At 36.7% G+C, this 72,089-nt stretch overlaps 1 protein-coding gene and 1 long non-coding RNA gene across 2 annotated transcripts; one reads left to right on the forward strand and one right to left on the reverse strand.

The window, feature by feature from the left end:
* Positions 1-28,917: 28,917 nt before the first annotated feature.
* On the reverse strand, positions 28,918-53,197 carry LOC114159607 (uncharacterized). The gene is made up of 3 exons (XR_003598622.1): positions 53,064-53,197; positions 51,049-51,287; positions 28,918-29,850 (listed from the first exon to the last, which is right to left on the reverse strand). It is a non-coding gene; the product is annotated as an uncharacterized LOC114159607 (long non-coding RNA).
* A 714-nt stretch (positions 53,198-53,911) lies between these two features.
* On the forward strand, positions 53,912-57,553 carry LOC114160103 (transcription factor Sox-9-like). Its single transcript, XM_028042531.1, has 3 exons — positions 53,912-54,657; positions 54,976-55,223; positions 55,471-57,553. Exons 1-3 carry the CDS (start codon positions 54,230-54,232, stop codon positions 56,229-56,231), a joined length of 1,437 nt encoding a protein of 478 aa, XP_027898332.1. The 5' UTR covers positions 53,912-54,229; the 3' UTR covers positions 56,232-57,553.
* Positions 57,554-72,089: the final 14,536 nt, after the last annotated feature.

Here is a 72,089-nt window from a genome sequence, read left to right on the forward strand (position 1 = left end):
ACTAAATGCAACACAATCAATTAATTTAAATATTATTCCTGTTGTGGATTATGTCACAGAGAAGGAATGTGGTAATCATATTCTAGCGCAATTAAACTCATGTAGAAAGGAATGCACGGGTCCAATAAACTTATAGCTTCTCTTGCATTAAATATTGCATCAATGCTTTGTGTAATTTCCTGCTAAATAGCTGCAGACATAAAAAAAAAACCCAACATCAGCAGAACCTACTGTCCTTGTTGAAGGCATCACTAATAAACCAACTGGATAAATGTCAAGGCAGCAGGTATGTATGGGTCATTACATACTATGTTATTAATCTATGAGTTTACTTTTTAGTTTTTAATGTTGGTGATATATATATATAAATGTGTGCGTGTGGGGGGGGGGGGGGTTGGGGTGTGTGTGTGGGTGTGTGTAGAGAGAGTTGGCTGCTTTGATTTTACATAAAGATTTTTGTTTTTAACCTCAAACATTTCAAGTGTTACTGCACTCAGGACACTGTAAAAATCTGACATCCAACTTCCTTTTTTCTAATCACTGAATACACCTCAGGATTTTTTAAACAGAGCTTTCAACTCACCTCAGAAGAAGTGCAGCACAAGGTTATGAATCCTCCAAGTTATACATTTGCTACACACGCTATCAGAAGGCTGCGTGTGCAATGCTGATCATGGTTTTGTCAATGCCAGAGTTGATGTGAGGCCTCCCTCCCATCCAGGAAACGACAAAGAAGTTTCTAATGTTTTTACCATCATGTTGAATCTATCCCTTGGTTAATATTAAATCATTGCTCATGTTTTTTATTACCTGTCTTAAATGGGAACTCAAAATGAGAGCTTAAAATAAAATCCTTGCATATGTTTCAATGAGAACAGACACATGTAAAATACTATGGTACTTTGTTGCAAAAATAACAATAACAAAAGGGATATAGCAGAAAGGACAGCCAATACTTTTTTACTGTCATGCAGTAGGCCAGCTGGGGTCAACTTTTAAGCATGACATGCAATAAACAAAGCACAATAGTACTGTGGCTGTTTTAAAACTTAGCATGAGCAAATGATGTGTATCAATGGCAGCATAAATCAGATTGATTGATCTTTAATAGCAGCACGTCCTCCTTTCCCAGCGTTAAAGATGAATCCACATGTTATAAATAGACTTTGTACAGTTAGGTCACAGAATATACCAAAGAGAAGAAACAGTCAAATTGAAACAGTTGAACATAATACTGTTATTATTATTTTATAATCAATAAAAATAATACATATTACTATTATTATTATCATTATTATATTTATTATTATTAGTTTTATATTCCAAATCCACAGTTTTTTTTCATAACCCCACCATCAAAAAAAAAGATTCTTTCAAATTTTTCACAATACAAATCTACTTCATTGTTTTCTATTGCTTTGTGGCAATTCAACACAAAGTGACTTGTTTACTGTGATGCCCAAGTAATTTGATACAATGTCAAGAAACTATGAATAATATAGGCTGCCGTTTATAAATATATATAAAAATCAGCAGAAATGTAAATTGCCCACAATCAAATAAAGCAATTTTCTGAGTTACATAATTCTCAGTAAAGATGTGTAACTTTACAAATGGCTTCCCATAATAATGCATCTGTATTTAAAATGCAAATAATGTTCTTACTTTACCTTCAGAATATCAATATACACATTCACCCTCTTTTAGAAGCTCCTTCTCCATAACTATTGCACAAGCAGAGGGTCCATCCATGCCTAGTTGGAAAGGTGTTGTAAATAATAGGTATAAAGAAGTTCTTTCATCAGTAATTGATAGGTGCTTGTTTTGGTTCAGCTGCCTTGTGTCACTCTTGCCACTACGTGTTAGGCATATATCAGAGCTGAAGCAGAGTGTGAAGCTTGGGAGACGGTGAAAACAAGTGTGTCATGACCAGAGAGAGTGGCACACAAGCCACACTTGTCAGGATGACTAATAGCCCAGGGCAACAGGTCTCACTGTGGGGTGTTAACAATCAGCCGGGCCTCAGGTTGTTGCCTGACAGCCGGTCGGTCACATGACTTGGATATGAGTTGGTCACCTGCGCTATGGAAGCCCTAACAGGACCTTTGTCTCAAGGAGCTTTGTTTCGAACAGGTCAACCTTTTCCTATGTAATATTTAACATGGCTGTAGGTTGTAAAAATGCCACACATCACCTACAAGATTTCGTAAATGCTAAGTTAAAAATAAAGTGGTAACACATTTGTATTAACATATCAGTTCAAATTACATAGGTCATTTATTCTCTTTGCCAAAAAGGAGAATTTTTATTTGACAAGTCAGTTCAGAAAGCAGTCCATCAGTTCAAAGTGACATTTACACAGCCACTCACGCATAGCAAGTAAAAAAAAAAAGAAACTTTTTGCATGACACATTGTGCAACAATATTCTTTTACATTTTCTCACAATCTCTGCATGCATTTATTACACATGACCAATTACTGAAGCATTATTTACAATGCTTTGAAAATAACCCCCAAGCTCAAAGCTTTGGTTGGTTGATTAAGATTACCACTAGACCCGCAAATTACTAAAGTTTTGTTTTTATCATAAACCAAAAATGTTACCCATTATATTTTTGAAAAATAATCACACTGGGTGTAAAATGTTAACAGAAATGTTCAAGTCTTGCCATAAATTCTTAGTTGGAGTTAGTTGTGAACTTAAACACGTCTCAGATCTTTTTATTTTCCATGATCTACACATTTTGCCCCCGCCCCCAAACTGAAAGGAAAACACCACTACCAGTACTGGCACCTGATTTAGCTTGGGACGTAGAGGCAAACCTAATTCAACTGCACTATAAAATAATAATGGGTTATGAAACAAGTGTGACACAGTGATATGAAACAAACCAAAGACAAACCAGAGCATTGACTCCAAGACACCGATTACCAGAAATGAAGGATATTTCTGATAATCAGGGACATTTTTATTCTGTGTTTCTGAGAGTAGAACTAAACTAGAGGAGGCAGGATATAGTACTTTGAATTAAAATGTGAATGAATGGTGTTACACAAATTTACTAGCCTTGTTTTCGATCTTCACAATCCTGGTTATTTGCATACATTCTCAAACAAATTTTTGAGGACTTCAAAGAACACTGAGATTAAATTAAACACAGTCAGACTAACAAATATGTGACTTCTGAAACCAGTTGTCTAAGTGGATTTTATTTAGAGATATAAAAGTAAATAAATACAAATTTGCATTTGTAAAAGGGATTAAAAAAATGTTTACCTTCTTTTTCCAATTATTCCAATTATGTAATGCTTTGTCATAGTCAACCACATAAAATCTCAACTATAAAGTTAGGTTTTGAAGACATTTTGAGTCTTATTTTGGTGCAGGAAAATGGTCTTATTCATTAATGACCTTGTCAAAGAAAAGTAGCTGAGTCAAAATAAAAACTGCAGACAGGCATGGGCTGGACCACTTTGTTAGACGCCTCAGTGAAGACTGAGAGACTTGTCTCTTGGCCAGCTTCCTGTAATGTGTGAATGAGCCCTAGTCTTTTCTTCCAAAAACTAGTTCTGCTACTGTGCAGGAAGGTGGCTATCCTCACAGAAAAAAAAAAAAAAAAAAATCCTAAACCTGACGTGCGTCATAATCCATTCAAAACTTGGAAAATGAATGTGACGATGGTTCTATTATTAAACCTCCACAAACTAGATGTTTAAGCGAAGGCCAGAGATAATTCCACAGACAATATTTGGACTGGAGCAGAGATGTCAACACTGTGCCGAGCAGCACTCAGGAGACCTGTTTTCATCCAGAGTTAGCAGTTCATGCTGACATTACACAGTACATTGAGTGTAATATACAGTTGGCCGATGTACATCCAGTCCCTCACATTCTGAGAGATTCATGCGTTTGTTGACACAGAAAATTCCACATGAATGGAGTTCCTCTTTAAATCGCCAGAGGTGTCCTCCTTCTTGTTGTAACTCAACAATGTTTGTGGCAAGTTCAGCCTCTGACTAAAACAAAACACATTTACTTGAGCATTTACAGATAAACAAAGAAAAGGCTCTTGGTTTTACCATGATTATCATTGTGACATCTTGAAAGGAAACAGATTTTCAGTAGTATTCAGACTGACATCCCTCCTAGTTTTGCCTGTTACTTTGTACTATGGTGATACCTCAGAGCTCATGTTTGTTAAATCAGCGTTAAAAACCAATTACTCACCAGAAGAGGGAATATAATGTTTTGTTGTTCTGAATGAAAATAACTTTCCAGCAACAGTTTTTTTTTCTTTCAGGTCTGTTCAGTCATTCGTATATGGTGTGGATACACAGCCTTGCCCACCCTCTAAAACAGCAACACAGAAAGTGTCAGAACAATAAAAAATGGACCACCAGAAATGTGTTTGCAGATTTATTTGGCTTGTAGGAAAATCTAGTTAGCGATGACATGAATTACTACATTGCTTAACTTTTCCTGGTTGTATATTTGACTCTTTTTTGTGAAGAAGGAATCTTTTTTTTTAAAGATTTCACAAATCTAATAAATCAAAATAAAGAAATTATACAGGAGAACTTGTTTACAACTGTTTTTTACTCCTTTGTCTTTTTGACTCCTGCTGGTTTGTCAAGCATTTCTAACTGTATCCATTCTGTTTGGAGCTGTTCACTTTCCCTTAATATAGTCAATAATAATCTTTAATAATCTTAATAATATTTTTAAACAATAAATATACTCCCGTTTTTTATTGTCTGATATTAACTTATCTCTCAAATTCAATCAAATTCATGATTCTGAAAGTCTATCTGCTAAAGACCAGAATAATGTGGAGTTTAAAATATTTCTTTAGATTTTTATTTTGCTTTCTTCAAAACAAGACATTTACATATGTTTCTTTACAAATTACAATATTTTAAAAAAAATGTGTTCCCAATTAAATTAGCCGATCAAAATAATATGTTTGTAATCTTTACTCCAATCGTTAAAAATGTCAGTTCAGCTCCATTTGCATGGTTGCATTTTAACATTTAAAATTTAAAATGCAACATCCTTGCATTTTAAATTTGCTGCCTTTAACATGCTTGTGGCCCGTAACTGGTTTAAACCTTGAATTAATGCAGTTGTGTTAAAACCTAACTGATTTGGATATCGTGTTTCTCTGAAGGCAGTTGTTCTTGTGAGTCACACAGTAATCTGGAGGGGATGTTTTTTCTCCGATGCAGAAATCTCAACTGCCTGAGGTCTTGGCACTGAAGTCCTGCACAGTCCGGGAAACTTGTGATTAAGTGTCTTTATTTAAGCCCATGAACTCAACCAACAATCAGAGCCAAATCTGTGCTACACAGTTTCTTAAAACTTTGTGCTATAAAAGCATTAAGGTATGGTTACTGACTGACTATCATTGATTTTCCCCTGTCCACTGGTGCTTAATAATATACTAAAACCATTAGCGTACTAAAGTTACAAATTCAACAATTAGGCAAGGATATTTACTCAATATTATTAGAGTAAAACTCTGCCTCACTTAAAAACATCTCAGAATGTAATTCTAATATATAGCACAATATTATAGTATAATATAATATAAACATTGTGCTTTAATTGCAATTTATATTTAATTACTGTAAATCCTCTGGTGTTGAAGTTTATCCACCAATATTGAAACCCTGATCCACCTAAATTAATAGTTCTAACCCCACAACCACAATGATCTGCAAGGGTTAATAATGAATAAATGTGATGTAATAATGTGCTGATCGACAGAATCTGATGTAGAAAACACGTGCAAAAACTATTACAAAACTATAACAACTGCAAAAACTAAATACAGCAAGCAACATGATAATAATGAATATTATCTTCTCTTTTCCCAAATAGAAGAGTGGTCAAATAATAAGTTCCAAAACAGTTTTATTTGAAAAAGTAAAGTATATATATATTTTAAAGCATTTATTTTTCTTTTACTTATTGTTAGACATTCCAATAATAAGTAATGTGACTCAAATATAAGGTTTGGTATAGTATAAGAGTATGCTACAGCAGAAAAGATTCCTTAATTTTTGAGGACTTTTTACATGTCTTAATTATCTTTGACAATAGATGCAGAGGGTGCTGTACACATCTCAAGGATTTTCACAAGCTAGAACATTGGTGGGTGATGCAATAAAAATCCAGCAGTGCTTAAAAAAAGTAATCAGCGCTGGCTGAGAGTTTCAGACTATCAGGAATATAAAGCCTGTTTTGGTTTCTGCGGTTAATGTGAACAAGTTTACACTCCCTCATGCAGGCGGCCACGGCCCTGTCTATACCTGTCTGAAGGTAAAATTCCCACATTCTCTCTGTCTTGCTCACACCACCTGCTTTGATGGGCAGATAATGTCAAGCAAACTAAATCTCAGACCTTTTTTTTCTTTTCTTTTCCTCTTACCAACAAAATCTCTCGATGATCTGTGATTGCAAAGATGCATGCTGTCCTCTCATGATTTTGCAACTGACAGCTTTTTTGTTCTTTCACAGTTAAACAAGTACACAAAGACTCCAAGCTCCAAGCAAAACCTTCTAATCTCCATCAGAGAAGTAAACTTTCATGCGTTTGACTCTGATAGCTTAAGCTGGATTGAAAGGTTGAAGCACAGTTTTAAGTCGGACATAAGTTTGGGATACTGTGGTTTTAGAAACATTTAAACAGAGGATAAGGTCAGAAGCGATAATTATCACAAAGTGATTCATTGGTGATGTTTTTGAGAATAGAAGGTTAGAAGAATTAAGCATGAAAAAGAAAAAAAACACACATTGCACTATACTGTATCAAATTCAAAATGTTTTGGTCGATCCAACTGAGAATTAGGCATTGGCTGGATACTCATATAAATGTATGACAAGGTTTTAAAAATCTACAGTTTCAAAACCTGTCAAAATTGTCTTTGAAGCTGTTCCTACAGATTACTGTCTTCTTAATGAGAAGCCAGAGAACGATCTGCAGCAGATAGAATTTCCTCCAGTTTTATGAACTATGGAAAAACACTAAATGTGTCCTTTCCCACTTGTTGCTGCATTACTGCTGCCCAGCTGAAGACAGACACATGTACTTTTCCTTGCTTCCAAGCATTTTTTTTTCATTCATGTAACCTTTATTTACTAGGTGAACAAATTCTTGTTTACAAAAATGACCTGGCAGAAACTAAGCTGCACAGTATCAGAAATTGTGTCAGAAATTGTGACTTAAGTGCAGTGAATCTATCTTTTCATCCTCTGAATCCATTGAACATAATGGATATATTAGCATGAGAAATGTGCATCTGTGACAAATTGAATGCATTATTCCAAACGGCTGTTGCTGATGATATAGCTGTGGTATATTGTAATATTCTAATATAGACAAATTCAGGTGGAAACATTTCCTGTTGTGAAAAACAGAGATGTTCGATAAATGTTAAGATCACATTATTTTAGCTGTAATGATCAGTCTGGTGCAATTTTTTTAGAAGTAGTAGAAATAAGTGTTACAAACAGATTATGTTTTTGGTTTTTTACTTTTAGCATTTGTGTAAGTTCAAAATAATGTGGTATTTCAAATTAAAGTGATTATAGCATGAGTGTACTGTACTGATCTATGACATGAGAATTAAAAAAATAAAAAATAAAAAAAGGTGTATTTACCTAAAAAAATATTTTAGCATGCTTGCATGTAATGCCACTCCTCAAATCTGTGTGTTAAAGCATAGCAACACTGTAGCAGTGATTCTTTAAACACTGATAAATGATTGAATAAATACAGCAAATACTTTACTAAAGGGATCCGGGGTCTACTCTTCTTTAAGTTTTTGTTATATCTGCATGATCATGTCATTTTTTATATATGTGGGTGTGGTCAACTTGTGTAAAACAGTGAGTGTGTGTGTGTCCCAGCAGGTTCAGATGGCCACACACTAACCCGTTTAACTCACTCGGCGCCTGGGTTGTCGATGGGGGCCCTTCGTGGATTCTGCGAGGTCCAGCCCCTAAAACAAGCTGCTGGGCTGTGGCCGCGGTTGGGACCCAAACCAAGACTCCATTCACCTATCAAACCCAGCTGTTTATTTTCAGAGGCATTGGAGGAAACACTCGGAGGGGGCTTATCAGATCCAAACAGTCGCACGTCTTTGTTATTTTACACACAGGCCTCCTCTCAACTTGGCCTCATTTTCAGTAATTGTTTTCTTTCTTGCTTGATAGAATAACACGGTGGGCTACATTTAACACAAGTGGTAAGGGAATCCCTGAGTGTAAACAAGAGGATACAATGCACACTGGGATTTTATCTGAGCCTTTTCTGTTATTTTCTGTTTTCTGAAGGCAGGGCCACTGCAAACATTGGAGTGTACATCCACTGAAGTAAAATTGTTGAAATGGAATACGGGGAGACTACCAATATAGACCTGTGTTACCCCCCACACCCCAAAAAATGACTGCTTCCTTACTCCTTCACTACAGTACACATCAGCTAAAATCAGAATTAGTCTTAGGCCTCTTGTCATGTCGAGATGATTCATTTTTCAATTTAACTTCTTTTCTTCCTCATAATTTAAATACAAAAAAAAAATAATAATAAAAATTTAAAACTCCTGTGGTTTTAACGAGCTTCTGAAAATGTGGTGTGAATAAATGTAATACAGCTGGTCAACATGGTGGCAGTGTTGCACTGTCTTTGGACACCTACAGGCCTCTGTGCCAGTCAATACCAACCAGCTGCAATTCAGTAAAGCTTATGCAGTACAAATATAACTCAACAAGTTGTTTTACTTGACTATAATGGGTCACTGTAAATTATAACTGCAAATTGTAATAGAATAGAATAGAATAGAATAGAATTACTTTATTCATCCCAGCAGGGAAATTATTTTCCTCATAAGATATGAAATCATAATATAGATGCACATTGAAATATTATCATTCCCTATTATCAACAGTGACAGCTGTGATAATGAAACCATTTAGTTCTCTGCAGCAGGAAATGTGTGCAGTCATGCACATCCGACGCAAACTCTTTTCCCTCACACAGCCTCAAGAAAGGCCAACATTACAGTCAAGACCAACATCATCTAAATCCCTTGGTCCCGCTGCACCTCTCGCCTGCAGCGGGAACACTCATAGATGGGCCAAGCTCCACTCTGCCAGTCGTGCCATAAAATAAACACACAGTAAATCCAGCGTGATTAGCATTAATCACAACCACGTAACCGCTAATGCACTGACTGAGGGCCATACACTGAAATCACATGAGTCTAGATGCTCAGCTCTTAAAGCAGGACAGGGTCATTGCATACAGACGGACCTTCCAGGGCTCTGTTATTATAAGGTTTAAGAAATAATTACATGTAAAATTAAACAGAGGTGAAGTGAAGGAGTTTTTCTGGTTGTGAATGACGTGACACAAAATTCACAAGTCTGCATAGGTGTTGGACATGGTACACTTCACTTTATTCCCCTCTCTACTGTATGTCTGGTAAGGGAGTGCTTTGAAAATGTCCAACTTTTTGGAAGAGACAATTATTTTTAAAAAAAATGGCTTTTTTCAATCTGGCTGTGCCAGAGACATTTAGCCTGATTTAAAAAACCCCAGAAGGCTTGTAACTTATTGACAGGGATGGAGTTTGGCAAAAATTAGCCATGAAAGCCAACTTATTATTCTGACTGAAATGTCAACAGGGCAGCTGTTATATAAGCTGTGCATGGCTGACCATATTAGGTTCCAGTTTTTTTCAACTTGTCAGTGAATTTGCTTAACTATTACTAAAGTATTAAACTGGACTTTAGGCCTGGAAAAAAAAAAAAACAGCACAATCTCTGACCAGCTGTATGGAGATAGCAAAAGAGGGTTGATGTTTTACATCAAATGTGGGTCACAAAAAAAAATTGCACCTAGTAAATCCAATTTGAGTTCATTGTTCAGTTGTGAGGGGAAAAAAATGATGTCGAAAAATAATCTATTCACACTTGCTCATTTGCTGGTGCACCTAAACATTCCAAAGAGTTTTTTACATTTATATTCTGCATTTGAAGTTGATCAATGCTTCTTCAGACATCTAAATAGTAAGTAATACTGTTTGAGTTTCCTTTCTGATGCTTCAAGCGCAACACAGTTCCCAAGAAACACACAGCACAGGGTGGAATAACTGTCACTCTGACTTCTATGGTCATGAAGTCCTTTGCGTGACTAGTATTAAAATATCTGAGGGAGATCACATAAATGTATGTTTATGATACCAAACATCAGTTTGCCACCATAAATCATTTGAATATCTGTTAAACAGAGTGTACAGCTCGACATGTTGTAAACACAGCCTCCTTTACATAGGTAATTTATACCGTTTAAATACAAATGATCCATCATTGCATGAACAGTGACAGCTATATTTTGTTCAGAGTTTTGGACAAAAGGTTACTTGAATCCCTGGATGTCTGTATTGAATCACTTCTTCCAAAAACTGCTTCAGCTACCTTTGTTGCTTTAACATGAATTTGCCCAAATTAAGTGACTATGCTAAAGAATTATGAGAAGAAATTTTGCCATATTTAATCACTTTCAAACCAAATGCTAACATACATGTTTAGATTCTTTATTTTTAAATTCTGCTGCAAACAGCATTATCACCAAGAAAGGGCTATTTGTATTATATATCAGGATTGAAAACCTGAAATATAATGCTTTGTGGAACTTTATAAAATATCCCAATCAATAAGACTAATCAAACCCTTTTCTGTTCTGCTTTAATTTCACAATTCTCTAAAGAGGGGAGTGTCTTAACTTACCAGTGATGCTACATTTTCAAGACAGAAACTCACTAACTTCCTGAATCCTTCCAATAAGTGAAGACAATGATGAGGAAAAAGATAACTATTTTTAACTTAAAAAGGTAATTTTCTTTCCATTTATAGTATGTGAATAAGAAATCCTACTGACCCTGTGAGGCTGAAGTATAACCCTGTACACACCGTGCATTAACAAGATGATCAAAATATTTCAAGACAGCAGAGATGTTCAGAAAGTCCAAAAATTAATTTATGTTATGTTACAAAAATACACTAATGTAAAAATAAAGAACAACAACAGCACTGTAAAAAAGGTGGTTTATATTTATTTCAATGTCCTTTTTATGTTCCTTTTAAAATGCTCACCACAGCAAGATGACCATCTTGCTGTGGTGAGCATGATGCTGGGCTATTGCTTTTAGCTGCTCTGCTGGAGAAAGTTCAGGTGTGACCGGGCCCACAGGCTGACCTCCAGGGTCAGCCTATACTTTTAGTTATTTTGTATTTTCCTTTCCTCTATTTCTTTTTTCCATTTCTGAGCTATGACTCCAGAAATATATAGGATATTTTCTGAACCATACATACATTTAAGTGCTTTAAGGAAAATAATTGTGCATCAAAGTCATACATTTCAAAATAATCTAGGGCTCTGAAGTTGTGCAGCTGGGTAAGCGTGCTGGTTAACAGCAGGCGTTTCTTTTCCACTTCCCATCTACTAATCAACCCAACTTCCCTTTATCCAGCTTTTTTCCGCTCTACACAAAGATTACATTTTTCTGAACTTTCCTAGTTAAATCATTACATGTATAAGTGATCGTCCTTTTAATCATATCCTTTAAAATCATTGTAGCTCTCTTTGTTTTGTCTTTAATGCAGCCGTTCATCGGACATGCATGGCTACATTAATGAAATAAGAGGGTTGATTTAATTGTTTTAAGCAGTTAAAAACTGCTTAAAACAATTGCATAAAAATAAGATAATTTTCTATTCAGAGAGATCAACAAACATTATTTAAACTCAGTTTGCATTATCACTTAAAATAATCTTATACTGCTAGGGGTACTGAAGGCCTTTAAAATGCAAACCAGACAAAGCAGTATTGTTTATGGCACCTGACTAAGAAATGACGATTATGCAACTTCAGAAAATAGGTCTGTCTGACTATTCCTGTTAGCTGACTCATTTGGCCCTAAGTTGTCCTTAGTAATTGCAAGTTCCAAGTTAATTATTTTATGCTGGACCTCAGTGTTTTAGTTTGGGCCATTTGCACTAATTCTTAAATTAAGCATGAAACATTCAATATTTCACTCCTGTATGTGCCTTTCCAAGTACAAAAGACTGATGTTAGAACTGAGGGTATCGATGACGGCATAGTTGTGACTCAAAGACAACTCGTAAGGATTAAGGTTCACTGTTTCGCATTCACATACCTTAGGGGGATTTTCCAGGTTGCATGCACTTTCTTACCAGTTTTAATTGAGCAAGCTCTGCTCAACATTTGATTAGCAGGAAAACCAGCCTGATGAGAGAATTGACTTTATTTAAAGGCTGGTGCCAAACAATAAACACTGAACACAAGTAAATGTCTTCCAATTTATCAAGTATGAAAAATAAAATTGTTAATATCCAAATTGAATAATAAAAAAAGAAACTATGATTGTTTGCTTTTGTTAAAGTAATATTTTTATATTTTAATGCGTGACTGGTACTTCCATGCTTGGGTGAAAGACAGAAAATAGTTTTCAAGTTGAAAAACTCATGACAGTGAGTTATCACAATGTCATTTACCAGATTTTTTTCCCCCATCTATTTTCAGCTGTCTTTTTTTCTCTGAATGTGTTAGATATTCCAGCTTTTTAAGGTGTAAGAAAAAGTTAATATTTCTAAAATCACAAAACTGATGAAAACTAAAAATCTAACTGGACTTTTCCTGCTCTACAATGGGATTCCTAGAATATTGCATATGATATGAAACTGTCAAGATAATAAATCAACAAGACTACAAGAAAAACTGCATATCATCTACAAAAAAAGTAAACCATTTGGTGTAAAATAATGTATTTAACAGTTAAGAGTAAGAGTTAACTTTTTTATTGGAAGCTGGCTCTTTGCTCTCTTAGACCTATTAACATGTATTCTGTACAAAAAAGTCAATGCAGTTGGTGGGTAAAATGTAATTTTAAAAGCCTGGCACAGCGATATACGGTGCATAGAAGAGTACATTCACATGTAAGGAGCAGATATTATTTTTCCAATATTTTCTGGTGTACAGTGTGAACACAGGTGCATGATTTGTTTGGCACCTATATTGTATTATGTAAATCTGTGTTGTCAGTGTACTGTGTGTTTTTCCCCTCTTTTTTACACTATGACATTGAGAGATGTAAATCCTGTTAATGTTTAAACCAATGGGCAAAATCATTTACCCATCTGTAAGAAATCTCATTTTTATTAAAGACACAAAATTGCTTGTCTGGTTTTATTTAAAAATATGGCATGCCACAAAAGTAAATGTTAAAAAATTATTTGATGAATATTAGATGTTCAGTTGTATCCTTAAAATGAAGAAATTCAAGGTACGGTTAAAAACCATAAACACACACCCAACATCATTATTTAAATTACAGGTGAGCAAATATATTGCAATGGTTAACTTCTAGCTTCACTGTAGGCTGAATATGCTAATATGGTGCTTATTGTTTAACTATCCTCCAACAGAAACAGTTGTCAATCAATAGGCTGGTCTTTGCACCTGTGGTTTTATAACCATGAAGCTATAAAACTGCAGTTAAGTTTTTGACTGCAGTTATATCTATCTATCTATCTATCTATCTATCTATCTATCTATCTATCTATCTATCTATCTATCTATCTATCTATCTATCTATCTATCTATCTATCTATCTATCTATCTACAATAAAATAAGGTAATATATGGAAGTAATACTTGGTTTAGGGTTTGAAAGAGAGAGCTATCTTTTTTGTTTACAGACATAATAAAATAAATACAAAAAAGTGTTTTTTTCTGTACTATGGTTTGCAACTTTTGTTTTCACTAGTCTTTCTTGACTGTTGGGTTGGAAAATCTTTTGATGTTGGACAAGCAGGTGAATGAGCTACTTTATCAAGCAGGTGGACGGTCTGAGAGCATGTCTGTAGACAAGTCCAGCTGTCCAAGAATGTGCTTCTTTGATCTCTGGATTATGGTCTCATCTTCGGGACTGAGCTGATCTGCTTTTCTCTCATTCAGGGGGCCTCTCAGATCTTACTGATATAGAAAACTAACTTGTCTGTCAGGATGATCAAATCAAACTTTTCTGTAAGCATCTTGATGAGGAGTTAAATTATCCAAAAACATGCAGACCTATGTTGTGATTTCTCTAAGTTCAGCAAACATTCCACTGAAAAGCCACCAACTCTGGTGCAAAATCCTAAACCACAAATATCGCAGCTCTTAGACAATAATTACAGTCCTTTTATGTTTAATGTGTTTCACATTTGCTATTTTGGAGGACAATGCAAGTGAAATATTTTGTAACTGATTTGAAGACCATCGGTAGGGGCATGTTGATGAGGCGAGAGATGAAAACAAATGTCCTTACTGTCAAAAGCAAACCTTTCTTAGGTTTTGGGTGACATTTAATATTTGGTAAAGTCTGTCGGATATGCAGGACAGACCACAGCAACGTCAGTGGGAACCGTCTCTGATGTTACCACTGCTGCAGACAGTCTGGTGTTTAGTTACAGTGTGGGTGTGCAGAGGATATACTGCGCCTGTCTTTGTGGCAGAAGTCTGTTTAAGACCTGTTTTTAAGAAGGAAATCAAATTTACTCTGACTTTTTTGTCGGCACAAGTTGAAAGCACTACAGTTTTCTGACTAAAATCCTTTCTGTCCCAAGTCACACCCATGTCAAGGAAATTAGTCGGCGCATTTTATACGAGATATGTCTGAATGGTGACATTATTATACAGACACTATTATTAAAAGTGTGTTTGAATGTACAGACACCTGCACACACCTTCTTTGGTTAAATGTTAACCGCATGGAGTTGTTGGGGAAAACCTGTTATGGAGTTTTATTTTTTCTCAAATGTCTGACATTTGATTATAGCCTTTTTTTGGACTAGAGTAAAGATTTTTCTGTCACCTGTTTGGGATATCTAATTATTCTTGCATAAGTTTAGGATTATTTATTTTGCAGTAATGAAGTTAATGTACATTTATATATAGAGAGAGGATGAGACCCCTTTTTCTATTATTTCTACTGTAAATGACCATGAAGAAATAAGAGTTATGCATAAAACTTGATTATTACATTAAATCAGATGTGACTGTGTGTGGATGCAGCATCCACGTATTTGCTAAATCACCAGTACAATTAGTGGAATTTTGTTAAGAAATTCCTTTCATCTGATGTCAAATTACTTCTTTGAACATTTTAAAGATGCAATTTTGAAGTTGAAATGTAACAGTGCTGCACTGCTTCTTGAGTGACATTTATTTTAGTTCATCCATGAAATGTTCCTCAGAACTCTGGACTGTTTCACTCATTTTTTAAGGAGACAAAGAGTAAGATTTCTCTCTGTCTGACTTTACAACAAATTCTCCTTCCATTTCCTCTTCTCACACCCAATGCACCCTCCTACTCATTTGACCTCTGACAGTTGGGGCCCCTATGCCATTTCCTATTGATTCCTTGGTATTGAACTTGAATCTGGGGGCTCCAATCAAAGCAACATTGTCTTGCGTTGACAGATTGCAGACCAAACAATACTTGTTCACTTTCCCTCACTTCTCTATTCACAGAAAGAAACACTTATCCTCCATCGTCCTGGACTTTTTGAGCATTCAGTTCATTTGGAATGCATGCATTTCCTGTGCATAGAAGATGTCGCTTTAACTCTGACAGATCACCGGATGATAACACTCGTCATACGCCCCTTGGTGTAACCCTACCAGTGTTGTTGGCAGGAAGTCTGAAAGGTCCCTCAAATTGGCTCAGAAAGAATAGAAAATGTCATCTGAATAATTAACGTCTTTATTAAAGTGTAACATCAGAAACATATTAAAAACAACATGCTCATATGTGTTTTTTAAATAATATACTCCTTAATATACTCATTTACTTTATGGTTCTCAGTTTCATAAGATGCTTTACAATAACCAGATTGAAGCTACCAAAGATCTTGTGGTGTAATTTTACTATTTATAAAAATAGTAAAATACATATTGATTAACATTACATAAGCACTTGATAATGTAGGAAACAGGAGAGAATTGTACATAACCATGTGTATGGATGTAACAAAGCTTTTGCAACTTGTTAAAAAAAAAAGAGAGAATGAACAAATAGCTTTGAGAATTTCAAATCTGAAATGAGAAAAGTACCAAAGCAACTGAGAAAAACTATAAGCAGGGAAAGCTTTCTCCAGTATGCTGAATAAAACTAGCCTAATCGTGTGCACATCATGTCATTTTCGCTTTTGGCTGTTCTAACAAATTCCATGTAATAAATTATATAAATTTACTAAATTTTACAGAAGATTATAAAGGATGTTTTCCTCAATTATTCTAAAAGACACTGATGCTTTGTTCAAAGATGGTACCAGATCTTTAGTCATCATCGTTATTAGTTGGATAACTGGTATTGCCACTTGCATATACTGTTAAGTGCAGCACCTTGTAACTTTTTATAACCCTTTGATTGTGACTGGCCCATGGCTGAGTTTTCAACTTCTGGGGAACTTGATTTGTATAGCTGTAATGCAATGACATTTGAAAATACATACAACTGGTAGATACATAACAATAGGTATGTAGCCTTGCCACATGTGTATGTACGAACCTTTGCATTATTGTCCGTACATTATTGGAATGTGATTACCCTGAAAATATGCCATAAAAGTAACATCCTCTTGGTGACACTTAAGAAGTTTATTCCATCACATCCTTTTTTTTAGAAAAAAATATGAATGATTTGAAATATGGATACATTTTAGCAGGAGTATCATGTAAACATGCACTTATGATGTCAGTGACATAAATCCTTTTGAAGCCTGTAAAATGTACCTTGCTCACAAACCTGTATTTCCAGAATGCTTTCCTCATAATGGGAAGTACCAGTCACTCAGATGAAAGATTTTCTCTTTCTCTTGTCTGCCACCACTTATGTCAACATGAATAGACACACCCCTAAAAAACAAATGTTTTAACGGCAGGAAGGAATGCAGCAAGATAATATTTTCTACATTATGCATTTTGTTACGTGTCTATTTTTGGAACCAGAGAGGATGGAAAATATTGTCACATCACAACGCGTCTTGCACAAGCACTTCAAGTGTGGACATGTTTTCTTTTGTTACTTTAGGGTTAGTTGTGTTGTTTTGTACCTAAGAAGACATCACATTATTCGCTGCTGTGATGATGGGCTTTTAAAACCAATAAATTGGTTTAATAGTGTTTTAATTGGAAGAATGTGCAAATGCAGAATGGAGTCTTTAAATGGAGCATTTATACTTCTCTTTTACTCTGGCTGGAAAGATAATACCACATTTATTTACAGTTATTTTCAAACATAAGAATTCCACAACTTTAATTTTGTTTCCATTTTCATATAAAAGTTAAAAAATATTGACATCCTTGCTAATATTTGGATAAATTTCTGTTAGCACATTGTTCTAGTAGTATCAATCTTTAATCTTGAAGCCTTCAGCCAGTCATTGTTTTACATCACAGGTTGTTACAGAGCAATTGGTGTCATTCTAAAGAAAAATAGCCCAAAAATGTGTGTGGTTTGTGACTGAACTGTTCATATGTGGCCTAAATTCTGGGAATATCGAAATGAAATCATCATGTCAAAACTCATCAATCATTCAGCGGACCTAACAGGAAAAACATTTCAAACAAGCCGATAAACGGGCCTTCAGTAGCACAGATTGTATCAAAATGTCATAATATTTCAGGCAAAAAATAAAAATTATTACCCTCATGAGTGTTGATTTAAAATGAAGGAAAAGGTCACCCAAGGTATATTGGATTTCCTGTAACTTACATGTATTTACTTTCTACAGTGTGAATAATAAAAGCTCCACAGAGATTCAGCCTCTCACATGTCAACCTTTTGCACACTTCCCTGTCCAAATAGCCAATCAGGATCCATTTAGGCAGCAATGGCCTGGAACTGGATCTGACAGGCCTGGCAGAGACGTTCTGAAACACATATGAGCCATGGAAGTCTTCAGCCGTCCAGGTCTGAAATCCATACTGGGGCTTGCACAGACACTGCTGATTACCACACTGTTGGTGCAGACGTGCTGGACAAAGTTGTCGGCCCTAATTGTCAAATGGATGGAGAGCAAAATCACACCAGGGATTAAAAATTGTTGGAAGTTTTACTCCAGTAGCCATTATTCTGTTTTTTTATGATCGGTGAGAACCATCTTACTTACGGTATTTTCTATTTGAAGCATTCAATTTTAATTTACTCTTTGCAAATGTCAACACATTGCTGTTTAAGCTAAACTTCTTATTTACATTTAAAATGGCAAACAGTACAGATAATTGCCATGAAAAACTCACCCTATTTACACAAGATGAAAGAAAAGGCAATGCTGTTTTCCTCATAAAATATTTTTTTATTTATTTTGTGGTGCCAGCTAGCAGTCCCAGCATTTTCTGTGCCACACTTGAATTCATTTACTTAAAAAAAAAATGGTTTAGGACCCGGCGAGGCCAGTCAGGGCACTATGATTGTTGAGGGCCCAATCAGACACTTTCACTGCACAAAGCTTCTCCTTTCATTATGCTCTATGTGAGTTAGGAGCCTATTTTGAGTGTTGTAATTTTAAGGTGTATGCTTAGGAACAAAAAATGCATGAGAGAACTGATGTTTGTATTTCAGAATTAGTTTTAACCTTAGAACATCACATTTATCTTTTGGTATATCTAAAATATCTTAAATGTAGATAAAACAAATTAATTAATTGATGCTAATAATTCAGTATAATTGTCTGTGGATTTTCTGATAAAAAGTTCCTTTTCACAGCATAACTCTAGACATTTATCAAACATATTTAAATGTGAAGCACCCCCCACGCCCCAAAAATGACCAAGTAGACATGTGGTTACTTTGTGGGTTTTGTTTATGTGATCTTAATGTCTGAGCCAAGTCACTAAGAGTTTGAGAGTCTTGTTACAAGTAACAAAATATGACAAATTACCAAAGTTTAATGCATGAAGGTCATATGGATGTTGTGTTCTTTTTCTCTGGCGCCACACTAAGAGCCCTAACTGTAATTATTTCTATGTATGTATGTTTATCTTTAGACAAAAAAAGTAAACTTTTGTCAAATTTTAAATTTATATCAAATAACAATTAGGTTAATATTTAAGCCATGGAAATGAAAACAAAAAATTATATATATATATATATATATATATATACATATATATATATATATATATATGTGGAAAATACCACAGCTTCGCTGGACTTCGCCTTGTAGGCTTGTCTGAACCGTGATTGGCTGGTCTGCCTGTCAATCATGGTCGACAACAACCTATCAGAGCCTTAATGGGTGGGAATGTTCTAGAATGTGGCAGAACATGTGTTTTTTATATAGTTTGCAGTAGTTCAGTAGTTGTAGCAACTGTATTATCAGAAAGGAGTTCTAAATTTGATATTTTCTGATTATTATTGTTTTGCTGCATCAAGAATTGTAAGTTGAATGATAATAAAGGGACGCCACATCTTTGATTGGATGCCTGCAGTTTTTTTTCAGATACACCAAGCCCTTCAGTTCAATATATATATAGAGAGAGAGAGAGAGAGAGAGAGAGAGAGAGAGAGAGAGAGAGTCTCCTTCAACAGACACATTTTTGCTTTAATCAAACTTATTTGTACTGTAGGATTTTAAAAAAGGTCCTCTGAGCAATCATTAGTTTTGTGGAAATGTTCTGTGGAATATCACTGAGGACGTTTTGCAATATAACTGAAAGTCTGAATGTTTGTGGAAACTAATCGTGCACCATTCATCAGCTAACTGCACATAGCCATATTATTTTCTGCAAGATAAAGTGGACTGGATTTTCTTGCTCATATATGGAATAAAGATGTTTAAACAACCTTCTTTTTGATGCTGCACAGATTCAAAAAGGAAAAACTGTGATTGTTGTGTACAATGGCTGTAGATATCTGTAATTACAGCTACCATAAAATATAATACTTTGATGAGTAAACATGCATAAGTTAGTTTCTAACTCGAATTTATTGTTTCCAGTAAATATTTTAAATGTCTTATGCGAAACAAGAATTATTTTTGATGGAGTAATATTCTGCTATGGCTGAATTAAAAAAGGCCCACAGGCCATATAAATGCTTACTCTACATTCTCTAATTGTGTACAATATTACATTGTAATATTGAAGTTTATCTGAAAAGAAAGTGACAAAAATGCTCCTCAAATTCAACAAAACACACAGAGTTGTATCATTTCTTCAAGTCTGCCAGAGCATTCTTCATTCTTTCTAAATCAAATGATGCATGGGAGAGCAGGTTGATGACGTCATTCACGGTCAATTTCCAGCTGCCGGCAGGACTTTGATTACAGCAGTAAATCTCCTCCTGTTTGTCTATCCTTCTGAGTGAAAGGGCAGGTTAATGGTCAGGGCTGGATAAGTTGCTGGGTATTAGCTGTTTCAATCTTGGCTGGTATATTTCAAACACTGCAAATGCTATTCCACATTGCCAATTTTTTTACAAAATCAAATGAATGAACACTGTCCGTAAGGAGCAGTCACGAGTTTTTGAAATGTTTCCTTGCTTCCTTAAAATGTAATACATGTCCCTAAATATTAACTTGAAAATATAAACTTCCTTTTTAATATACATTTTGTCATTTGGCCCTTCCCAATGAACTTGCAAACAGTTTTTAATAGACATCAATCACATTTATCTCCATGTTCAGGAAGAAAGAAAATGTAAAGAAATAACTGGAAGGTTGGTCATTAAAATTCTTTTTTTTTTCTTTTTTCTTTTTTTATGAAAATTTACCTATTCAAAGATTTTTTTAATACAGCATATGCAAAATATTTGAAAGAAAATAGAGCTTGGGATGGCGAAATATCTAGACATAATGCTACTTGACACACTATTGGCTGTTCTTTGCAAAGCAGGCAATCCAGATTCATTTTACTTCACAAAATTGATTGTACACCCAAGAACGGAGTTAAGGAACACTGATAAAATTAGCTTCTACGGTGTCATGGCTGTTTTGAATTTGTGTTTTGATGCATATTGAGGTATATATGTTGTCTAAGCTACTAAAATAGGTGGTGAAAAGAGTTTAAAGAGCAAAAAATTTACAATCAACAAAATAAATACAAAAAATAATATGTTTCAATCACAGAAAATATGCTGCAATAACAGACAAAATGCTGCAACCACAGGAAATAGAAGCAAAAGAAAAAATGCCAATAACAACAACAGCAAATGTTGAAATGCCACAAACATGCTTCACAAAACAAAGTACTCCAGACCACTAGGGGGAGTTTGGAGTTGGTTCTGTGATTGCAGCATTTTTCATGAGTCAAAAATGAAAAAAAAGCTCACTTGTTTGTGTGCAATATGTCCGGTGTACCTAAATTTAACATTTCGTCATACGTTTAATACTTTAAGTTGTCTGTCTTGGACAGTTATAGTGGGACACTTGCATTGACTGTTCTCTAATCTATACTCTATAATGCCAGGAATAAGGGCATTATAGAGTATAGTATAGACAGAGTGTCATGACTTGGACACTCTGTCTATAGACAAGCAAAGTCCAAATCATGAATACATCAAAATCCACAGTGAACATGATACACTAAACCACATACTAACCCTAAGAGTTAAGATACTTCAAGCATTTGTACCTGATTGATGAGGTACCACAGAGGTCCAAATGACCGTGTGTCAAAACCTGCATGAATTAATCTGTAGGTGCAGAACTGTCTTATAACACTTTATGTACACAAGGAGAAAGAGCACCACTGCATCCCAAAAGGAGTTTGAGTGTTGTCCAAGCTGTCGCTGCTCTGCGACTCTATGGTCTTAAGTGCTCAGCTGGTAAACAAATCAGGGTTTATTAAATACACACCTGTCACTCTCCACTAGCCAGGCATGGAAAAATTTATTTTGACAAATGCTGGCCCACAAGTCTTAAGTGTCTCTAGCTGACGCCAACAGATAAATACATCTGAATTAGAAAATGGATTGAATTTAGCAAAGGTATGCTTTTAAAGCATGAATTTTGTGCTAACCTAGCTGCCTATTTAAGATAAATAAACAGTCAGTGAGTGACACATGTACTTGCTTAATCTAATTATATTGCTTAAGTGTAACGTCTAGCTACTGTACATTAAGATCAAGTGTAGGGGCACAGAACACATTTATTTACAAAAGATTTGATTACTTTTTTCAAAACATATTAAAGTATGATATTACTGAGTGATAGATCTGTTTTGTACATGTTATCCTTTTAGAGCATGTGCTGATGGCATGTAGAAAATGTCAAGTTCAGGTAACTCCTTGCAGAAACTTACCCATTGTGATCAGAAAAGTCAGGTCAAATGACAAAGCTTCTTCCTAATATTTTGGCCAGCTTTGGTGTAAAGTAAATCACATGGTGAGGCACTGAATCCATTTACTGTAAACAACTGCAGGAAACTGAAAACAGACCGATCACCATTGTTGCATCTCGATGTCTGCATGTGCCAATATTTTTTTTTGGGTGCTCCTACAGTAAGGCCCATTCATGCAGGCATCTGCCTGATCCCTGGAATACAGCAAGGAAACAGAAGCACAAGTGAGATGTCCAAACTGTTAATTAGCAGTATATTGGCAGCAAAAAAGACACATATAAAGATATCTTGTTGACGCAACAAAAAAACTGTTACAGTAAAAATCTGACTGAATCTTCAAAACAATCATCTTGTTCAAACCAAAAAGTTGTGCAATCCTTTATAAAGGGACAAACCAAACCTACCTGTTCTTTATTTCCTGATCAACTGAGCAGAACTCCAGGGAAAAAGGCAAAGTGGAATTAGACCTGTTACACTAGAATTTGTGACTACTTTTTTGTTGATGTGTGCCTCTGATAAATATTTTGCTCATGTTGACATGCTTGCATGTCGAAAAACTTGAAACTATACTAATTTAAGTGCAGAGGACTTTTTCAATTGCAAAATTTTAGACGTAAAATCAAACAAGTTCAGTAAATACTTCAACAATTTGCACATTTTGGAAACATAATTCAACATGGGTCCAACAACCGACAGGTTCCAAATCGAGCTTTACTACACACAAATTACATTTAGTTGATTCAGATCTTTCAAACAGCAATGAAAGCTGAAGTTAGAGGAAGAAACTTTTCAAAAGAAAACTGTAGGACATTCCTGTCTTGGTGACATTCAAGTGAATTGGCAAAATGTCTCATGGTTGCATTTAGCAGAAACCTGAATGGTTAGACTTTTTACAACAAACATTCTCAGCTTTATCACATAAGGAATACCCTGGTGTTTCCATTAAGTAATTCAAACTGTACTAATTATGTTAATTGTTAAAAATCTAAACACAGTTTAAAAAGGTCAACTCTGTAATTATTTTTTCTTTATTCTAAAATAAAAAACCTCCCTGGTATACAACAATTTATCTCTGCTTTTGATCTAAATAACATTATAATTATTAGCCACTAAAGACATGCAGAATAGGAAAATGTTTTGAATACTGTCAGTTATATCTCTTGAACACAAATCAAAATCTAACCCCTAGAAGACTATCTTATTCCCATAAAACCTGTTGATGCATTGATCATTGCATAATCATTTCACACAGACAGAATTGGAAGCATTTTGTAGCACATCTTGGAGTTTTGTCCAATTATTCCTTATTTCTCTAACCTGCATACTATATACCTAAAGTCGTAGCTGATGCTTCTGCTATGTTCAAATAAACAACCTCATCATAATTTAGAAATAGTTTGACAGCAAAAACACAAATATTGCACATATTTCTGTTCCAAGTCTGGGGTGTTTATGCTTGCCTGAGGTTAGGTTCTTCGATAGTCATGATTTTTATGGCCGGATAATATTTTATTGAAATAAGGTTGTAATAATAATAATAATATGTCATTTCATTTATTTAGTGCTTCTTTGGCAGTTTTGCTAAGCTGGAAAACAACTTGGCATCTGCAACATATGCTGTGGTTTTAGAGTACAAACTGGACTCTGTCATTGTTGATTTTGCAATAAAAAAATGAAAAAAACATGTTATTAATTTGTGAGCTCTAAAGTTGTTGCTTTTTTAACTGTTGCCATATGGTGAGTGTCACATGTAATCTTTGCTGCTAGCCCACTGATCATAGCCAGGTAGGTGGATGGAAGTCTGCATAGACACAAAAGATCAAGCAACCCTGCATGACCACATAATGTATTCACATGGTCGTGTTGGCGTTTAAGACAGCCTTGTTTGCATTTTATGCATGGCTATGTATGTGTCTTTGTTTAGTGACACAGACTTGACTTTCTGAGTGGAACTCAATAATTAATTACGAATTCTTTTATATTTTTTTCTCTCTTTGTTTTCTATAGGTTTTCTTCCTTTTAGTTTTGCCCCGCAATCAACTTTTAACATCTCCTCTTTTTCTTTTCTCTCATGGGCTGAGTCATTAACATAACAACAGAGGCAGGCACAAAAGTCCTGTGGGCATGTGACAGGCTTGTGGGACGAGAGCACATGGACAGGGGGAGACAGAGGGTGAGGAATAGAGGGAGTGGAGGAGTGAGAGAGAGAGGCTGCCCATGCTAATATCTGCAGCTGGGCCTTTGGTTTTGTTCTCTATGCAGCTGGGCTGGATGATGGAAACTGGATTCCAACACACCCCCATAAATCTTGCCATGCTTGAGACTGAACACACTACAACAATGCCACTGGGTCAGTCTATGCCAAGTCGGCTGGCTCTGCACATACACACATGCATGCTTACAAATAATTTGTTGTTTTGTGGAGTTGTTTGTAACAACCATGGCACTTTTTTTTTCTGTTGCATATATTCATCGTTTATCATCGCTTTAGACGAACCCAGACTATGCTAATTATTCCTTTCAGTTTCATTGTCATTGTCTATCTAGATCAAGGTCAGACAAGATTACTTCATATGCTGGAGTCAAGTCCAAGATGATATTCAACACTTGCTTCTTGATGTAAAATGCAACTTAGTTTTACTCTTGTAATTTCATAGCTGTGAAAATGTGGGTTCATCTAGGGAGGATGTTTGAATATACAGATGTGAGACTGTGACAATCACATGATGTCGTAAAGTCATCGTGGTGCACTACACCCTGACTAAAATTATAAGGATTAAAACAAAACAAAACTCAGACACAGTCACAAACTTGTCCCCCAAACATTTGTGCACAGCTTTCAGCCTATCATTAATAACACCATAAAGAGCTCTTTATGTCCGGGAGGACAATGTCACTTTTGGGAGTCAACTTTGACGAGATGAATGTGAGTGGTGAGTCTGAATGCTTTGCAGCTGGCTGCGAGCTGGGCGCTGGTGACAGCGGGTACCAGGGCACAAATCCCATGGCAGAAAGGGCATCTTTGTTTGGCCCAGGTGCTCCCTGGATGCACTGCCCTCACATCCTGTCCGGGCTCATTCATTATGCATGAATCGTACATTTAAAATCATGAGCTTCCTGTCAAAAGCCAGAAAGGACCTGCACCCAGCCAAGTGGGCTTTATGTGGCTTTGGAGGAAGAATAGAGGCGCGACATTTTCTGGGCGTTGAAAAGGCGGAAAAGCAAGAAGACCATTGTAGCATAGAGAAACATAAAACAACATTATAGCGGTATCTGTTGTAAATGCAGGAAAGTCCAATAACACAGTAAAATGTTTGTTTTGTAATTTCGCAATTTATAACTTCTTGAGCATAATCAGTTGACAAAATTTTATTTGCTTGGTATATTTTAAGTTTTCGCTAGATTTTTACAGCTTTCATCCGGAGTAGTTGTATTAATAAATAAAAAATCCCTTCCTCTCATGTGCCTTGCTGATCACATGAGAAGAAGATGTGTCCCAGTAATTAGTGCAGGATTATAATAATCTGCAGTGGGAAGCGTGACCTCCCCCCTTGTCTTTGTGTCCAAGCTCAGGATGATTTGTGCACAATTAAGCCATTTTGTTTCACTGCGTGACTGTTAATTAGCATTATCTTCACCAGTGGCGTCAGCTCTTAGACTAGGTTCTCACTGAGATTCTTCTTCTTGCATCAGTTACCGTAGTAACAGCACAGTCTCCCAGGGTCTGGGGTCAAAGTAGAGGTCAACGCCTGATGTGATCAGACTACCAGAGTTCCTATTGCAAGAACTGAGACTAAGTTAATAAATGCTTTTCTTATATACCACATCATACTCTCTTGTCCTTAATTTTTTATGTCATCATAGGAAGTGTTATGAATACAGATTGAGTTTGATTGCCATGACATCCATATTCAGTCAGTGATTTCTAGTTTAGAGCTTCAAAGCAGAGACAGGGACATGCTTAAATATAGTATACATCTTAATAGCCTGGGACATCTCAACTCACTATGTGGCACAGCCTTATAGCCATATGACCAGTTGCTGGTTCAGGCAGCAACCGACAGCAGGTCACTCTGAAAAGAAAACCTGTGAAATACCACAAAATTGTTGAGACAGAGAAGGAGCTTTACTAACAGCAGCGCAACATTTAATATACAGCTGATGCTATAATTGGAAGGGCTCAGACCAAAGCACATTTGACTGCTGAAATCACCAAATCACCATGAGCAGCAGCAAAGTAAAATAACACTCTTAGTTTTCACAATAAATTAAATGTTGCATTTTCTTTCTCCACTAATTTGGGGAATCAAATATGTGCAAAGACAATATTTCTTCTCAGACCAGGGTGGGTCCATATTTACAGTCACCTTCCTAATTTACTGTCCTTACAAGCTGTCATAATACATGTGTCATTGAAATCAGGGCATCTCCCTGCTAATGAAATAAAAAAAAAATGGAAGTAAAGTGAATTCCTTGATGAGGTCAGTCTGAAGGCCATAATCCTGGATTGCTAGCTGCCTGCTGTGGGTCTGTCTGTCCCACATTAAAAGTTCACTGGTCTCCATGTTGCCGTAGGCAATATATCCACTCATAAGACCCAAAAAGAATGGCATCAGTCACAGTTTAATGGATCCAGGATTATTGGTGCCTTCATCTCTCAACTCCCACGGGACTGAAGGGTGGGTGGTTGACTCCGCCATGGTCTCCAGAAACTGCCAGCATCTTTTCCTGTGACCTTACTGCTGCTGCCTACAGGCAAACTCAACATGATGTCTTCTAACCACTTGGTCTGAGCTGTGTCATGCTCCTTACCGGCCCCAATTTCGTCAAATTAGTAACCAATCTTCACCCTCGCTCTTTGAAAGTGCTTATAATCACATTGAGAGCACTGAGGAAGCAGTTTGACCCACGGCAGGTGGACTGAGAGAAACAAAAGCTGCACCTCCACCCTGCTGATAACATTCTTTCACTTTGAGTCTGGGAGAAAATGACTGGGGATGCATGTTACAATTAAATCAACAATAGCAAAACAATTAGGAATGATTTTTAAAATAATTCTAGTCAAGAAATTAATGAGTATTATGTTTTAGTGAATGCCCATCTGTTATCTTTAAAACACAATTTAACTCCTTCAATTATCACAGGTAATACATTGAATCATGTATTAGCAGCTCAATTTAAGTTGAGAGGAGATGTATATTTTTGTGACTTATTCAGCCTCAAATGTGTTACCAGCTGACCTCAATGTACTGGTCAGCAAAATAAGAGTGAAGTTCAGTGTTATCACAGTTGGTCAATAAAGTAAGACCAATTAAGTTCTGTAAAAGTGGCCCTTCAAACTGAAAGTCTCCTATCTGATCACTCGTTGCACTTAGTGGGGACCTGCTGCGACTTCTGTTTATGCATTAGTTAGGCAGCAATAATGAGCACTGCTCTCTCACTGTGCAGGAGTAAAGTCAAATTCCCTTGCCAATTACAAGGAGATTTACACAAGGCCCTGTAGTTCGGAGACTAATCTTCTTGTGCGATCTACGATGTCCCTGGACTAAAACAGCCTCTTGTATTCTCATGGACCACTGATGCTGGACCTCGTGGTGGGATTTGTTTCTGTTTTCATATGTTTCTGCAGAACTGGGAGGGCCGGAGCCTGTCTGCATGTCAGCATCCTGCTTATGGAACGGACCTGGCAAACGGCCCATTCAGGACATTTGACCCTGCAGATTTTTCCTTTTTCTGTGTGCGTGTGTGTGTGTGAGTTTTAAGGGGAGCAAACACTTTTCCTTAACCAAGGGCTAAATGGCTCAAAAAAGGGTGGAAAGCTAAATATTATTGTAAGTCTCCTCGACGCCAGGTTGCATAAAAGGTTCCACAAGGCGTTTGCATCAAACTTGGACTGTTGAGACTACGAATTTTGTTTTTATTGCCATAAAACTGCTCCCAAGTACCCCACCCAACAAGGGAGTCATATATAGTCATATTCAATAAATTAGAATATTATTGAATGGCATTATCTGGTGAAGAAATTTTATTTAAAAATTAAGATTTAATTTGAGTGTACTGATCATTGGGGTAAAATTAAATTTCATGAAATGAATATTGTTTTTAACAAAATTACTGGTTGCACAATTACTTTGCACAGTCCAGTTTTATCAATCAGATTTCACAGAGTTGAAGTGTACATGACCATTTATTGTTCTGTGAGTTCTCTCAATTATAGCCAGAGCCTTGGAAAACTGTATGCTGTGGTATTGATGTAGTAGCAGGTAAATACAGGAGCACTTCTACCAATACTATTATTATTTAAGTTTAAAATATCATTAAACTTCTGACCTTCATCCTTTTCTATACCTAAAAGGGAGCTTGACATGTTTTCCTTTAATTTGCCTGTTGTTAAACTGATGTCAAAAAGCTTAATTTAATCTGTTTACTTTAGCTTGAGGCATACAGTTCAAGTGAAAGTTTCAGTAGTGTTTAGCAACTAGTGCAAGTCTATGTCTCCAATTGTGGGACAGCACTCCAAAACACCTACCTGATACTTGGATAGTGTCTAATAAAGGGTTGCACAATATCAGAAAAAAAAGACATCCAATAATGTGGTGTGGCTTTCAATAATTAAACAACTTAAATAATAATAATGTTTTTCTGCTTGGGCTGATTGGACATTTAAAACTATAGTAAGCAGTCTAGACAACTCCTGGGATGGGAAATTTATTATTTTTGTCTCAACAACATTGTTTTTTTTTAACAGAGTGCAACTGGCTTCTACTGTTTTTTATTTTTTTATTTTTGCAATATACCAACTCAGTTTTAGTTTCTTCATGACTTTCCTAAAACATCTTAATTACCATCTAAAACAGTTTATGTTGCTTCAAACAAACATCACCATATTGCCTGTAGTTTTCCAACACAGGTGTTCTCAATTAGTATGAATAGAAAAATAAAACTGGGTCCTCATCCAGTTGTTTTTTTTTTTTTTCTTGTCACAGGCCTAGAAGTTGAAATAGCTTAATTATTGCTTTTACAGTTACAGTAAATATGGACACATTTAGACACATTTCCTTTACCCTTGTTATACCTTATTATTGTCTCCTGACCCAAAAGGATCAGCGTACATGTATAGAACTTCAATTACATGTCCTCTTGTCTTCTCATTTTGAACAGCATGGAAGAGAAAAGAGTCTATGCATCATATATTTCTACTCCATATATATATATATATATATATATATATATTAACCTAACCTAGAAGCTAAGAGAACATAATATAGCATCATTGTTTGTGTTGTAGAGCAGGATCTGGCGAGCATACATCTTTGACTCATTCAGATGATCACAGGCCACTCAGATGGGGGTTGTCTTGTCAAACTAATTGCAGGTTAGTCGTCAATCAGTTTATGCTCCGATGATGATAAAGAGGACGGTGAAAATGGAAACCTGAAATTAAAAGATTCAAAACACAAACGGTGAGTAAAACCTTTTGGAGGACTTTCAATCAACTTGAAAAAGCCCGTAAATGCCCTGTGCTCATAGGCAGTAAAATGAATTACTGTTTTGACGGTATTCAGCTCTGTCACATCACTTTTTACACAACAATATTACATCTTATTATATAGAAACAATGCAAAGTATTTGAAAAAAAGAACACAAATAGCTGCATTTTTCAGATCAATAGAATATCTAGGAGTAAAAAATGAGAATCGAAAGTTATGTTTGTTACCTAAAGTCTTAAATTTGACTAAGATTTAAGGGATATGCATTCAGTAAGAGCTGCTCTGCCACCTGGGAGCTACATAGGTAGGAGAAGTTCTTAATAATTATCCACCACATTTATAAAAACGTTCCAACAATATACAGCTATAGTCCGAAGGTAAACATATGCAGACATAGGTCTTTTGCAGAACAAAAGTGCATGGCGGTATGAATACCAAAGGCTATTTTTTAAAATCTAACGTTTACTGAATTGATTTAATCTCAAAGACATCATTTTTCTGGTGTGATTTGTGACTTTGTCGTTTCCCAGGATTCAGTCTATTTGCTTATGAAAAAGAATGCAATTAGTCAGGTCAGCCTCACTGATCAATGCTAGTATATCACTTGCATCACCCAAGAGCAAACTTCTTTTTAAAAGATAACAAAAGAATGTCAAACAATGTCTAACCAGGTAGGTGAAAATATCCACCTAATATTATGTAAGAAGATTTATTTTTTCTTTCTTTATGTATTCTGGAAACAATGATGAAAACCTTTGGGAAATTCAGAAATCTAAATGTGTGCAGAAAACCACTACAGATCTCATCCCTCTGTCTCAGGTGAACAATAGGCACGACACCCCCTGCTGCTTTGCCAGGTGACCTCATCAGAGCATCACCAATCAAACCCCACTCACGCAAACAAAGGTCAGCCAAGTGAAAATGCCAGTGCCGGTTCTCACAGTAACCCCGATAATATCTCCGACCCCCTCAGCCCCACACTCATTGACGTGGAGCAGCCACACAGATAGAGTTGCAAATGGGCACTTCTATGAGTCAAAGCAGGGGCGGGTGGGACACTGGACATCCCCCCTGCGAATGCCTTGTTCTCCCATTAATTGATCGCTACTTGATCTTGGATAGTGATTCAGGGGTACTCTCTAGGGCAGGCAACAAGTTTCTGTGATATGTGTGGGAACTGTGTGGAAGCCGCTAAGGTGCACCTGTTAAATGGCCATTTTGCCCTATTCCCTCAGCACCCTGCCTATTGTTGGGGATTTATATTCAGTTTCCTTCTCAGGTGGCCACACAGTAGAGGACTACTGAAGTGGTCAGCTTGCTATTAAGAAAAAAAGAGTCCTCAAAACACACAACTATTAAAGACCGACATTGGATAAAAGTGAAATATGTGAAGGCCCTGAAGGATCTATGTATTTAGACTTTCTCGCAAACATTACAGATGAAATTTTGTATGTTCTATTTAAAATTATAGGAAGCATAACCATCATGGGAATGAATGGCATATTCTTTGTGGGCTGTTAACAGTATATATGGCTTTATTATTTTTAGAGTAAAATATTGATTCAATATTCAACTTCAAGAAGTTTTAAAAACCATAATTGTGTGAACAAGTTTTAATTTACAGGTTAAAAAGTAGAGATACATATATATTTTTGCATACAATCTGGAAAAATATTTGGGCTGGTGCACATCTCCAGTGATCATTTGACTAAAGTGGGGTACACGGGTTGCCACACAGGACAATCAACCATGCTCTCACATACTCAGACCTAAACGGAGTCTAGAGGTGACAAATAACAGTCATGTTTTAGACTGTGGGACGAAACTGTAGTACATGGAGAGAATCCATGCCTACATGTGGAAAACATACGAATTCTGCATAGAAGAAAAAAAAGTCAAGATTTGAATAAAGTTTTTCAAACATAGCCCATCCATTTTCAATAGGCCTGAGTTCTTATAACTCCTACAGGTAGCTCAGTCTTTATCTTGATAGTATCAAAATTAGAGGAGGTGCCGCTTTCTTGGCAAGCACCCTATCAGTGACTTTCAAATCCAACTGGATTTGAAGATCCCTGATATAGATTATCTGTGTTTGTGCGTATAATTTTTAACTCTTCATTCAACTCAAACTTGCACATGCATTTTCTTTGGAGAAAACCTTGAAAGTCTTAAATGAAACTTCTGCCCCTCAATTCCCCCCCCAAAAAGAACACAGTTCTCATTAAAAAAAATAAGTCCGTGACATTTCTGTTGATGAGAAGAATCTAATCAACAGTGTATAATTAAAAAAATGCAAAAAAGCTATAAACCACTTACTTTTTCAAGGAACGTATGGAGATCACAAGCTAACAATTAACTTTAATGACTGCCTGACGTCCTGTGGCCTGCTGTATGACCCATGACCCTTGTTTTAATGAGGGCTCTAATAGGGGACATTACTCTGTCAGTGTGGCGTCTTGTGGAGGAGGATAGAAAGATAGATGAAAGGCATCCACTGAAGTGAGGACTGCAGGTGGGCTCTTGTCAGGTGACATAGTAAACCAGGTGCAGTAGTGATGAGTGCCTGTTAATATCAAATGCAGCCTTATGTGTTTTCATACTTCATCTGGTGAAGTTTTAAAATATTTGCTAACAAACCTGATTTTTTTGTCTTTTTCCAGTCCCTTTAAAATGATTTCTACATTAAATAAGGCACATTTTTTTGTTACTCTCTCTGTGAGCCAAATCCCTCACAAGCATGTCCTCACTGTGTCATGCTAAGATTTTCTTTAAATGAGCTTGCTTCTGTCTTGCATGCTACTGTAGCCTGGCCATTGCCTTGCTGTGCCATTCTGCTAAAAAAAAAATTCTCGCTGTCAGCACAGTCTGGGCTTTCTCGACTTGGATTGGCTCCGGCAAAATTTTTTACCAAGTCAATCAGAGAACAGAAGGAGAAACAGTGAACAATGACATACATTTTCTGCACTGTTATAGAAATGTAGTCTGCCTGCAGTTTTATCAATGTCACCAAAAAACCTCAACAAAGCCATTCAGTCTGTGTTGGCCACCTCAAAAATATTGAATTAACATTAACATGAGCCTCATTTGGATTGGCATTTCTTTCTTTGCAGTGGAAGATGGTTATTTAAAGCACATGCAACTTAAGCATCTTAACATCAAATTGATGCATTACATATATCATAGGCAAATCTTAGCAACTGGGTAAAACTTAAAACTTCAGCATGGTCTATGCCTCCAGGAAGCAATTGTTTCTCAACAGCCAAGAGCCCAGAGCCTCTGTGAACAAAACAAATAGTGTAGGACAAATGGGTGGTTTTTACCAGAAAAACACTGCTGCAGTTATCTTCAGAAAGAAGGTAGCATGAAAAGGGAGGGAGCAGATCATTGCAAGGTGCATGGCTTAAAAGAGCAGAATTTGCCAGATTTAAATAAAGTCAACTTTATGGCCATCTGGCTAATGCTTTTGGATTGAGTGGGGAGCACTGAAAGGCTAAGGAGTAGTGATGCTTCACTGCATGCCACATGATGCTTAGCAAAAATGAAGTGGCTTCACTGGGCCCACTGGGCCCAAAAGCATCTTCCTCAAGGTAATGAATGTCTCCCAGACCTTCTATATATAAACCATTTTATATTGTTTTGATCAAGTGAAATGTACCATTATTGTAACTAAGATCAGAACTGAATTATGTCCCTCAGATTTATTGCATAATACATTATTCATTATGTAATAATAATGTTGTTATATATTCTGATGTATAGTAATCTATATGTTTTATATTAGTAATATTTTTCAACCTTGGTACAGTTACACCACAGACCAGTCCTGATTGAACTTTGACTGCTGAGAAGCTGTGATGTGTTCAAGAGTCACAGGCCATACTAGAAACCCTAGTTGATCAGCGAAGCTTTACCTGACCAACACAGAACCAGTACTGATCACTCTGTTTGGACAGCAGCTGCAACAAATGATTGTTTGCATTAGGAGGTGACACTAAATTATCTGATTTGGAGTAAAGTTTATGTATTCTCACTGTGCTACATTAGATTGTTATTTTTCACATCTCAGACCTCAATAATTGAAAATAATCAGTGGGTTACAATTTATAATGAAGAGTCTCCATGCTAAAAGATGATTATCTGGTGAAAGAGATTTGTCTGCTGATGGCAGATAGAAAACAACTGACAATTTCTGAAAAGAGAGGTTAACAACAGAGCATGTTGGACCAGATGTAAGGTCTTTCAACAGCTTTTCACTATCTGGTGGTCTAAAAAGTAGAAATAAATTATTATGGTGGCTCTGGAACCTCCCTTCTTTTCTACGTTAGCAATATTGAATGCCATAACAGTTTCTTTTTCAAATTTTAATTCTCGCACTGAGCCAGATTATGCTCAAAGATTCTTCTTGCAAAAGGGGAGTTCTATTTTTCACTGTGGCCACATGCAAGCTCAGAATGAGAGATTGCTGCAGTCAGTGCCTCAGTGGGCTGGGTTTCCTAAAGTACTAAATGTTTTACTGCCTAAAATAATAAATTGAACTTTACCGCATCATTTTACACCCAGATTCATTTCTGTCTGTAGGCTTGAAGTGAATATATATTTTTGTGTAAAAATTTGCTGACTGAATTTTGCCACATTGCTGATTGATTATAATGTAGATTATAACACTTCTTAATTACTCATCTTGATAAAAGAAATATTTATATATTTACCAGGATTTTTTTTCCCACCAGCAGCACTAACTTATGTAGTTGTATTTACCAAAACTGATCAGTCACAAACAGCTTTACCTCTAATCCTATGGTATATCCATTGCTCTAGGTTGCAACAATTTGCAATCTAGAGTGCAAGTTATTGCAAGATTGATGAGAAAGTAACCTCTTCCCCAGACTCAGTGTAAGTTGATCTTTAGATAGTCACTTTGCTCCAAGAAAAGTAGGAACTGGAGAAGGGAATCATAGGATCTGGAATACGATTCAAATGACCAAGGGGACACATCCCTGCACTGAGCACTCTAAAATTAAGGACAAAACAATGTGACAGGCAATGATTGATCAGTCTGGATTGTTTTGTCAAAATTCAGTCATCTTCACAGCCCCACCCCCAGGCACTTCCTATAATCAAAGGCCATGCCCACCCATGGCTAATTAGACATTAAGCAAATGTCAAGGCAGGCTGATTTAAAGCAGGCATCCAGGACCTGAGCAAAACAAAGGCAGTTGGAGAGGGGAAACGGAAAAGATCCAGATCAATACCAAGCAGTACTTTTGTTTGCTAAAATGCCACAGAGACTGAAATAAATCAGATAGACGAGGAAGAGAGCGACCAGCCATTGCGTTCTCACGGCTCCCTGGGCACGGCACTAAGAGCGAGCACACCTGGCCTAACAAAGCCTGAAGAGGAGGGGAGGGATGAGCAAGCAGACATGCTTTCTCACAGCCACAGACATGTACACAAACTATCTGACAATGATTGGATAATTTAAACTGGTGAAGATTAGAAAATAGGTGATTTTCTCAGTTTTCTCCAAAACTTTAAGTAGATGGAAATTTTAGCTGGACAGCATGTTGAATTTGCCCTTCCTTTAAAACTGTCAACTCATCATTTATTTAGGGATACCAAATGTATTATACATCTCTCTTTCTGAAATTCATCACAATTTTGTGTAAATAGACAGGACTTTATGAGAGCAAGCGTTTAGGCACCCCTGAATAACTGATTCAAGGATTTCTTTAACATGGATGAAAGAATCAAGTCAACACTCCAGGTATGTTTATGAATAACATTGTAGCATGCCATAAAGCTCAAAAAAGTTTATTTATATAAGCCCTTTAACAGATTACTGTGGAAAAAACAGTTTAAAAAGTTTAAAAAATTCAATAGATTAAAGATTATCAGAACAAAGGTACGTCAGTAATATGAGTAATCTTTGTACTATTATTATAAAAGCTTCTTCTGAACACAAATTATTTGTGTAGCTATGCAAAGTCATTTGCCTCAATCAACTTATTCTTGCTAGGGTAAATCATGTACCAGTCTCCTTCTCCGCAGCTTGCCTCCTTCCCTAAATTCACAAAAATTTCCAAAATGACAGGACTTTCTTTTAAATAAAAAAGCTTCGCTTCACCCTTTCCACTCTCCTTTTCTTCTCCATACTCAGTTGCCATGTTGGAGCATCTGCAGGGCACAGTCCCCCCTATTAAATCACACCCTGTCACTTCTCACACTCAGCACCTATGGAGCGCAATCGCCTGAGCTGGTTTCAATTTGTGCCTGGAGCAAAGTTAATAAGTTTGAGATAAATTCAGCTGGCCTGGCTGGAGCTGATTTGGAGTGGTATACGCTTTCACCCAACTGATTATCCCGGGTCCAAAACGTCGCTGGTAAAGCACAAAGAGAGAGTCTGTTTTACACTAATGCAGTGTGACCCCATGCAGAGGAGCCTGTTATCATTGCTATTTAGTGAGTTCAGGTTACAGGTGAGTTGGTACCAAAAAGATAATACTGGCATTACATTGGCTGACTGCTTACCCTATGGAATAGAAATAATTTCAGCCTAATATATGTGCTTAAGCTGTGATACAGACCTATAGATAATATTGTTTTCATCAGGATTATTTTGGGTTTTGGGTTGTCTAATTTTCTATCATATTTAAAAAACAGTTGTGTGTTTGAAAAAAAAAGGTTTGTTGTGTTTATTTAAGTGTCCTTTTTTGATCACATGTTTGACCATCATTACACTGATCTAAAAAGCACTCACCACATCCTGTCATTATATTTGTAAAATTTCAACCTTAAGGTAAACTTTAAGAGAGAAACACAATTAATGTAAAAAGCAGAACAGAATCTCCCTTTATGTAGAAAAAACTGTTGCTCTAGCAAAACTTGCTGGTAAAACAAGTCCATTTTATGCCTTCAGTTATTCTATGCAATTATTCTATGTTATTGAAGGCGGTTTACCACACAAGTGCCAGTGTCATTTACAAAAATTAACCTTACATGGAGTTGATACTCATCCGTGGTAACCTCTGGCAAACAGGCATAGTGCTGGTAAGCACCCATTTGGGTATCATTAACAAGCTAGAAGTGACTGGAGCCCTTTTTACTTCCAGTCTCATGATTAGGGAGGCTATCCTCATCCCCCAGTAACCCAACGCAGGGACCAATTATGCATAATTTAAGACTTAAGCAATTTTGACAGATTTCTGGAAATTACTGTAGAGGTTTTGTTGCTGTTGCACAGGATAAATGAGAGTGGGATATTTTGACAGGTTTCTGCCACAAAGCAGTCCTCAGATACACAAAGGTAAAGGTTACATGGTGCCTAATATCCATGTGTTGATTGGGGCTAAAGTCAGGAGGTTAAGTAAGGTCTAGTTAGCCGAGCTCTGAATTACGACAGAAAGGGTTAAGGAAAACACAAGGCCTCCGTCCCACCTGTCCACAAATTACTGCTACATAAACATGAAGGCTGAATGTCTGCATGCACATGCATAAGGTAGATTTACGTAGGTGGTCAAACTTCCTCAATTAATAAACCCGAAGCAGACAGAAGAATTGTGAGTGTAAGCCAAAATTATCTGACAGCAATGACCATTCTATTCAAACAAAATCGCTGGATTATTTCTTTAAGCCAAATCCTGAGTTTATGCTGTATGCATAGAAATTGTGACACAGTTTAGTGATTTTGTTAAGTTTGTGATGAGACTGAAAGAGTAAGCGCCTCATCATAATTCAAAGACCACCATTTTGAACTATAACAACAGTTTCAAGTCAGACTTGAAAAATTCTCTTCCATAGGATAAAATGAATAGTGTTAGTATTATTTTTCATTATTTTTAATTATACAGTCAGTGGGTTATTTTAATGGATTAAGTTAAAGGAGCAAGATGAATTTATTGTAGTAAATATAGGAATTTTACCTCATAGGGTTAAGATGAACTCATATTTATCTGTTAACCAAAGAGGATTGTAACACCAGTGCACACAAGCAATATTTTGGTGTTATATTGTTTACATTTTATTATCCAAATTTAATCCAAAAATAAACATTCAAAGCCAGACATTGATAAGCACTGTTGCCTCACAAAAAACGTCCTGCTTTCAACGTCTACCTCTTCTGATTTAGCATTTCAATGCCTGTAAAATATTAGATTACATTTTTTTTTACTGCAGCATGAAAATTTTAGAAAGTAAACCGGTGGTAAGTTGGTGAAGTTATTGAGTTACTAAAACTAAGTGTGTTGCTGCTTATGTTGTCCATAAGCAGTCTTTTTCATAAAATCATGGTGTTAAGATGAAAAAAAAAATCTATTTCATGCTTTTCCAGCAGCTGGATTAATGACTGATGAATATCTGAAGAATTAATTGGTAACATAAATGTTTATTTTTCTGTAATCTACTATTACTAAGCCCAGGCTGGGTCCAGCTTCTTAGCTTCTGACTGCTTGATATAAGTAACTGACTTAGCAATATAAGTCAGTTACTTCTACTGCTTGATATAACTACTTGAGTTAACCCTAACTGCATATATATCTAGTAGTCAATTAGGTATAAAACCATTGTCAGGTCATTTTTCACTTGACAAAAATTACTTTTCTAGTAATGCAGGTTACAGATTAATCTTTTTTGTCTGCCTTTTGGCAGCCTCAACACATATATCCATCACTTGAACCCATTTTCTGGGTTGAAAACCTAACCCCACATGCTAAATCAAGTTGGTGAGAATCAGCTGAAAGCTATATTTTTAAATTAAAATAACTTGTCAGGATAATGGTCCATTTATAAAAAATGTCTAACAAAACAGAAATAATAATAATAAAAAAGCAAAGAAAATCAAATCTTTGTGAAAGAATGCTCTTTGCATTTCAATTTGCTGTAAAATGAAATGCAAAGAACATTTGCATTTTATAACCAGTACAACTCCTTATCATTTCCATTCTCAGTCCGATCCCTAGGATTCCTCTGTGTTAAGATGTGGTTGCACCCGTGTTTACTCCCTGTCTTCACCATGTTTGGATACGATGGTCAGACAGGAAGGCGGCCAGCCTGCGGTCAGCATGAGCCAGTTCTGAACCATCACAACTACGTGTGAAGAAGACTTGGTGACATCACTTCCATGGGATAACCTTCTGATTAGCTGAGAAGAAGAAACTACTACGGTGGATTTATATGTGGCACTACTTATAAAACATTATTCTCAATTTGAGACACATAAGTATACACTAAAGTTTTATGGCTGCTAGGCTCATGACTTTTTATGCTTTTTGGAACAGAAATGTCCAAAAATAATAAAGTCTAATTAAAGTTTTGATTGGCATTTATTTAAGCTTTGGGTTTAAGTATTTATGCGAGTGTGTTTGAATGCATGGATTTGTGGTGTGTGGTCTTATTCACATCACACATAATGTGCCCCCTCTTAGCTGCTGGGCCAATACTACTTCACCCAGAGACACAATTAAGAGCCCTAGCCCAAAATCAGGACTGAGCGGGTGGGTGGTGAGATGTGGCAGGCTTACTGAGCAGTTCCTTTCCCCTCCACGTCTCCATTGGCCCCCTTGGCAAGATGCAGAAGGCCCCAAGATGTCAGCTTGCAGCAAAGGTCCAATCTGTTTCAACACAGTTGGCTGACTGCAAAACCTAAAGAAATCACAACATGTAACATCTCTGCTTGCTTTGCACTGAGCCATGCATGCTCACACAGTGGGAAACAGGAAGGCCTGATCAGCTCAGCAATTCATGGGAGTTCAGGTGGTCTGTGTGTGTAGAGGTGCTGGACTCATGGAGTGTGACCAGTCATTTTCTCTGGTGTGGGCTTTTCTTGGAAAATACAGAGAAAATATGTTGTTCCTTTCAAAGACAGAGCTGGGCAGGATATTTAATAGCCTTAAATTGACAACACATGCTTGTTCATATTGAAGATTTGTTGAAAAAAATTCATATGTATAAGAAAAGCTTATAATGCTTCATAGCAGTGTCTTTTAAACTTTTTATAACAGACTCTATAAAGGTAAATACTAGGTTTACTGCCATATTTAGAGATAACATATGATAAATTGTGGACTTAAGAACAATTTCATTTGGAGGTTTCTAAAAATATCTAAAGTAGATGCCTTATGATAGCAACTATAAAAATCAACAAAAAAAATATTTATTCATACACATTTAGCATGTTATTAAATCTTTTAAATACATTACTATACTAGGTAATTAAATATTTTCTGTGTTTGTCGTAGTGACAACCAGACCTGCCGGTGGACAACAGTGGTGATAGAAGCCATTAGGCTGAGCAAGGGTTTCTGCCTTTAGGGTTTGGTTGTCCTTAGGGGACATGTGAAGCAGCTGAAAAGTACCGGGTATCCAGAAGGACTCTTGCTTCTATGGTTGTGAAAGATGAGTTAGCAGATGTGAAAAATGATTACTGTACTTATTTGAGTGGAGAAAATTGTTTCTACAATCTTGTACAAGTCAACAAGGAAAAGTCTATTTCAGATTCCCTGGTGTCAAATGAGATCATATAGTTAGTGTATTGTATTTTCTTCAGTCAAGCATTAACCCCTGACCTTTTCACACTTATTTTGTTGGAGATGGTCTGTTCTCACACATAATGCACACTGGACAATACCAGAAATATCTGTAGGGCTGATGAGTGCATTTTTACAACTCTTTTAGGATGACTCTATGACAGCCAGTCGGTTTCCAAGTCAGGGACGTGTACTGAATAAAAAAACAGATTTACAAACAAGATGTGTTTGACATCTCTTTTCAAGTGTGTAATCTATAGTTTTTCTGATTGTAGCTGTGAAATGTATGTTTTATCTCGAACCTTTGGTTATGTACAATGTTTTCTTATAGAGAAAACTCTCTTAAAATATTTCTAAAAAATACCTGACATCATCAGTTTTATGGTACAATGGAGAGGAACGAAGAAAGAAAAATCCTTGTGCAAATGGGGCAATTTTTGTTTAGACTTCCTAAGTAAATTTCCTTATTTCTACATGTATCTAATTGGCTGTTGGTGTTTGACACCCACGTGTCAGGTGTTTGTGTTTCCCAATGTAGGTTTATTTAGGTTTTCACATATAGACTTCATCCACCCGCCAATTCCAACTTCGTCACATATACTGGGAGGGAAGCATCATTCAAGTGACTCACTATCTGTGCAGTTCAGGAAGTCTGCAACACAAATTGGCCGTCTCACAAAGACCCAGCTGTGAAATGACACAACTTCTCAAGTAGCTCCTCAGCTGCCATGACGTCTCAAGTTGCTGTTAATTCTTCCCCCTCCGCCCTCAGTCTCCACTGTCCCAAACCGGTCTTATAAAATCAGGAATCATAAATCCGCCACTGTGATCATTTCAAGTGTCCTCAGTGTGTCCATCACACAATGATAAGTCATAACAGTATTTCAAACATTTTACATATTACTAATACAGTAACTTTTAAGATGAAGCTGAATGTTAATGTGCTCTACTGCTACAAACTTGCAGCAAATAAAATGCAATATTAGATACTATATTTATATTGTGTTAATTATACAATCCAATAGAAAAACAGTACTAAGTCCTGCATCCAAGTGGATATAAAAAAATAACATAATGCAGTGTTTGTTAACTGTTCAGGTAAATGCTAAATTAAATGCCCCCTTTAGTTTTTACACAATCTCTACTTGATTCACCACATTGAAATTTACATGAAATCCAGATAATTCAGAACCTTTCCCTTTCCACCTGTGAAAAAGGTGAAGTTTTTGTTAACTGGTATCTTCTTATTTCATAAGTAGAAGTTAAATAATGATGGACAAAATTTCAGTTTACCAGGTGACGATGATGAAATTAATTTTGTTTCATTCTAAAGAAAATAGGTTTCAGGATTCCAATTTGTGTGTATTTTTATCCATTCATCTATTCGTGTCAGTCCTCAAAAATATAAAATAAAGGCCGTGACTACTACTGGTGTTTAGTGTATTTGTCAAACAGTATTCATACTTGAGTAAAAAATAAACTAACCATCAAATAAACTAATGGCATGGTTTAGAATTTATTGATAAATAAGAGTAAAGCTGTGTAGTAGGTGAGTTGCTGACTTCATAAAAAGCTGCTAACAAGCTCTAATTAGGTGGGACACCGCAAACATAATGTTATGTGACATTGGAGAAATAGGGCGAGTTTGTGGGAAAAACTTAGCAAATACAAATAAAAACACACTGAAAACTAAAGCATCTGGAAATAGCCCCTCAAAGGAAGCATAAATATCCTCATAAAGCCAAATTCCCTAGAGCAGAAAGATGTCATAAATATAAATTTCACTGACACTTTCATTCACAAGTGGCTCATTCGACCATCTTAATGCACTGTTCATGTGGTAACCATATACAGTTGTGGTAGAAATAATAAGAATTAAACAAGAACGAACAGTGCATTTTAGGCATGGTGACATTATTCCATTTTTGACTGAGAGAAAAGTATGTGTTTGTTAGAGACCTTGAAAAAGTTGACAGAACCAAAAGCCTTATTTGTGGTCATACTAGAATGAAGAAAACAGTGAGACATGATTGAATAAAGAAGTTCTTCTTCCTTTGTAAAATGAATTAGCAAAAGCTGTTTCTAACTCCACCATAGTTCACTTAAATCCATGCTATCATGGGCAGATGCTCTATATGCAACAAATAATATTCACTCACATCAGCATGTTGAGCATTTCAGTGCTACTATTATTATAAGCTTGCATAAAAGCATTCTGCAGTCAAGTAATAATGTCCTGAAATGCTAAAGTTTCTTTTTACCTTAGCATTTCTGTTTCTTTCCAGGTATTACTCTACTACAACTACAACTATGCTTAACCAGACTGTCCTATATACACACATCTGTTCTTAGTTTGACAGTATCTGATTCTTTCATATGGAATTCCACACACTTTGACAAGGAAAGGTTACACAAGTGTAAAATGGTGATAAGTCGCACAGTGTTGTAGGATCATTTGGAAGTATTATAGCAAGAGAAGATCTAGTCTGGCTGAGAGAATGCTATCGTTTTTGTATTTCTTTGCTCTTCAGATTAACAGAATTTGAGCCTTTTAATTCATAATTATACATATTGAAAAAGGTATAGATTGTTTTTTATAGATTTATTTTATATCTATAAAAATATGTCTGTTTTTTAAATAAACATATTTTGTGCTATTGATGGTAAAAGAATTCTTATAACGTTAATGAAAAATGGCATAGATTGGTTTTATGTATTTTTAATTTGAGAATGAAATTCTCAAATATATACTCAGAGTGATGGCATTGCAGGTTAGATCTGAAGCAGCTTGTTTTTGTTGATCAATATTTGAAAATATAAATATTTTGATATAATGATATATATTTGTTAAATAGAATTCAAACGTCTGAATTTATGTTGCCCTTGTGTCAAAGTAGATGCAAATGTATTAGAGCAGATGACAGATTAAGATTGAATTTCCTGTTTTCATACTTGTCAATGAGGAATTTATGCAAATCCCCAAAGAGGGAGAAGTTTGGGTAAGTGAGACGGTTTTGAAAAGAGATAAAAATCAGCTGGCGCCTGTCGAGGACGTGCCTCTGTATAATATGTCCTGTCACTGCCTTGGACAAAGACTCTCCCCTTTCACACCTCAATAAAATATTTCTGTCTTTATACTCCATTTTTTGCTGTTGACAACACCATCTTAAAAGTGATCAAAGGTGTGCCATAAAAGATTAGCAGGAAAAATCCTTGCATTATGTTACATAAGCAGCTACTTTGAGGCTTCAGTTCTAGATGTCAGGTTTTTCCTCGTCATTTGCCTATAACCCCTGCTGTCAGTTTTACTAATCTGTGGGACTGCAGGCTTCTTCTGTTACCACCTCTCCCGTCTTTTGAATGTGATCTTTACAGTGGTGAAAAATACTTGGAGGCATTTTTTTATTCTGTGCTCAGGACTTTATGTTGTACCTCAAGAGTGCTGATAAAAATCCTACCTAAAAATGCTCTCCATCGCCTGGCTTGTGTCCTGCTTAGGCTCTGCCACCTGCATGTGGCTGTGCATAGACACCCATTGTTAAAAGGTTAAGCACCAATAAGTAGCTTCAACCAAACTAAGGTGAAGCCATGGTTTTCATACACAGCTCATAGGAGTGCGCTGAGGTATAAGTGCTTGGTAACTCTAGATCTTTAATTGCAGACTGTTGGCTTGATAAGAGGTCACACCTTTCTAGTAGTCTGTTTGGTGAGTCATAAACTTTGTCGCCAAGATTAAATAGATTTCTGAGAATTGCTAATAATTCAACATACCCGTCATCTTGTCTTTTGTCCTGAAGGTCAGAGCCATGCAACTGAATCAGATTTCACAGTCTACTTCGTAAGATCATGTACATACCTTTGGGTTTAATTCATCCATGTAATTTAATATGCTTACTTTGTCTTTACTTCTGAATGTTCTTGCATTTCCGGATTTTGCCGTTTGACTGTTCCATGCTTTCTTAACTTACAAGAAGCAGTTAAAAACATTTTAAGCCCCAACAAAGCAGCAAACTATTGTTTTCTAAATAAAACATGGTGTAGTCTTACCCAAAAGCACATCCTGAATTGAATTTCTTTATAACGTTGTAGAGTTGGAAAGATGAACATGAAGTGTATTTTTGCAGGTTGGCACATGTTAATCTCTTTTGTACTCAGTCTTCAAAGGTGTAGGTTTTTCTCACATAGTGAAATGAATTCTTCAGATAAGAAGAATACTGCTGTAGTTTGTTGTAGATTTCTGAGTTAAAAGTACCAGGAGTTCAAATAAAAGTTTTTTCTCAAAATTTGCCTCAAATAAACAAAGTACAACAGTCAACCAATTTTTCGTTGTTATTATTTAACTCAACAAGCCACATTTCTGTAAAAACGGTCAAATTCAGGTGTAGTTTGTAACATGTAGAATAATATAGCATGCAAGATTTTTCTGGGTTTTAAAAATAAAATATATCTGCCCAAACACAAGCTTGCATTTTTCCTGGTGGAGGATGTTGGTGTAAATTTAAACTACTGCATTGTGTTTTTTATGATACATTGTAAAATCTCTAGAGAAAAAAAATGTAACTTAAATTGTAGCGTTTATACAGGCATTATTTATTCATGGCAATATGTTACTGAGCAAACCACCACCAAAAGAGTGTAATGAGCTATTTTAATCCCTCTTACTTTTAGGTTGAACAATTTTAAAGTTTGTTGTTAAAATTTATTTTAAGTAACTTTTGAATTTAAAATATTTTATTGTTTAATAGAAATCACAAACAGCAGTTTAAGATAAAAAAAACTATAGAAATGTATTCTTCTGCTAACTTATAAAAATGTTGTGTTGTCAATGCTACATTATCAGAAAAAACCCCGACATTAAATAAAAAACGGAATTCAATCTTGAATCTCATCCAGAATTTTTCCATCATGCCTTATAAACTGGGATGCTTATCTATGGCAAACCCAACAATTTTGTAGAAGGAAAAAGCAAGCTCAGGCAGATAAGAAGTCACTTTTGCAGTCTACAACAATCTGCAGAAAATCAAACCAGTCTGTTACAGTTTTCCTTCTCACACCAAGAAAAGTCACCAAGCAGCTCAAATATTATATCTCAGGAAATGTTGAAGAACAATTTCCTTGAAGAGTAACACTAGAATGCACGACTCTGACTCCCGGAGGTTTGGGGCCACCACCGCTGGGCCGTCCCAGTTAGATGGAACTTCCCTGCTGAGCCTGACCCAGCCTGAAAAGCAGAGCACCCAAAGGGAGCTGGAGGAAAACGTGGTGGAAAGAGAGAGGAGAGCTGCACGCAGCCCTGAGTGTTTTGTTATGCTTGGCATGTATGTGTTTCACCTCCAGTCTCTACTAGTTTGCTCACAAGTGATTTGTGAGCAAAAGGGAAAATAGAAAAGGGAAAATAAAAGGACGGATATTTGAAAGACTATGATGTCTGTGCAAAAAGCCACTGATGCAGAAAATGCAATGTATTTTATGAGTTTGCGTAAAATCATTTTAGGAGACTGGTTGCACAGTTTGTTGGTTTATACTTGAGAAAGACAAAAATTCTTACTGCAGAAAGGTTAACATCACCAAGTTATTTGCTATGTTTGGTTACCTTTTATATATTTAGCTACCCTGATGCCTGAACAGATTATTTTTACTAAATGCATCGAAGTATATGAAAACATTGGTTTTGTCATGACAAAGATTCTCAAAAGTAAAATCACTAGAATTCATTTTTTGTCTACTTATGATACTCAATCATTTTAAAATGAAATGTTAGTATTATCTTTCCTTCAAAAGTATCTGTAGTGGCACTCTGCGTCCCAAAAGTTTGTTGTACCACCTTTGCAGTTTGTCTAACAACAAATATTTGAATCACTCGACTGAAACCAAGTCTTCTTTTATGATGTTTACTTAAAGAACTCCAAAAGTTCACTTACAGAAAAAACGAAAGGCTCGGTACAAATCGTTCAAAAAATTGTGTTGCTTCCACCGTTTCCAACTGCAATCTGACCTCAAACGTGCATACGGGCAATGTTAATGTTATGCATTACGTAGTGGAAGCCAAAATTACTTTTCACAATAAAAGTATCCCTTTATATTAACTAAATTCCCCATTAACTGGCTCTTACAGTATCTATTTAATACATTTTCACTCATACAGTCAATGAGAGTCAGAGAATTTTAAAAAATATACTTCTAAATTCAGGCCTCGGCAGACGCATAGGAAAAACAAAAGAAAAATGTAATGGGGCAAACTTTTTTTTTTTTGCAGCGTTGTTAAACTAAGAAGACACCTTAAAAAGGTAGACTTTAAAAAACATGTTTGACAACATTTGTGGAAATCTACATGTTTATGTTACAATGGGAAACAAATACACAAAGCTGCTAAGAAACACTAAAATAATAAAACACTTATGGTAAGCAATACTAATCTATCTAATTTAGTGTTTCAAATATTTGCTTGTATAAAAATACTTGTCTCTGAGAAATATGCGGATTGCGACTTTTACCTTTGTGACTAAAAGTGAAGACCAATTACTGCAGCACACTTTCTAGAATGCCCTTCCCTTGTTGGCTTCCAAGTAGATAGCAATGCTATAATCTCTGCCTTATCTGCTTGGAGCTTCTAACAAGCTGAAATACCTCAACCATTTGTTTGATAGCTTATCTAGAGGGAAGGAAATGGGTATGCAGAAGGGTCAATACTATTTGTAGAAAAAAAGCCTTATTAAACAAATGCCCCCACTGTACTATATCACCATTATAAAACCAAAAAGTACTTTTAAACCCCAACCAACCTCCTGATTTCTTTTCTTTTAAAAGTATTTCTAAGCATAAATTTTATTATTATTATTATTATTATTTCTTACAGAACACCTAAAAAGCAGAGCTAAGACTGAACTCTGCTTAGTTACTTTAAGGTACTTTTCAGAATGTCTTCAGGCAAAATGGCCTCAGTCAGTTTAAATGACAATGAAACGGTATGGAAGCAGAGTGTGATCTCTGTAGGTCAGTGCCCTCTATTTCCAATACCAGAGCATGACCTGTAATTAGGTTTGAATGACAATGGCTCATTTTGAAAGTGCTGACAAAATGTTACAACCTCACCTGAGTCTTTGCAGAGGCTATTAATGTGCTTAGACACTTGAGAGGGCAGGTGACGGTTACAAAGCATGAATTAAATGGCATCCATCACATGCTTACTCCATCCTTACCAAAGCAAAGTCTCTATGCAACACTTAAAAAAGCAAAAATAAAATAAAATAAAAACATAATAATAATATAACAACAGCAGCTATTCAAACTATAATCAAATTAAAGTTATGCTGTCAGTAACATGACTGGTTTGAGAAGTCAATCAAGACGCAAGATGTGGGCGTCAAGAACCTGAGTCCTGCATTGTCGTATAGTAAGCCTTCAAATGTCCATGGCAACTAGGAAGGTGTTAATGTATCCACATAATAAAATAGTGAATCATTGGCTTTGTTTTTATATAGAAACTCTTGGCTAACATGCTACTTCCTAACATATTGACAATATCTGCATATGTCCTACCTGTTTTTCTATTTCTGTTGTTCAAACCATAAAATCAGACAATACCAGTATATAATCCATATAAGGTGATAGAAACTCCTAAAAGATACATTTTAATGTATAAATTGATGTACTTTCCTTCCATGATATTTTTTGTGTATGAGTCACTCATTAGATAAATACACTTTATTCCTTTTAGTCAAAAGATGACAACCACCATAAATGTGAAAAATTTCCCTGATTTGAATTTTTATGTTCTATAGCTACAACTCATTTGCGAAGCTTACAATGGTTAACACATTTAAAAGCAAATACAAAAAAATTATATGCATAGGTAAAAATAAATTTTTAGACAAATCTACTATTTAGTTGAAGAAATATTAAATTTGGAAAGTAGAAATATTAATAATTTATTTACAATCCATATAACTAAATTCCAGCTTTTATTTGGTCAAGACATTTCTGGTAAAATGCTTGAAGTGTTGTGATTTAAATGAATAAAATGAGTATGTGTTGTTAGTTGTAAATCTTTAATCTGTGATGGATTTTTGTACATTAGAGTCTAAACCACACCTCGGAGACAGTTTGGCTGTAAGTGTGAACTGCTCCCTGGCACCACAACACACAAAATGTCCCATCCGCTGGCTCCGGATGATGTCAGTGTAGCATCTCAGACCACGGACAGAGACACCTTTCATAAAGAAGCTATGTGCGCTCAGGTCTGGTCTACGTAATGGAATATCCGGCCCTCTTTCCCTCCAACCTGTTTCGATGATCAGGTGAAAATGAGACTCTTGTCGCCTGCAGTTGGTCTAAAAATAAACTCAGTCTGATTAGTTGTCTAACTTCCCCTTCTTGTTACCGTCACCTGCTGCTGCTGTTTACTTCCTTATTGCTTTATTTCCCACCACAGCAGTAATAACCACGTTCGCACATATTTGATTATCAGCCGTTATACTGGGCACCCACTTTGCACTATTTGACTTTCTTTTTAGCAGATATCTGGCTCCTTTTCTCTTGTTTCATTATCCTCACAACTTAACCTGGCTCTTTTCAGCAAGTTCCATTTGTTAGAGGACTGATGAAAAGGACCATTCTTCCTACACAGCCATGGAGACACAAGAAATACCAAGTTAATGAAAGAGTGATGATATCTAATCGCCTTTCAGAGTTTAGCACCTGCATTAGAGCAACTTGCTAAGTCTTTGCAATGGATGCACCACAGATGTAGACTACTTCCTGTTAGCCTTGTGCCACTCTCTGTGGTTAAAAGTTTGATACCAGGTTGTTTCAGGAGAAACAGGAATATCTTGTGTGGTCAAGCAGATCCAGTCCTCTTAGCTCTTCAGGATTTCAGCATTAGACTGCGGCAATAGGATTAATGTACTAAGAAAGGGTAAAATGAACAATGGCATATTTCATGGGCTTTAAATAAGTGTCTTATTACAATGGGGATAGCCAAGTCTATTCTTGGTAAAGCTTATTCCAGAGCAAAATAATTTGAGAAGGTCAACAACCTATCTTTAGAAACTTTATACTACATTAAGAAATCCAAAATTAACATTTCAGTCTTGACAATTATCATTGCAGTTCTATTATTAGTCAGTGGATTCAATAATCTCCACTGGCCACTTTGGGTAAAATAAACTTCCCTTTATTTTTGCTTAAACAATAATTTAAATGTAAGGAATAACTATAAACTTATTTTGCAGGAGTGCCTCATCTATACAATATTTTTTTAAAATATAAATAGAACCTTTCTGACATAATTAAGATTGCTAAAAGATCTTTAAAAGTAATACATTGTGCCCTGAAATAATGAAATTCAAGAAAAGATGGGAAACAAAATGTCTGAGATGTGTAACAAAGTTATTTGTAAGGCTTTGAGACTTAACCAAACCACAGTGAGAGCCTGTACCCACAATAAAGAAAGACATGGAGCAGTAGTGGGCCTTCCACCATCCTCATAATCCAAACACATCCTGAATTAAAACAATTCTGCAAGGAAGAGTTAGAAAAAACATCTCCACAGAGAGTCAAAACAGTTATTGCTAGTGATCACATAATCTTGATAACTGTTGCAAGAAAGATTTATTAGGCTGGAATTTCAATTACCTTTTCATATATCGCCAAGTTGTCTTGGATAACTTTTTTCATTTGATAGGCAAAGTAAATTTGTAAACCACCCATTTATTGACTCAGGTTAACTTTGTGTGATATTAAAATTAGTTTTGTGCTCTTAAACATTTAGGTGTGACAGTAATTTTTTTTTCACCATTGTTGTCCTTACTCTTTCAGGTGAGTCGCTGTGGTTCTGTGTGGGATGTCAAGGAGGTGTGAGATAGTCAGAGTTGGGGAATGTGAAGCAAAATCTTCTGAGGGTGACAGGGCCTTGATAAGTCTTATTTAAACTTTACCCTTCACAAAATGCCATGTGTAAACAGTTGCCCGTGGCCAGAGTACTCTGATCTGGTAAAGCAAACAGTAGCAGGCCATCCATCCATCTTTATGATACCATCATTTACAGTTCAACCAATGCGGTTTATGTTTCAGACATCATTCTACAGAATTAGAGGTGTGGAAACACCCGGAAGGAAGAATTAGACAGATTTGCTGAAGAATTTTGACAGTTCTGCTTTTTGCAGTCCTCCGCCATGTCTAGGGCAGTTGGTTCAAGTTGTGGAAAGTCTCAGAGAGGTGCTATGTGAGTGGTCAAAACCTTTATACTGGCTTCCCTCCACTATTAATAACCAAGTAAGGGTACTAATATATATACTGTGAAATAGCTAGATAATTTCAACACTGAAGTTATGAATGAAATGCTGTAATTAGGATTCACTCTTTGAAACAATACCTCAAAAAGAAAAGAAATCTTTACACAAGAGAACTAGAATATGATTTTTAAATATTGTTACAGATATAGTTTATGCTGTATTTATGACAGAGTTTTGGTTTTGCTTCTGATTTTCTGTACACACTTCAAAACAAAACTATACTGACATCTCTGAAATTATCATGTAAAAAGAATCACGGTCTTTTCAAACTTTTGCAGTGGAATCTGCGAGGTGAAAGACATGATTCGACAGTTTACCCCCAGTGTTTACCTCAAAATTTTGACGCCAAGGCTCGAACTCAAGCTGAGAAGTTTCCCAAGACCTTCGCCCACAGCCGGGTGCTCCGTGTAAGCTGTGAGATTCACGTCCACCCCTCCTCCCCTGGCCATATTTAACTGGAATACAGTCCGTGGGCCTACTCAAACCTTCCGTAGTCACGATGTGGAGGCGAGAACATGCCCAACCACACCTCTGATGTCTCAGTGCTGGCCGTCACAGGGTTTCCTCTACTGCAAGTTAAGACCAGAAATCAAAGAAGCTATTCTTGAACTATGTCATTCTAAAACTTCAACAAACACCTTTTAACTTTTTCAGATTTTATCAGATTGCAACCACAAATTTTCAAGTATTTTTACTGATAATTTAGACATAGATCAACAAAAAGAAGCACACCATTTGATAGAAAATGGTGTGTATATATATATATATATATATATATATATATAGTGGCACAAGGCTAACAGGAAGTAGTCTACATCTGTGGTGCATCCATTGCAAAGACTTAGCAAGTTGCTCTAATGCAGGTGCTAAACTCTGAAAGGCGATTAGATATCATCACTCTTTCATTAACTTGGTTCTCTGAGAAAATATTTTGAAAAAACAGCCTTTTACTGCAATTATATCCAATTATATCTACAAATATTGTGAGACATGTCTCCGATTTTGCAATCTGGAGTGTGAAATCTTGGCCCATATGTTTTTGCCATATGGCTCAAACTAAGATGGATGCCTCGCTACAGTATGATGCTGCTACCACCATGTTTTCACAGTAAGGGTAGCTTTTCAACCTCTCATGTGCTGTTTTGCATGAAGACCAAAACATTTTTATCTAATGTGATCAAAGCACCTTATTTTACAAGGTTGTTTTGACTCCCGCATTAAATATCACTTAGCTGACCGTATGTCTGCTGTAGTCTCAATTCGTGCCAGCAGGACTATATTGGTCAAAAATGTAAATCAAGATTTAGTAATAAAAATAGTGAAACATTTATATAAACTTTTAACAACTTCCTTGTCTGAAGGCATTTTAAACATTTTATTTTGTGAAATCTAAGTTTTCCAAATTTACACTTTTTCAATTTAAAACAGTTTTATCTCAGTGAGCCTAAATCTGAGATACTTTTTATCGTTTATTATTCATCTTTAGCAAACCGGACATGATCCTACATAACAAACCTGAGCAAATATTTTGTTTGAGTAATGTTCTATGTCATTATCTGCTGATATACCCCCAAACTTGTTTTGCCAACTTATAAATTTGACGGTTTTCACCATCTTTTTCATTTTCTTGGCTTTATTTGAAGGCATAACTCAGGGTTGGATCCGGTTTCTAAAATTGAATACGTGGATTAGAAGGCCTAAACTCTTACAACAAAGTCTCTTTTGTATGTAGAAAACAATTGTTGGAGCAAATCCAGAGGAGCTGATTTTAGTATCACAACAGTTTTTATTTTATTTTTTTTTTTTTATTATATACATTTATTTTTAGGGGTTGTTGCTCTTTTTAAGATAGTCATCCCTCCCAAAGTAAGTATAATTTAGTCTTAAATAATTGTAGCATAATAATAAGCTGAAAATAAATGTCTTAAAGTTATTTTATATTTTAACTTGTTTGGGAACATTTTGAAAAAAGAGATTTTTAATCTTAGACATTTAATCGTCAATGAACAACTGTTTTTACATAAAAGTAAAGTCTAGTATTTTTAACCTGTTTGTACCCGTTATGATCTTTTCAGCAATATAGAAAAATATAAGTAAATGAATTAAATTCCTTTTCTTTATCTTTTACTACATACTCTTACCATTAAATGTATTCTTCTTCACTTTTTGTGTAATTCTGACTTCAGTTTAAAACTAGACAGTTTACCAAAGGGTCTTTTTTGTCTAATAAAATTAGAATAAACGACTAATGCATGAAAATATCCGTTTCTTTCATTGTATTTATACTTGGAAAAACAACAGCAATAAAAGAAAAACATTTTGAGGCTTTTAAATGTAAAACCCACTGTAGTGGCTTGATAACGAAGCAGTGCTTACTGATAAGTTTCTGGACTGCTGTCTCCCCCTATTGGTCAATTTTGAAACATGTCACTTTTCCCCGTTGTTGCTCCCTCGTAGCTCTATAGAGTCTGACAGATTGTTCTGTGGAACACAAGGTTTACACAATATCACTCAGTATATAATCAAAGACAAGTATGTAATATAAATCATATCAGTCCACCAATTTCAGAGAGGCAGAAAGTTGATATTTTAAGGATATATGTGTTTGATATTGTTGATATCTTCTCTAAGAAAGATGCTTCAAAAATAGGCATGCAGATATTTGCTAAATAAACTACTTGCAGGTTTGTAATTTATTCTAACAGGCTATGTTAAATTTAAGTTTTTACAATATGAATTGTTTGCTGCTTCAGTTAATTCATTTATTTTAATTAAACCTGAAATTATTATAAATGACAGACTATCATAAATTAGTTTAAGAAACACATTTTCATTCCAAATTGCCTATTTGGTAAAGCTGAGGCTGCTTTAGTTATTTTATTTTATTGTCGTAAAGTTAAACTGAAGTATAGGATCTTCATTTTAAAAGTTTTCTATTCTTGTTCCACGTTATTCGTTTATATACATTTTTCAAAGTTGACCTTTGATTATGTATTAAAATGAGACTAAAGCTCACACAGATCCAAAAAACCCCAACAAAAAACAACAAAAAAAAAACCCGCCTAGTTACGGTTGGTTTTCACTGTTTTTTGCTCCAAGATTTTCTCTGAGTAGGATTATGTCCCCGCCCCTTGAACGCCCCACCACCACCCCTGCCCAATCATTCTTTACCCTCAAACATAAATTGCGGCATCGCCGCCTTGGTTTGCAGACGCGTCGAGTATCCATCGTGAGACATGAGTTAGTTTCATTCCGTTTTAAAGTCACTGTTTCTCAATTGCGTTATCATTCACAAAATTGTAAGAAGGCTAAGGAGCTTGAAGACTTATTTTTTGCTTTTTTTATTTTGAAGGATTCAAGTTTGCAGGTCAAGCTGTGCGCCCTTACAGACTGTCGCTGCAGTCTTTGGGCACATTTCACTTGGATTTAAAAAAAAAAAAAAAGAAAAGTAAAAACGAAGGCCTTTCTACTACTTTTTTTTCAGTGCGAGCAGATAGTCTAATTTTTTCGCATGAATCTCCTCGACCCTTACCTGAAGATGACAGAAGAACAGGAGAAATGTCATTCAGACGCTCCAAGCCCCAGCATGTCTGAAGACTCAGCGGGCTCGCCGTGCCCGTCCGGCTCCGGTTCGGACACCGAGAACACCCGGCCGTCCGACAACCACCTCCTCAGGGGACCGGACTACAAGAAGGAGGGCGAGGAAGAGAAGTTCCCGGTGTGCATCAGAGATGCGGTGTCCCAGGTGCTGAAGGGCTATGACTGGACTCTCGTACCCATGCCGGTGCGCGTCAACGGCTCCAGCAAGAGCAAACCACACGTTAAGAGACCCATGAACGCCTTCATGGTTTGGGCTCAGGCGGCGCGGAGGAAGCTGGCCGATCAGTATCCGCACTTGCACAACGCAGAACTCAGCAAAACCCTGGGGAAACTTTGGAGGTGAGCTGGTCTTAAAACTCGAGGTCCGTTTGTGTAGCGCTTTTACGCACTGAAAGCGTGTAGCTGATTGCTCCGTAAAAAAAAACCTGCAACTCTTTCTTGATGCAAGTTTTACATGTTGCTAGTTTCCCTGGGTTTTTGATATATATTTTTATTCGTATGTTTTTATTTTTTATTTTATTCGAGTCTACTTATTTACATGTCTAAGTTAAGACCATATTTTAAATCGCTTGCTGGTGGCTATTTCGCATGCATTCATAAACAATTTAGAATAAACACACATGCATAATTCACATTTTTGATTTGTGCCATGTTCAGGCTTCTCAATGAGGTGGAGAAGCGCCCGTTTGTGGAGGAAGCTGAACGCCTGAGAGTGCAGCACAAGAAGGATCACCCCGACTATAAATATCAACCGAGGCGGAGGAAATCTGTTAAGAATGGGCAAAATGAATCCGAGGATGGCGAACAGACTCACATCTCTCCGAACGCAATTTTCAAGGCGCTGCAGCAAGCCGACTCTCCTGCGTCCAGCATGGGCGAGGTGCACTCTCCGGGAGAACATTCGGGTAAGATTTGAAAGAAATGCTTTTAAATATCATTTTGTTGCATTTTGCTAGGATAGATGGACAATTCAGCTGTTGTGAATTTTATTGTCCAACAAGCAAACACATCTCTTAGAATTGTCCCAGTAGTTTGAGGGATAAAGTTACCCTAACTTCCCCCATCTGGATACATTTAGATTAAATCGTCAGGACTGGGAGTGATAATTTGTTTTTAAAAGCCATGAGTCTAACTTTGCTTCTCTCCAACCAGGTCAGTCACAGGGACCACCAACACCTCCGACAACCCCAAAGACAGATCTTCCCTCCAGCAAAGCTGACCTGAAGCGTGAGGGCCGCCCCATTCAAGAGGGCAGCAGTCGGCAGCTCAACATCGACTTTGGAGCTGTGGACATTGGTGAGCTTAGCAGCGACGTCATCTCCAACATCGGGAGCTTTGATGTCGATGAGTTCGACCAGTACCTGCCACCTCACAGCCACGCTGGGGTTGCTGGTGCAGCCCAGGCTGGCTACACAGGCAGCTACGGTATTAGCACCTCCTCAGTCGGTCAGGGAGCCGGTGTGGGAGCTCATGCTTGGATGTCCAAGCAGCAGCAGCAGCATACTCTGACCACCCTTGGTGGAGCAGGAGAGCAAGGTCAACAGGGCCAGCAGAGAACCACCCAGATCAAGACGGAACAGCTCAGCCCGAGCCACTACAGTGACCAACAGGGATCCCCGCAGCACATCACCTATGGCTCATTCAACCTACAGCACTACAGCCCCTCTTCTTATCCGTCTATCACAAGAGCACAGTATGACTATTCAGAACACCAGAGCAGTGCCAACTCTTACTACAGCCATGCAGCTGGCCAAGGTTCCAGCCTGTACTCCACCTTCAGCTACATGAGCCCCAGCCAGAGGCCGATGTACACCCCAATAGCCGACAGCACCGGGGTGCCCTCTGTGCCGCAGACCCACAGTCCACAGCACTGGGAGCAGCAGCCGATTTACACACAACTGTCCAGGCCCTGAGGATCGCCAACACATCCACCCAAGACTGCTCCTACCCCCACCCCCAGTTGCCTTAATTTCATTGTCCTCGCCACATTGCCAATAGAAAAACACGACATGGACTTTTTTATAGTTCTGAAATTTAGTCTTTAAATTGGTTCACAGCAGTGCCTTTTGTATTGGTTGGAATTGTGATTATATTTTTTTAGAAATGATGTTTAAAAAGTTAAATCCTCTGTGAGGACATAATGGTTATGAATATGATAGTATGTACTGTGTATGTGTTCTGCTCTTGTTATTCCCAACATATTCTGTGTCATGATCATCACTGCTTGCTTAAAGGAACAGGGATGCTGGGTGAAAACACCCTTCGTGGCCTTCTTTATTTTCTCTATAATGTATTTTTTTACTGGAAGTTTACCGACACCGCCATCTCACCTTAGCCTTCGTTCCCGCTGTACATACGCTAACTTCAGTGAGATTCAGATCATGAGAAATGCAGGGTTGGAGTAGATTAGAATTGTTGGCCATGATGTTACTGTGTCATCAGCGAAGAGTCCAATGTTCTACTTCTCGTTTGGTTCAGCTAAAACTGTTGGAAACGCTAATACCAGGTGCCATGTAACTCTTCTGCGGGCCTTACTGAGCTGCTAGATGTGATAGTCATGCTTGCTTTTTAACTGCCTTCAATACCATTAGTGCCTCTGAAGCCACAGCGGGGAGGCTTCACGATTCGAAAAGACAGCAGCGCAGGTCAGATTTCCTGCTTGATGAGATTCAGGAAGTGACCTTTGACCTGGCTCTTGCCAGTGTAAATCAGGTCTGAGCATGGTGTGCTTCTACCAGATATTTTCTCCCTTCCTTTGTTTTCTTAATTTATTCTTTAGCATTAATTTTATTGCAGAATTATCATTTAAATTCAGCACAGAGGTGAATTTAGGTTGCTATCATATGTGATGCAACGTTGCTTATTTATCATTTGTAAATGTTTTCACTTAATTCTCGATCTACTTCTGTACAGAATGCTTAAAAAATGACATGATGGGTCTTTCTATTCAAGAAAAACTGGATGTTTTCTTCTTTCTCCTTTTTTTGACTGGATGAGAGATGCAGCTGTAAAGAATTTTGCTGGATTCAAGAGAATACTATGGTTTCTTTTTTTCTTTTTGAAAAGAGAAAGTTTTGTTTCTTGTTTTATATTCTGTATAATTAGTTCTCATTTTTGTCATCTTCTTAATGCAGTTTCCCTAGGTAAACATGGCTTTGACTTAAAAGCTTATCTTTTGTATTATTATTTTTTGTTTGAAATAAAAGTAAAAGTCAGAAATAAGTTCTCATCTTAAGCTGTCTGTTTCTTTTGACATTGCTTTCTGTAGGGTGTTCTCATTAATAATATCAATAACTTAGTCACAGTAATTAAATGTCAAAGATTAAAATTCCCTAATACATTACCCACACACTGATGCAGTTCAAGCATTTTTCTTCTATTTATTTTGACTATTGTGGCCAACAGCTAATTAAATACATAACTTTTAATTTATTTATTTATTTTAATTTCATACAAGACCAATAAAGACAATAATTTTAACACAGAATTAGCTGTTATTGGATAATATGACTATAAACAGCACAGTATGAATTTTAATTGTGGGGTTGCCTTTTTCGGGCTGCACAGTGGCGCAGTTGGTAGCACTGTTGCCTTGCAGCAAGAAGGTCCTGGGTTCGATTCCCGGCCGGGGTCTTTCTGCATGGAGTTTGCATGTTCTCCCTGTGCATGCGTGGGTTCTCTCCGGGTACTCCGGCTTCCTCCCACAGTCCAAAAACATGACTGTCAGGTCAATTGGTTTCTCTAAATTCTCCCTAGGTGTGAGTGTGTGTGTGCATGGTTGTTTGTCCTGTATGTCTCTGTGTTGCCCTGCGACAGACTGGCGACCTGTCCGGGGTGTACCCCGCCTCTCGCCCGGAACGTAGCTGGAGATAGGCACCAGCGACCCTCCCGACCCCATTAGGGACAAGGGTGAACAGAAAATGGATGGATGGATGGATGGGTTGCCTTTTTCATAAATTATTGCATCAGTGCTGCTTGGCATAGCGAGGTGAGGAGCCTGTTCTGCTAAGATGTTTAAGAGCAACTTTCAAGTTATATGTATAGTTTGGTGTCTCATCATTCTCCTCATAATTGTATACAATTTATCTATAGAGTTTATAGCAGATGAAGTTTTGGGCCAATAGCAATTACATAATTGTAATAAAGAAATGTCTTAGTGTATTCACCACAGTGTGCACATGTGCAACATGATATTGGAAAATGAAAAATCTTTATAAAGCTTGTCAGCAGACGGAAGCACGAAGGGTTCTTACATTCCTTGTAACACTATGGTCATTCCTGTTGCACATGCACATTTTTCATCCCATTAATATATTGCATATATTACATACTGTATATATTTGTAGCTTGAGCTTGTGCAAATGTCTGTCAGTTGTAATATTGTTAGATCACCAGTCTTTCTTAATGATGTCAAAGTTAAAACATAAAATCCTTTTTATTGGTATTGTCCTATATTCTATTTTTTCTGAGAGACTCAATTTTGAGCTTTCATTGGCTCTAAGCCATAGTTCTCAAAATTAACAGAATCAAATGCTTAAGCATGTCACTATGTTAACAATCTGTACTTTAACAGAGTATAAATACAGTATATGCTGTGATAGTGCACCTGCAAAATCATAGTGTGGAGGAAGTATTTTTCAGGTTCTAATGTCTGCTTACCAGTGCAATAAAGATTCTCCACTGAATTAAGAATTTAAATACACAAAATAAATGTTGTCTATGCAATTTTTGCAAAAGCAGCATAAGTAAAGAAATCGATCATTATATATTTTTTCTGACTTGTTGACAGTTAGCTGCAGACATTTTAGTTTAGGTTTCTGGCTTTGCAGACCATGAGGTCACAGGTCCTTTAGGGACCCAGTCCCATCGACAAGACGTATGTCCACACCCCTCCCTTCGCCTGTATACACAGCGGCTTAAAGAAACAAACTAGACACTGCATATTGTTTATTCCTCGCTGGCTAAGCAATATAGCAACAGAGCTGAACTTAATAAATCAGCCACAATGTAAACACAATCAGGTACTATAGGTTTGTGTTGAAATTTGAAATACATTTGCAGAGGATGCCTATTTCCTCATGTTTAATCTGTTCTTTTATTCTGGCTTCCCCTCATGTCGCTTTGATGATTAGACAGGATTTCCCAAATGCCAGAAAATCAGGATAGGATAAGCTGCCATTTTTAACTGAAACATTGTTTTCATTCTTCCAAATATCAGAAATTATTTACATTAATTAACATCCATATTTAATGTTTTAGTGTAATTGTAAAGAAAAAAAATTGTTTAGCTTTTAAATGTTATTTTAGGATAGATTTCAGTTCCCTGTCATCTGTTCATGTCCTCCAACTAAACATCCAAAGAAAACTAAACATTATGGAAAATGGAAATCAGGTCATTTAAAAGCAATTCTTACTGGATTTGAACTAAATTTGGGCAAACTTAATATTAGTTTTGTCTATGTACTGTATTGTAATTTGGTAATGCATGAATAAATACCTGACATTAACTTTTGTTAACACTACTTAATGCTGTAGAAGTATGACAACACAATTCATGATAGTTGTACAATACTTTTAGGAAACATCGCTGGTGGTATGAGAAATTTCCCTGCCTGTTTTCAGTGTCATCGGGCCTCACTCTGCTGTCTCTGGTTACAAAGGAGGACAACTTCCTCCTCTGACAGTGAGGAGCAGACGGGGTGTGCGCAGCCCACCTCCCACGGAGACCCCCAGGGGCACATCCATCACTGAATCTCATGTGGCTCAAACCTGGAGCCTCGGGTCTTGTATGGCAAAAAGGAACTCAGCAAGAGGCTGCCTAGGGCAAAAACACAGAAGGAGAAAACTGAAAAATTCCAAGCAGTCTTTTTTCTAAATCCTGCAAAGACAGGAATTTTACTCATGACTGACATGATGCTGAAGAATTCAGAACAGGATTTACTCTTCAAACCTGAAACACAGTCAGAGTGACACCATAAAGAGAAATTAGGAGGTCACCTATAACTTGAACAGTGACATTTGAGTTTGATGAGTTCTTGTTGCAATATATTCGTATATGACAGACCATTATGCTGTCTGACCTGTCTCCATGAGGCATTTATGGTAAGAGAGCACCAACTGGTCCCTGACAAAACATATCGCATGCAAGTTAAAATGTACCCAACAATTATTTGTAAAAGTCAAGGACAAGTTTTTGTTTACTGAAAAATTGGGCATTTGTGGTTACAGTTATGCAGAAAAATTAAAACAAGCTAAGTTAGGATATGCTTTATTTGCAGTGCTGAAATGTTTGAAAGGCTTTCTACTTGCACAGACTGTTTTAAGTCAACACCGCAGCATTTCAGAGCAATCAAGACCTGGCATTTGACTTGGCACAGGACTTTTCATTCCTTAATTCCCAGCTAGTCGCTAGTGGGTTTCCTTCACAGATTAGTGCACATGTTCCTCAATTATATTGAATTTCTGAGGTTCTACTGAAACAAAGTCTCCCCAAACCATGGCACATCCACCTCTATGCTTTACTATTAATCTGAGTCACTTGCCCCAGACTGGTTTATTCCAAACTTTTTTCTCTATTTTACTTTCAAAATAGTTTAAACTCATTTTAACTATGAGTTAAAAAAACATAATTCCAGAAGTTGTGTTCTTTGTTTACGTTCACTCTGGAAAACTTTGTGTGGTCTTCATATTTTCTTATTGACAGCAATATTTTTTTCTTTGTACTCCTTAAAGTGAAAATGAAACTTCCACAGTCTCTTTTTAATTTTACAGGCAAGCACTTTCACATGCATAATGGCAAGAGCATGCTGTTGGTCCTATGGTGACATTTTAAGGATTTTGAAGACTTCCTTTAACATCTTGCAGGCTTCTCTCCAGAGATGGAGTATGCTGCCTTTAATATTTCTCTCTTCCCTGCTGTTACAGACTTGTTTGGGAGGAAACTTAGATTTTTTTTCAAACTGTTAGTGTTGTTTTTTATATATTTTTTAATCTACACAAAATCTCAACCAATGACCTTTTCAGTTGAATTTCATCATAAGCAAAAGTCTCGTCAAAGAGTCGAAGATGACATCATCGAGGCTTTCTCTGCATGAGGCTGTGCTGATTCACTGCTTTTCTGCAGAAACAGAAACTCATAATGAGAATCAGTCAGAAACATTATGTTGCATTTGTTTTATCCATATATCAGATTACTGTAGGAAATTCGATGTGATGAATTTTCAGATTTTTAAAAATATGAGGTTGAATGCGTAAAACGCATGTCTATATAATCTTTTCATATTTTCCATGCAATACCAAAATAGAAGTATATTGCAAAAGAAAATCTTCCGGCCCTCGAACTTCAGCTCAGAAAGTCTTGGCAGCAACAGACTGACCGGAGTGGTGTACAGATCGAGCCGGGCTGTGATGGGGTTAGGCCCTCACCGAACAGCAGGAGTGCCCTGATGAATGTTTCCAAGAAGGATCGGAAACAGGACCAATTTTTTCTTTCTTTTCTACTTTTTTTTTTTTTAAGCAAGCCATTCCATGGGCAATTTTCCCAGGACGACCCCATTATTATTCTGCAGAGATGTCTGCCCCCTCCAAACCCTATGGGTGGTCTATTTGAAGGCAAAAAGAAGAGGAAAAGAAAAGAAAAAGCTAAAAAAAAATCTGGTGTTACATCCATGGTGACTGAACCATTGCAAAGTACACAAGAACGTCAAGAACTAAGCCAAATAAGTCAGCACAATAAATTTAATGTAAATAACGTAACAACTGCTAAACAAATTATAAGAACATACATTTTCATTTAAAAGAAAATGAAGTTTCAGACATCATTTTTAGTTTATGAGTTCTTACTGATTTTGTGAACACTTTTTTTCTCTTGCATTCAGGAACAGTGGCAATCGACAAACACACACACACACACACTTGCTTTCAACTCATGCAGTCCATAAAGTTCTTTCCTAAACCAACAAGACACATCCAGAGGAAACCCATGCTAAATCATTTGGAAAGACAAGCTTACTACAATCCTATCACCATGGAAGCTTTACCCTCTTCTCAAGAACTACTGTTTGAACAAATGGGGTGTAGATGGTGGACACATTTTATACTTCTTGAGTTGTATTAATTATCGTCTACACTCGCAATCATAAAAATAGACACCTATCTTAGTTTAGATGCACTCTTATGTATGTTTGTCTTGCTACTTTTTCATATTTTGCTTACCAATTGACCATATTTAGCAGGGAAAACTTTGCCTCACAGCCATCAATCTTGCAACAGCCCTGATAGGGACACTGTCCTGTGCCAGGAGGCCAAGCTGGGCCAGCCTGCTGGAAACCTTGGTGAGCTCTGTGCCTTTTGTCTAAGAAAGTGGAAGAAACCTGGCACCAATCCGAGGTCAGCGTCACAAAATTATATTACCATAATCCCATTAAGTGTGTCTGAGGCCTCATGTGTTCCAGCTTAGCCTGGAAGGAAGGTAAGTGAGGGCTGGCAGTGGAAGGAACACACAGTCAATGAATCACATAGGATAGTTATAGATATTAATACTTTAGCACTGGTGATATTTTTCCAAATTATGTATTATTAAGTAAGATCATTACCTAAACCACAAGCAAAACTTCATCATTTTAGAGGAAAAAAAAAAGTCTTCCACTGAGCATAACTGAACCCAGAAGCAAAAGCAAGATGATGGATCAACTGTTTTCGACTGGAGGCTGTTTATAATCAAGGCTTCTCGTCCTTATCTTTATTATTCCTCCAGCTCTGGGAGAAGGATCCTCTCCAGTAATAATGTGATTTTCCATCCCAGTTTCCTTTTGACTTCAAGAGAAACATTTTGGCTGTCAAACCAACCACAGATGTAGTGGTTTGTCTTTGCTAATTCCCCTTGCTGTACCTGGTAAATCTCCACAGAACATATCCTTTTACAGTGCATACGCCCAATAAGCATTGGTTTTTTGAAACATGTGGACACATTTTTAGAACTTGAACCAGTCCTGCTTGGTTTGAGAACTGAACAAAAGCCAACCTCTGGTGTCATGACTCATGAAACAGTTGTTTATCGATCTCAGTATCATATTGAGTAGTATTTTTAAATATAACCATTGCTATTTGTATTTCAATATGTTAAAAAGACATGGTTATAATTATAAAGTTCTTAAAGAGCCATGTTAACTTCCTGAGTTATAGAAGATTTGTGCTTTTAGAGCTTTGTGCTACCTTTGACAGTGGTTAATATTATTTTCTTTTCTAATATTTGAAAATAGCATCTAAAGCCATCTTTATTCAACTGTTTAAATGACATAAAAAATTGTTTGATTGAAAATTTCTGAACTAAACTAAAAAAATTACCCAGAAAACATTTTTTTTCTAAGTTTTTTTAATTGAAATATTTAGTGAAAGAAATTCACCTGGGACACAGGTGCTCTAAGCAAATGCTTCTGGATGTCCCATGAACCAGTCATGAAAATGCAGGTAACATTGCCTTCATATACAGCAGACAAAGTCGGCTCTCAAATTACATAGCTTAAAACTCCCAGATTATAATTCTACAGCAGTTTACTATTGTGATTTATCTCCACTGAATTTATTCCGAGTTTTTAGCTTGAATTTCTTTATTTATTTTAAGTGTGTGTTATAAATGTTACATTGTTTTATTTCCACTTTGCTGTGCATCACTTAGTCTGCCTAATTTATTTAATACCTTGTGTGGTTTTAAATAGATAAGTTGGTATTGACATCGAACTAATTACATTATTTTTTTTGGAGATCTGTCTGTCTCTATTAATGGCATGAAAACTAAATGCAAGTAGATACATTTGAGTAATAAAGAAACTTCATCTACCTGAACAGGAATATCAAAACAAAAATAAAGCAAGTTATACAGGAGATGCAAATGTTTGTAAGTTTGCCTTTTTCTGATCACATATCCTTGAGTTGCCAGTCCTTGCGATGACTGATTATTAATAGCAGCTCAGTGACCACTTCTTTGCCTAAGGGCCCAGTTTCTCAAACATCTCTCCCCTGTGTTTGTCCATTCCATTGAGGGGACAACCAATAAGGCCTGATCCCTTGTCTAAATAAGTTAATACCTGAACCAACATGTAAAAGTAAAGTTCAGGGCCAAATTCAGATTCCTGAGAAATGTGCAGTGGCTATCCTAGCAGTAAACCAGTTAATTTCACCCACACAGTTCACAGAGAACTGAGCAATATCAACTGATATGCAAAAGCAAAGCTTCTATTAAAATGTCTTTTTTTCTGTAAATTCTATAATAACATTATTTGTTCTGCTGCCTTTTTCTGTTTTTATGACTGGCTATGAGCATTTGACTTGTTATTTAATTACATCATCTTGTTTTATATAAGGAAAACAAATGTCTTATTCATGTTATGTTGTTTCTGACTTTAATTCTTTGATAAGAAAAGAAAAAATAATAATTTCATTGCTCTGTGCATGAGTCCTTTCTAGTCAAATTCTGGTGTTGACTTTTCACAAATAAAGTTGTGTTCCTTCTGTGGTGCATTTATTAGTAGGCTTCGGGTTTGCTTCTCTTTGTGACTTCTGTTATTTTCTCTACAGGAAGTTTTGTGTATTCCAGGGCTTTCAACCTCATTGTGGTCAGAAGGAAGCCCTGTTAAAAAGGTGCAAAGGAGCATCATCTTTTTGGTTTTAGTTGAGTAACCCAGCATTTCATTGTGTCTCCATATGGTCCTTGCTTTTCTCAATACTTGTTGGTTTATTTCTTTTCAGTTTTTAAAAGAAATAGTTTGGCTTACTGTTTCTGGAATAGTAAAAAATGTTCCTTTTTTCATATTTATAGAAACTGAAAATTGAGGAGACATCAGCTTGGGGGAGGGGGGTGCGCGCGTGTGTGGGGGGGTGGGCGGGCGTGTGTGTGTGTGTGTTGAGCACATACTGGGATCTAAGAGATCTGCAACATGTTAAAAGCACATAATAACCTAACTACTTAACTAGTGCACAAAAAGAGAGAAAAACAAATGCTAACATCCCTGGTTTTTGTGCCTCGTTCAGAATACACAAGCAGAGGAAATTGACTTATTCATCTGGGAAAAAAGAGTGTGGAAAATGCAGAAATTGATGCCAGTTAAGTGTCTTCTTAATGTAGTCTAGATGAAGGAGAAACTTGAATCTCTTTCTTTAAAGTGGGATCACATTAAGGGGAATATCTTTTTCTATATGACTTCCTGTGAAAATCTTTGGCTGAGTTTCCGTTTCCACTGTTTTACCTACCAGAATTTATACTTGCAATTAAACTACAGAAGTCTTGCAATTGTTATCCATAGTTGAGATGACTCAGAAAAACGAGCCCGCTGATGTTCTGGGGCCTCAGAAGGAATTGGAAAATATGCGAGATGTGCTTCCTAACCCTGGGAAAAATCAAGCACTCTCCTGATTTATGATAGCTGTGAAAACTTCAAAATTCTCTACCAGACGTGTCAACAAACATCACAGCGCAGGTCCAGTTATGCGTGTGCTCATGAGCGCAGATCCAACGAGTGGTGTTCGACACCTTGTTAAGGTTTTCCTCTTGTTCCCTGTGTGCTCTCAGCTCCTACACATCTTTTCCCCATGTGGCCTTTTGCACTTTAGGCACTGACCCTAAAACCCTGAAGATCACTTGAAGGAGCCCCCTAACCACCCCAGAAATCTGGTAACATTTGGTCTACAGATTCTGTTTTCAAGCACTGTTCCCATGAAGCTTACCCTGAAAACTTCTGTTACTTTAAGTTAGTTGGACCAATTTTCAGCAACATCATTAATGTTAACATGAGTCTTAAGACGCTGTACAAGCTACTCTTAATGTGAAACACAAACAATTATTATTTACAACATAGTTTTTTTAATAAAACTTTTTTTTCAAGATTTTTAAAGTAAGGTTCTATTAAAAGATTATAAGCTTTTAATATTATACATGCAGCAGATGTCTAGCTTAGCATCCACATTCAGAATAAACTCTGATTATTTGAACTCATAGCCTGAAGCTGACTGCAAGTCAAAGTAAGGAAGAGAGCAAACTGGACTGCTAGAACTCTAAACCTCCCCCTATTTCAAAAAATGTCACAGCAGTTAATGCAGATGTTTGTGATGTCCTTGTGTAATCCCCAGTATCAGTTAAAGCTCTTGATCACTGCATTTCTTTTTTTATATAATAATCACTGTGGGGAGTCCATGATAAAACGCAGCTTCTGATTCCTAACTTTCCAAAGCAAATAACCTCTTTCTGTAGGTTTTGCTCACATACTGTGAAATGGATTCACATAGAAATACCTTACAAGCCCAAATATCACAGAGTCTTTACCCCTTATTCAAAGTACTCCATAAAAATGTCACATGAGAGCAACAAGCAGTGAGTTTATTAACTGTCACTGTATGTGTCCAATTTGATTCATACAGCTTGAACAAAATGTATGTGTGCTTCACGTGACAATTGATAAGAACATTACAGCAGATTATATAACTTTGGTCTTGACCCTTCTTAGACAAGCCACAGTCTCAGTTAGCTGATGTAGACCTATGCTAAATCAAGGTATAAATGTAGGTATATAGCACTTTGGATATTCTACACTTATAACCAATTAATAAACTACTTTAAAAGTCCTTATCCATCATTCTAATCAATCTTCATTTATGAAATGAAGGATTTTTTTCCCCTGTGCCCAATTGCTAATGTGGTTCCAAAGAGGTGTGTCTTTGGAACCACACACAATAACCATGAGAACAGACTCTCCTGTAAGATCCAAGAATGCACTGTTGCATATCAATGACCCCCATCAACAGAGACAGAGAGAAAGACAACAAAAAAGAGGATAAAAGGGCCCCTGCCCAACTAAAGAAACACAACACAAACACTACAAACACACACACACACAGTCCAGGCAAGTCTGTGAAATATGACAGGCCCTCAGTGAAGAAGGTGGGGGTGAAGGGAAGCCATATTGTAACAATCTGATTCTGTGGTCATTAATCGTATCCTGCTGTTCCAGCCTCCCCGACCGTGTGCTCTGAGCGTATGTCAAACACATTTCCCCTCTCTCGGTGGGCGCACTCCCCGCCAGCTTTAATGCTGCACAAAGACATGGACCCTGAGAGCTCCTGAAGGCAGACAGGCAAGATAATCTCCCCCTTGGACTCTAATGCCAAGCCTAGAGCCAACCATAAAGACACAGAGAGACCCAGGCAAATGGGAAATGTCCTTTACCCTGGCTGGACCTAATGTTAGAACTCATTCTCCTGTATTCTCAAGTCTATTAATTCCAAATTTATCAACTATTAATTAAATACAAATATTTCCACAAACATGATTTGCAGCCTTATTAAATAAACATTATTGCTTTTGCCTTTCCAGAAATGGGTTCTAAACAAAAGCGGTGGAAAATCAGTATATCGGATTTAAATGATGAGTTCAAAGAGGATTTTGATGTGATCCTGAGTTGGAAACAAAACCAGTACTTGATCCATATTACTGCTGAGTATTCTAAACAACAATCCAAAAATGTATTGACTGATAGGCAGGCAGATGTGGGTATTTAGCAACTATAAAGCAGTTGTCTAATTCGTCCGCTTTACCCATCTTTTCCTCAATACTGCTTGCTTTGGTCTCTTGCTTCCCCTCCTACTGTGAGCTGCCTCATTAGGGAAGTGATGATGTAACCCCTCTGCTTCATCAAGCACTGCCATTTGTCATTATGACTGACAAGTGCAGAGCCAAGCCAACTTACAGGAAAATTAATTTTCCATGGGCCCAGTGGCTCTGAAGTCAATTTTAACCATTATCAAACCTCTCTCTTATTATATTTTCAATTATTCTTAAGCACATTTAGAAACAACAAAGATAGGTGCTCGCTCCCCTAATACGTTGTCCACTATCAATACACAGCATATTAATGTGACAGTCGGTCAAGTACGTCCATTCATTATTTTACTTGGGTCTGTAAATGTCTAAGAAAATAATTTACGAAACCCAGGTCTATTGGCTGAAACTTGAGAGATCTCTTGACTTGAAGAGGAGTCTCGAGAGTAATGGAAAATCAGTCTGAAAACCCATCAATCACAGCACAAGAGAAGCAGTTTGTCCTCAACAAGCTGCTCCAAAATCTTGACAAGATAATAGCAAAATTAAATAAACATTTAAGTTTCATGCAAAGCTGTCATGAAACTTCACTCAAGAGATGTATTGATTATAAATACAACTTTCAAGACAGCTGTTCCTTCATACATTGGTATCACTACAGTTGCCATTAGGAAATATTTTCTTGTGCCAGTACAAGCCTATGTTTCTCTCCGGAACTTTTTTCACATGGAACAAGAAGATCCAAAATGGAGGTTGTATAGCACAACAGCACTCTTAAAGTACTCAAATTAATTTGTCTGTTGTGAAGGAATAAGTGTATAGAGCCTAAGATGCCTTGACAGAACCCTTGACCTCTAGGTTTGCGTTTGGATGGGTGCCCATCAGTAGAGACAGGAGAGGGGTGATTGATTGGGTCTCTGCTGGTGAGCTCAGCTGGAAATCCTGACGAGATATCCCCATCCATCAGATCGTCCAAAGCCAAAATGAGCTGCTTCCAGATGGGCAGCATTGTTCATGGGCCACCCTTGCAGACATCTGCAGGACTCCATCAGGCCTAAAACATTACTGACAGCCAGTCATGAACAATTCATGGCCTCAGCATTTGTGTACCTCTGTTAACACCCTTGAGAAGCTTCTGAATAAATCATATTTAATCAATACCATCAACCTGTAAAGCTTTTCAGAACCTATAGCTGTCAGTTTGATTAGAAGCCATAACTCAGCAATCAACAACAAGATAAGAGTTAGCAGTGATGGCATGCTGGCAGTGACCACTGCTGTCTAGTGTCTAGTGAGGCGTAAGATAGAGACTTAATTGTGTTGGAGAGCTTAATTGCATGGTCAGGATAGGGGGTAATGAGTTAATTCCAGGCTAGTCATCCATGACGAGAAAAAGCAGTTCCACAGCACAGTAATTACAGTGCTGCTCATTAAACTCAAAGGTTTAAAACGAGGAAGATTTTTTAGAATTTAGTGATCTATTGATCAATCTGAGTGAAGGAGTAATATTGACCAATGTTTAGGCATGCACACTTGTTACACTGGTGAAGTTTATCTATAGAACACTATCACAAGTCTGTTCTCCTATATCCTGATGTGCCCAATGGTGTATTTTGACAAAAAAGAACTCATTAGTGGAAAACCGAAATATTGTGAAACCTTACATAATGAATCAGTAGCACAATTATTTTGGCAGACCAACCTTCTATTGTCAAACGTTTTCCAAATATCCACCCACTGCTTTTTAACACAACATAAGTTAGGTGAAACTGTGAATGGACACATTGTTCGCACTGTCTATGATGTTAAATCATGTCAACTGTTTACAGTTGTTACTATGGCAACTGTTTACAGTTGTTACTATAAACAATATAGTAACAATTGTATCAATATTGGTATCTCCTGGCACAGTGACCAGGAGATGCCAAACGAGAACTAGGAAGCGACAGCAGAGGAACGGACCTTCAGCAGAAGACTGGTTACTTTCACAGGAGGTAAGTAACAAGAAACAGCAACTAGATCTCAAGGATGACTTGGAGTCGAGTGTAGGTTCTGCCTCAGGGAAGCTGCTCATATATATATATATATATATATATATATATATTTATATATATATATATATATATATATATTTTATTTATTTATTTATTTTTTTTATTTAACCAGGTAAACCCCATTGAGATCTAGATCTCATTTTCAAGAGGGATCTGGGCAGAAGTCTAAAATACACAGCAACCTGGTTACCAAATAAAACTAATTAATACTGATCCTTGATTGGTACCAATGAGCACCAACTTGAGGATGCACCTGTTGGTCACAACCTGGGGGATGAAGAAGGTAGGAAAACAAAGACATTCACTTGTCTTTGTAGGGGCTAATATCAGGGGCTAGCATCGTTCCCTAGATGTTAACCCAACTGATCTAGATTTGTGCTAAATGGAAATGTAAAGTAATGTACTGAGGTGAGAGGTGAGACTTCAAATGTCTCACCAGCTTTCAAAAAAAACTTTATTTCTCTAAGCTATCAATTTAACATGGAAAATTAGTAGTAGTCAGCAGAGGCTGGTTTAATACATATTTGGCTCCAATAAGCAACTGTCAGTAAGAAATTATCTGCGCACATTTTTTTTGGGTTGGGGGAGCGGTGACATTTAATGTTTTGTTCCAGCTTACACTACAAAAAATGTGTTGCTGTCAAAAACGGTCTGGACTACATCTCAATTATCTTGCATGCAACCTGTGTGAGAAAAGATTAAACATTTTTAGTGGAGGTCTTGATAGTTTAGCAACTATTCTTGTAGGATCCAGAAACCAAACCAAGGAGGCCAAAGGATTTGGTAAATAAGATTAAGAATTGTTGCCAGGCTGCACATCATGTTGACATATTTGAATGGATTTTCTCTAACAGGCTTTTCAGGTGAAGAGGTATGTGTTGATATTTGGATGATAGGTGGGGATATATGTGATCCAAGAGCTGCACTATGACAGACTTCACACTGCTCTCTGTGTGATGATGTCTTCCATATGGACCTGGAAAAAGCCAGTTTACATGAGCTGATCCCCAAAATGTGTCCCTAGATTTGTTCTCTGGCACTGCAGCCCAGGAGCAAAGCAAACGAAAGGCGCTTGGCCAATCAGAACCCCCCCCTGCTGAGGATCCATTAAGGCAGGCTACACAGTAACACCAAGCAGAGCAGCAACCTTCCAAAAACATGAGCTTAAACATCCACAAAGCACTGAGCCTATCTTATTTTCATAATTGTTGAAGGCTCCAGGAGTCAAGGCCAAGTCAACAGATTTTGCCTGGCAACACATAAAGAGGCCTATTTGTGTGAAATGTATATCAGAAAGCTTTCATCCATGTTTTGCTGTACAAAATCGAAAAAAAATATTGAGGTGTCATTTTCAGAGGGCATCTTTAGAGAATCTGAGCTTCTTTGTCAACCTTGGAGTGGAAAAGGTGTCAAATATTTTTAATGAGGTGGAGGTATAAAGCCTCCTAAGACACCCTGCCAAACTAAATCCTGGCTTCAGGATTGAAAAGTAGTACCAATCAGCACAGTGCTTGCAAGATCCTGCTCTGAGAGATGTGTGAAATACTGCACAAATTGGATATTTTCAGACTGAAAAATGCCTAGAAAGATGCAATTAAACTGTTGCAAAAATTTCATGAGGTATTTTTCTTTGCCAAAAGAATCTGCACACTAAGAATTTTATAAGACACTTAATGTTGAATATTCATCAAGCAGGAAATGGAGGCAAAAATTAAATTAGGTTCAATTAAGTTTCAAGATTCATTACTTTGCCTGTGTTACAACAAATGTCATCTCAGGGCACCGTATCACACAACAATGAAACCCTGTCCTACCTACATTATAGCCGTAAAGCCTAGAAAGCATACATTTCCCTACAAAACATTGTTTCAACCTCTGAGTATAAACCTTCTCTGAGAGTTTAGAGAAATATGCTCTCCACACATTCTCCCTAATAACTACTTCCACCTGGAATGAAAATAGATTCATTATAGAACATTGAAATCTATCATGAATGTGTGTCAATTTTCAGTTGGGGTTTATGTGTCTTGTCACTTTTTTTATTATTATTATTGTAATTTTGTATTATTATTTTTGCATTAAATAATTTCTGTTGACTGTATTGGCTTCAAAGAATCCACAAGGTCTAA

Source organism: Xiphophorus couchianus, chromosome 16 (assembly GCF_001444195.1).
Source record: "Xiphophorus couchianus chromosome 16, X_couchianus-1.0, whole genome shotgun sequence".
Taxonomy (NCBI): domain Eukaryota; kingdom Metazoa; phylum Chordata; class Actinopteri; order Cyprinodontiformes; family Poeciliidae; genus Xiphophorus; species Xiphophorus couchianus.

What these genes read in the sequence shown, in the direction of transcription:
- LOC114160103 (XM_028042531.1), top strand. Translation starts at nt 54,230, where the DNA reads ATGAATCTCCTCGACCCTTACCTGAAGATGACAGAAGAACAGGAGAAA. An exon ending in ACCCTGGGGAAACTTTGGAG is followed by an intron (nt 54,658 to 54,975) that starts GTGAGCTGGTCT and finishes TGCCATGTTCAG; the next exon opens with GCTTCTCAATGAGGTGGAGA. An exon ending in CTCTCCGGGAGAACATTCGG is followed by an intron (nt 55,224 to 55,470) that starts GTAAGATTTGAA and finishes CTCTCCAACCAG; the next exon opens with GTCAGTCACAGGGACCACCA.